Here is a 72,089-nt window from a genome sequence, read left to right as displayed (position 1 = left end):
GATCTTCCCTTTTTTTAATCCTATGTAGTATTAGAAATTGATTGTTGAAAGTCCAAGGCGTTCCACTCATTACTTGCTCCACATCAACCTCATAAAAGAATCTAAATAAATATCGTTTTTCTCCTAGATTAGAAATTTGAATTCCTCCCAAAGGGTGCCAAAGATTGGCCATTGTATTTTTTATAGCGGTAGAGTGAACCACACTTGTTGTAAGACAACATCCAACTAAACACAAATCATATGGAGATTTTTGCGGTCTAGCCTCGGTCTCAAACTGCATGCCCTCATCTTCTTCTTCCTCAAGACTCAAATTTGCCAAGTTGTTTTCAATTATCGCTATCTTCAATTTTCTTTACCAAATTTTAATTTTTATGTAGGAGTCACCTTTTATAATCGTGGACACGGATAAAACAAAACTGTGATTGATGCTAACAACAATCAGATTAAAAGAGAGACACTCGTTATTACGCACTTTTTCTTTTGACTATGAGGGAATTATAAAGCCAGAAAATCATAAACAGTTCTACCCAAGCGAATCAGAAAAGAAACCGACAGAAAGATTGATTCAAGAAAAGAGAAAAGTAATCATAAAACATAGGCTTTGCTAGACGAATATCGTGCTACTTAGATAGCAAACTCTGAAAATACCAGAGAATTAAAATATATACATTATATTTTTTTTTCTTGCTATCATTTTTTGTTTATATATGAATGTGTAATCATTATTATATTTTTCGTCACAATTTAACATATAAGTTAAAATTATAGTGTAATGGTAAGAAAGTGAGAATATAAATTTTAGGTTTTGGTTTAAAAACTCATGAATTGGAAATGAATAATTTTTTAAGCGAAAATAATTTGCTACTAGAATCGAGAAAATTAAGCAAATTCAATTGAAAGTATTTTTTAAGCGAGAATAATATTATCTAGAAGCGAGAAAATTAAGCGGAAATAATATGTCTAGAAATAGGAAATTATTATGAATTTATAAATTAAGAGTAAAATTAAAAAATTCTCGTATTAGTAAAAAAGTTGTGAAATAATGTTTCAACTAAATATATTAGTACTCGCTCTTTGGGTGAGAAATTATATTTATTTGAAAAAAAAAGTTGTATATTTTGATTAGTTTTTTAAAGATAAGTTGGTAGTTTATTTGAGATAGTTAATAATTTTTTTAAAAGTATATAATTAATTCTTTAAGAAAATAATATCGTTAAAAGAATTGTAAATTTTTTAAAGAGAATGGTTATTTTTGAAGAGGAGCATTTAAAAAAAAAAGAGCGAGAAGCTTTTTACAAAATTATAATGTATCTAAAATTTAAATGATATAGTTATCCTTTGTATATAAATTTGATGTACTTAAAATCTTTATATGAATCGGGGTCACTTAACTCATAACACCAAACACTTTATATCAATATATATAATGGTATGTATAACTAATGTCATAATTACACCTCTTGAAATTGACTCGAACCCTAAAATTAATCAAGGGCTGATATTAAAATTAAATCAAAGGATGATATAAAAACATTTATGTTGGTCCACATCCTTCAAATTTAGCTTTATTTATAGGCCAAAATTGAATCAACAAAAGCAAAGAACATAATTTAATGGGGCAAAAAAATAGAACATGATTACTAAAATAAAAAAATTTATTTCAAAAAACTAACAGCACAAAAAGGAAGACAACAACTAAATGGATAAGTTTTTTGCTATCAATATTTTGCACCAAAACTGTAACATATACATTTTCATGCCTTCACAGTAAAAAACTCTAATTTGGTACTGAATATAAAAAATATACTAATGTGTCTCACGTGACTAACTAAAAATACGACTAAGGTAAGTATACCTATCGATAAATAGTATAGCTGTGGTGAGTAAAGATATTGTATTCATGAGGACTAAAAGTATTAGTAATAGTCATTTTTTTATTATTTAGCCGACAAATTGGAGTGATGTGTTTAAAACTAAATTTACTAAACTAAATTAACTAAGAACTCAACAGAGAATGAATAAGGAAAATAATTGAAAGATAATCAATGAGAGAGACAATACTCAGGAAAAAATCCACCTAGACTTCACCTATTATTATGAATCTTAACTAAACGATTTATTCACTTGGTGTCTTGATCCGTAAAAATTCTTAAGTTATGCTAATATATCTTTCGAAAGTAAGAGCAATTGACTTTAGGTTGATTAATTGAAATCTCTTTCTAATTAAAACCCCTATCGTCGCATTAACTCGATCTATGGATTCCCTTATTAGATTTTACTCTAATCAAGTAGATATATGTCATATTATTTCTAGGATTGCATGCAACTCCACTCAATTATACTAGATCTATTCTTAAACAGAGACTTTTCCTCCACTGAATTAAGCACATTAAACATTAATTAATATTCTGAAAATATTAAAATAAGAAATAAGCTCACATAATTGAGAACAAGAATCAAATATTTATCGCATAAAACAAAAATTAAATAATAGAATTCATCATAGTTTTCATCTTCCCTAGGTATCTAGGGAATTAGTTCATAATTCTAAAATAAAACATCTCAAAGTCAAAATAACCATAAGATATAAAAAAAACTCATAAAAACTTCAAAAGAAATTAAAATGAGGTCTCCGATCTTGATGGAAATCTGCTTTAGAGTTGGCTCCAATGGTGTTCTTTGAGTTGTTTCTTCAATATTTTCTGATGTCCCCTTATTTCTTCTTCTATTTAGTATTTATAGACTTTAGAATGCTTAAAAAACCTAAAAATTGCGTTTTTTCGCGTGTTTGGGAAGCATGTTGTGAAATCGACACGAGTTGGCACATGGGCGTGTGTGTCCAACCCGTGTGGCTCACATGGGTGTATGTCCAGCCTGTATGGCTCATGAAATCTGCTTTTTTTTTCTCCGATTTTCACTCGTTTTTTTGCTCTTTTTGCTCCAAAATGCTCACCTAAGTATAAGAACATGAATTAAAAGGATTAGGAGCATCAAATTCACCAATTTGCATAAATAATCATTCAAAAACGCATTAAAAATGAGATTAAAATATGTTAATTTTATTATTTATCAGATACCTTAATACAGAAATACCAACAATTTTGAAAAATTAAAAAATTAAAAACAACATAAATGGAAAAGTTCAAGGCGATACAAATCCTAGATCCCAATAACACAAGGATTTGCAAGGAAAAAATAAAATAAATCAAAACATATAAGGAAATACTTTGGTTTAAGGGAAAGAAAATTGTATGTTTTTAAAGATTTTATTTCATTTGAGATCTATAAAAGGATGAACACAAAAACACAATGAGAGCAAGAGACAGTCGGATAAGGAGACACAAATACATACAAATAGATTGAGAAAAAAATAAAAAATAAAAAATAGAAATAGAAATAGAAAAGCATCAGACAAAAAAGGGCAAAGAAAGTTGAAAAGAAAAACACAAAAAAGAAAGGCATGGGACTACTGATTTTAAGCTCACTAGCAAATAGAATCACTCGGAACACAAAAGAGCCACAAACAAGGAAAAATACAGGTAGTCTTTTTTCTAATATGCATGAGGCTTACATTGTTAAAATTCTCTAATCAATTATAGTTTTTTTTCGAAAAATGGACGTTGAAGTTTCAAAAAAAAAAAAAAAGGGAGAAGTCATGGGATGGTAAGAAAATCTAGATGAAGGAGATGGAGAGAAATTTGGTGTGAGAGTAAATGAAAGAAGGAAATTGAAGGAATAAAGAGAGAGTTGGGAGAGAGAGGGATGAACAGGCGGGAGAAAAGAAAGTGAATATATGAGTTCTAGGGTTAGACTAAAAAGTAATGGAAAAAGAAATTAAATGGTTTCAAAAAAATATTAAATAATTATAATAATGTTTTTAGGTTAAGGACCTAACAAACTAGACACAAAAATCCTAAATAATTATAATAATTGGGCTAAGTAGATTAGTCTTGAGAATTCTAAAACTAATATAAGTAATTAATCTTAAAACTACCGCTTGATCTCGTAACTAAATATGGGTTCAAGAGTACGATTATATGTAGAAAAAGTTATAGTATCCCTACAACATTAATCTAAAGATGGTTTTACAAAGTTGGATATTTAAAATTTCTAACTCAAAAACTTATAATTTGTTGGCTTTAAAATAAACTTAAAATCTAAAACTACACTTAAATTTGGTTTAAAACCCTAGTTTTAAAACCTATATTGAACTAAGAAAATATAATAAATTTGAAATTTAATCAAGGTAGAAATATTTTAAAATCTAACTAAAATTTAATCTAATAAATCTAAGATGAACCTAAATTTACCACACTTAAATTAAATCTAAAATACTAAACCAAATAAATCTAAACAAAATCTTAAATTTAGACATCCATGACAACTTATCAAGAACTCCAAAAATATCCCAAAAGAATAATATATGTATGAAAAATGTAAGTATCACACTAGTAAATAAAATTAAATTAATGCAACGATTACCATGAATATGAACCAAAATGCATGACAAAATTGCTCAAAAAAAAGTTGAATTTCAAGTTAAACAAAATTTTTAAAAATGAATGGTTTAATTTTTTAAATAATAATAATAATTAAAGTGTAGAAAGCAGAGAAGGGGGTTTGAATTGAAATTTCCCAAGATAAAATTTCAAATTTTGAAATAAAGTTGAAAGTATAGGGAGCAATGTTGTAATTACGAAAGACGGAGGTCCTTAAGAAAAAATAAAAACACGGAAGGACTTCAAGTGTTATTTTAAAAAGCAATGACCTTTTTTAAAAAATTAGAAAAACGGAGGGTTCATTTGAAAATTTCCCATTCGTGTCCTTATAAAATCCCGAACCCTATGATGCCACTACATCGTCCCTGTTCTAAAGAAAGGAAAAGAAGACAGGGGGTTCATGGCTGACTTTTTTCCTAAGTTTCGCTCACTTGATTTTATTTAAAAAAATTATCTTTTTTCTTTTTCAAAATGAACTCTTTACCTTTTCAAGATGATTTTTAATAAAAACTGATATTATTATTTCCTCCCAAAAACAAAATAAGCCTACCCCAATTCAAGCCAAATTTTTAAATCTTTAAAACTTAAAGACAAAATAGTTGAATACAGGAGCTTTGCCGCTCATTTGAAGAATTGTTGTAGTCCCTCATGGTTTCATGTTTCTATAATAGATCTTTTAATTTATTCAATTTAGTCCTTAGATATGTGACTTTCATTGTTAATGGTCCAATTGAATTCTTATGTTTTGTAGGTTATAATTTGTCTAATGTTGGTTAATTTTGGAGTTTATTTTAGATTGCACGTTTGTACTTACTTTATATGTCCTAGGTTTTGTTCCGAACAAATTGCATGCATATTTAGTGGTGATGAAATTTATTTTGATACATGTTAAAATATGTTTGTAAGCATTATTATGATCTATTTCAATTCTTCATTGATATGTAAGTAATATTTAATTTTTATTAGCTTAATTCTACATATAAATTAACTTTGGCAAACTCTAGTTTTGAATAACTTTGAATTTGTTTGTGAATTTTAATTAAATTTTATTGAATTTAGGTAGAATTATTCAAATATGTTGAAAAAAAATTTGAGAGACTAAGCTGTTTTTTAACGATTTATGTTGTTTTTGGAGAGAAAAGAAAACGTGTTTTATAGGGCTTGTTTTTACTACCCTATTAGTAAAAACATGCCTTATAGGACGATTTTCCTTTCAACCAGTAACTTTTCCAACGACTAAAAGGATTTCAAGAGCCATAATATTTCCTATATAAACTCCTCCAAATTTCTTTTCAAGCAAATATTAATACTCATTCATCAATCTTAAATTCTCAATCCTCAATTTTCAATTCTTAATTTTTAATTTTCAATTCTCAATTATTTTTTGTAATTCTTTTTCTGAATTTTATTCTCTTCAATTTTATTTTATTTGTTATAATTTTTAAATGGAAAATAAGTTTATTCGTTTGGATGATAAGAATATCTTCGGCGTTCAATTACAAATGATAAGAAAATATTATTAAATTATTTAATTTCAAATAGTTAATTATTATGCAATTTAGATTATTATTTTTTTATGTTTATATACTTAGTCCGAAGATCGGATTTTGGAGATGTACATAAATAATTTAAGCGAAAGTACACCGGATGTCATTTTAAAGATGCCCAGATATTTGTTTTGCAATGGGGTTGGTAAGTTGATATTAGGCGAATCCAGGACCAAGACACTGGTAAACAGTTAAGCATATACTCAAGTATTTACGGAGAATGGGGGATTATATGCTCGTGCATTCCGGGGGAGATTTTACTCCTATCGGATATAATAATTTTGACTTCCAAATAAGATTCGAGGAAATCGATATCGAGCTGTGTTTTTGTCCTAAATGGTGGGTCTATAGTGTAAATTAGTGTCAAGAAAGGTTACATTGCTATGGAGGGTCAAATATGAGCATAGAAAAGCTATGACTCTATAACAGTGTGAATATAGCTAAACCTAAAAGAAACCACATAAGGACAAAACACATCAAGGGAGAAGAGAGTGTTTGACGAAATATAGAATGTAGTAAAAAATCGCATCTAAGGACAAACTCTAGGGATTTGTTGAGCCAACAGTTTTATATCTATAGAGCTCTTTGAGGAACATATGTAGGGCATAAGAATACGAAACATGACTTATCTACTTCACTAGGGCAAGTGGGAGACTGTTAGATTTGGTGCCTTAAGTGTAGTATTTTCGTCTAAGTAAACTTGTAATTTTTTGAGCAGATTGGTGAATAAAATTATTCATAAATTACATTAATACTTTGTATATGGTCTTTACATGGTTTTTGCACGCAAAACAAAATAGAAGCAAATGTTTCTTATTGATTGTCTAATGTTTAACTAATATTAAGCGGTATTACATGGTCGAATCGTAATACGAAAAGACAACTTGTATTAGTAGATAAACCTAAATATGTTCTTAGTCTAATCAGAAATGATAAGACCGATTTAAAGACTAATATGTCATTTATCAAGTCCAATTGGGGAGATGTCTAGTCTTGGGCATCAGAACGGATGACTCCCAAAAGATAGAGACATAGATGTGACTGAATGAACTGAAAATACATTAGACAAGACCCAAGTGGAATAGATCCTGAATCCGTTTATGTATTTATTCACTTGTAACATTCATAGTGTTGCATACCTAAATCTTGAGTATATGACAGACTATGTACCTGTGACTTGTACACTTTAATGTAAGTAAAAGCCTGAGTTCAAATAGATAAGGAACCGAAAGCTAGTACATTGGGTGTATGATTTCTGTAGTATGTAGCATCATTCACAACAATGGAATTCATAGCTCGAGACATGGGTAAATGATATCCTCTCTTTGGCATTACATGGTTGATGAAAAGTAAACATAGTTATGGGTCTTTTGTCTTTGTGATGAATGACTTAATTACTATTCGATAGTAATTGACTTTTCATGAAAGAAGATGTAATGGTTACCATGAGATAAAATAGGATCATATTGAGAGAATGAATTTTATCCCAAAGAGACCAAGGATATCATATAAAGGTAACACACTTATGACAAGGTCATTGGACGAGTACTGAGTAGTTGCTTTCGTAATGGTATGTCGTTGGGGAGAGCTCAGTCATGATATTATAGTGGAATGACTTCGTGACTAAATGAGCTTGTAATTAATAAGCGAAAAGCCAAAACTAAATTATAAATCATTTGAGCCTCAACTACATATGTCTAATCGATCCCTCCGCTAGTTCATTGAAATCAAAAATAAATTACGAGTTTGAATAGAAATGAACAGAATGAATAGGAAAAGTGAAATGAAAAAAATTTAGGAATAATTATGGTGTTTTTTGAAATGGAAAAATGAAATCATTTGGAAATGAATGCAGGTTTCCAAAAATGGAAATGGAAATGGAAATGGAAATGATCCATTTGCAATTCTATATAAATTTCTTAAAAATGATCGGAAGAATGAGTTTATGTTTTTGAGTTGTTTTGAAGCCTGAAAATAAAAATAAACCATTTGATCACAGTGAACATGTAATGACTTAAAAAGTGCATGCATTGGAAAGTGAATTATCGGGTCTCCGTTTGGTAAAACAGACTCATAAAATAATTATTAAAAATATTTATATAATTAGTTATATGACCAATTGGATTTTGGTTAAGTGAATTTAGTTGAATTAAAGTTAATTGAGTATTAGGACTCAATTGAATTAAGTGTGAAAGTTAATTATAGAATAGAGAAAGGTGAAAGGACTAAACTAATAATTAAACTATACAAAGTGACAAGTGTGTGGTAATTGTAAATACATGTGTAATAAATATATGTATACATTTGTAATTAATATATATACATACTTATTAATTAAGAAAAAGATATTTATATATTATATTATTATTAATTAAGCAAAAGAAAGAAATGAAAATAAAAGAAACAATGAAATAAAGATAGAAAAAGAATAGAGAAGCTCACGAAAAGGAAGGAAAGAAAGGGAAAAAGAAAAGAAAAAGGAAAAATAGGGTTTTTGAGCTTCAAGCTTAAATTGGTAAGTCAATTTAGTCCATTTTCTCTTAGTTTTGATGTTTTTAAAATCCTAGAACAAAGTATTATTGGATTTATGTTGAAATTTTGTAAGATATTAGAATTTTTAGACATGGTTCATGTTGGGAAAGATGATGAATTAGGGGTTAAATTGATTTAATTTCAAGTTAGAAGTTAGTAAATGATTTAATTGTAAAATAAAGTGTAAGTTTTGAATAGTAGGGACTAAATTGAAAGAGTCTCGAAATTAGGGATTTATGGTGAAATTGAAGAGTTAAAATGAGTTTATAGTAAGAATTAAGAGAGAATATGAAGTTAGATTGGGAAAATAAAATTAGTATTGATAAGGGATTAAATTAGAATTTAGGTAAAGTTTAGGTATAAATGGAAATATTTAGATGAAATTGTGTATTAATGATTTTTAATTGTTTAATTATGTAGCTAATGTCGTGCAAGAGTCATTGACCAAGAAAGGAAAGGAGAAGGTGGCAAGGAGTGACTCGAGAGAAATTTCGGTTAGTATTACCATAATTCGAATTTAATTATTAATTGTTAAAATTTAAATTAATATACATGATAAGCAAATTGAGGTAAGTATCAAGATTGAATTGAATGATAAATACGTATTGGTATTGAATTTATTAATAGCAATTGTTGAATTTTGAATAATATGTTTAGTAAATAAAAATAAGGTGAATATCGATATTGAATTCAATGATATTGAATTGTATGTGAATTGAATGGAAATTACTAGTGATATGATTTGAATTAAAAGAATTAATGTGGTATTGAAATGCATATTGGATTGAGAAATTGATTTGAATTGTGAACATGAGAAATCGTGAATTGAATGAAATTGAAATGAAGTATGAACATGTATGAGCATTTGATGGTATATTGATTGGAAAGTGGAAAATGGAAAATATATTGAATTGAATTGTGATTAAATTGGAATGATTTGAATTGAAAGTTTGAGAAAGTGATTGAATTGAAATGTGATTCGAAAACCCTATTAACTAGTCGGGCTAAGTCAGATATAATTGGCATGCCATAAGATTTGGAAGAGTACAGGATTTATCGGCTCTGCCGATCAGGCACTTATGTGTCATATTTCAGGCACCTCGTGTGTCATTTCAGGCACTTATGTGTCGTATACTAATCAGGTACTATGTACCGTTTTAGGCACAATGTGCCGTACTGGTGTGTTTGGTTGGATCCGTGTATCCGCCAAGGTCCGAGTCTTGTTAATAGGGGTAAATAATTGAAATGAGAAAATTTGAATAAGTGTGATTGATTGAGCTATGGAAAGAAATGAGAAAGTGAAATTGTGAATTGATATGTGAATTGGAAATCGAGATATGAGATTTGAATACATGAACCCAAAGTTCATGATTTAATTAAGAGTAAATTTTTATTATATGATATTAGTGAGTACAAATTGCAATAGAATTGATATTGAATATAATGATAAATTGAATGAATTGTATATGGATTGAAATGAACTATTGGAATGATATGTGAAAAATCCAATGAAATTGAGATAGTGAAATATTGCTTATTGTTATTAATAATCAAGTTGATTTAAAGTATGAGATAATTAATAAATAATTGTAGGCATAAATTGAATGTATAAAATTTTACAAAAGTAAAATCATCAAAATTTTACTAGGGGTAAAATAAGGATGATAAAATTTTTCAATATAGAATATTAAAGTTTATTTTGGAAAATAAAAAAATTGAATCAAGTTGGATTACATTACAGAGTACTGGGTCAAAAGGCCTAAGAAATACTCGTAATTTGACCCAATGTGAGAGAGGCCCAAAACCCTTCATATGACATTAAGGGACCGGCAACCCTAATAGGAATACTAGGGTGTGTCGTTCACCCCACTCCTACTTTAAGTAGGAAGTTATTTTTTTATTTGAAGTAAACCACTACAACTCAACAAGGGCCTACATTCTCTTCTTATAAATAGATGGTACTGGTAAGGCATAAAACACAACATTAAGATATTGTTACTCTACCGAAAAATAGAGAGAATTTATTCTCAATTATCAAATATATTTTTCCAGAATAACAATTCTATCGGTTTCTATTAAGAAGAGAGAATATTTGTTTTCACCCCAAATAAAAGAGAGAAAACTTTTTCTGGTTTTGTGTTTTGATTCACTTGGTTCGAGCCCACACTCGAAGCAGTTCGTGGTACGATAATAGTGGAGAAAATCGTTTGGTTGAAAGCCGGGAACAACAAACGTCCACTAAGTCGAAAACACAGGTATGAATTCAGTAGAGTTTATTGCTATAAATATCACAAACCGAGTCGATTTTCAAAATTTTAATTTTCCGCTGTGCAAGAAAATTGTTTTCAAACCAGATTTTTTTTCCAACAACTAGTATTGGCACTAGTTAGATAGGCTAACACCTCATCACAAAAAGTTGACTGCAGCCATGATGCCAACAGTTTATTTTGTAGTCTGTGCAAAGTTAGAATTATTAACCAACTTTCCATCTTTATCAACTATAAACTAAAGAGAGATGTTAATTGTTCCCAAAATATACCCTTGCAATCCATATCCTTCAAGAACCAACATTATCTAATGCTTCCAAAGAAGAAAAGTGTTTTCATTAACTTTAACATTTTCATGCTTTGGAAACTGTTGAACTCTTCTTGAAATTACACAAGAAGTTAACACTAGCTCTAAGTTGTGAGAATGCACCTGCTCATCAGCATTTGAAGAAGAATGATGCTAACTGCCATCATTTCCTAAGACAACCTCTGGAGCCATGAAGAAACCACACTTGAATATGCAATAATCACCTCTCACTGCAACCCTTTAATAGCAATTATCACCTCTCATAACAACAAAATTACTAGCTTTGATACCATGTTCGAACTTGATCAAAAATAATAAGGAAGAAGAGAAGAGAATAGAGAAAATGGTTTAATTGTTTTATTACTATATCTCTAATAATCCAAAGGAATGAGCCATCAAATTTATACAAGATTGTTATCCATTGCTAACAATTAATCCTAACTGAATCTTTAACTCATTCACTAACTAAATTGAATATAGATACAACAAAACATAATTATAAAACTAACACTTAACTACCTAACAATACAACATCTGCTAATTAACTAACAGCTTAAGAATGGTCACTATTTACCTTAATAAATATTCATCACATATTAGTACCATAAATTATAAACATAATATATATTTTATTTTAAAGATGGACTAAAATTAATAAAGTAATAGTTTATGTTATATTTAACATGCTTTTACTTTGTATTTTTGGAATAACATGGAATGATTTGATTGATTGAAAAAAAATAGCACTAAAATTATAATTAATTACCATGTAAAGTAAGTTGAAATATATTTGATATTTTTTATTGTATTTTTGGAAATACGTTTAACGGTTATTATTTCCTTATTTACTTAGTGAATGTTTTTGGAAAAAAAAAGAATATAACAATCAAATTTGATTTATAAAAAAATGTTTTGGCTATTAATTATTTCAATAAAGCATTAAATTTGGGAAAAATAGTAATAAAGGAAAATTAATGTCATTTGGACGATAAAAAAATAGTACTACTTTATTTTAAGGTTTGAATTTTTTTTCATGGGTTTGAGCGGATGAGGCATTTGAGGCAGTTTATTGGCATAGGAGAGATAACAACAATAAAGCCCACTTTAAAGTTTGTCAACACTTTGAACTTTTGGCCCATCACCTAAAGTCTGCAGTGATGAAACCAACTAATGGACTTTCAAAATGTTGGGTTTTAAGTTGTCTTAGTTTGGGGACCCATTAAAGTAGTACCCTCATTTTATCATAAAGTTAATATCTAAAAGTGAAAATACGAACAATAATACAATATGACATATGGAATTGCATCAATCATTTTCATTAAATAAATATTTTAAATCAACTAAGGGTCTGTTTGATTGCCAGTAAAATATTTTCCGTAAAATGATTTCGGGAAAATGTTTTACTTTTCTGTAAAATGATTTACTGGAAAATATTTTCTGGTGTTTGATTGAATCTGTGTAAAATATTTTCGGCTGTTTGGCAGATTTCCTGGAAATATTTTTCGAAAAATTTTTTTTTACATATATTGATATATATTAATAAATTTTTATATTTTAAATTATTTTTACATATATTGCAATGATTTATTTATAATAATACTCAATTATTAAGCTACAATATTAATCGTTATAAATTGAAAAAAATCAATACCAAATAAATTATTTGTAATTGTGTTAAAAAAACAAGTATTGAATAATTAAAAAAACAAGTTACTGAAAAATCGATAAACAGAAGCAATTTTCTACCGGAAATGAAAGAAGGAATGAAGGAGGCGATAGAGAGGAGAGCACGGAAAATGTCTTACGGGAATTGAAAGGGTAAGACATTTTCCCTAAAATGTAACCCATTTTCCCTTGTTTTGGAGTTCATTTTCCAAATGGAAAATGTTTTCCGCCAATCAAACGATGGAAAAGTTGGAAATGATTTTCCGGAAAATCAATTCTTTCAATCAAACAGACCCTAAAATTCATTAAAAGATGGCTTAATTAATAAATTTTTGAAATCAATTAAAATTGAAAGATGTTTATTTACGAAGCAAAAATCAAGTTCGAAAGTGCAATATGCATAAGGAAAGTATTTTACTATATCTGATAATGGTTGGAATGTCAATCATATTTGCTCGAAAAATGGGAGAGTTTGGACAAAAGTATAGATTTGAAAAATGGGCTTGAACAAAAATCATGACCCGTTTTTTAAACAGGACGAGCCTCGAATAGTGTTTTTGGCCTAGACTCGCTCAACTCGGCCCAAATCAGCCTAAACTTTCATTTTTGTTGTTGTTTTGCTACCATTTCGCTATTATATTGTTAATATTTTGTTGTTATTGTTTGTACAATATAATTCTTGTTTTCTTGTTAATTTCGCTACTATTTTAGAGACATTTGATTGCTAAATTATAACTATCTTAGTGTTATTTAAGTATAAAGACTTTTTTAATGCATTTTTAATTTATTGAGAAACATTTATTTTAATGCTTTTAGTGTATTTGATGTATCATATTTTTTAAATTTGTTTTTATATAAAAAATAGTCTAAAAAATTAATACATGCGGATTTGATTGAGCTCGGGTTTAGCATTTTTAATTTGGATCGACCAGACTTGAGGCAAAAATTTAATCTCATTTTTCGAGTCGAACCCGAGCCTAAAAAATAAGTCTAAAATTTTACGTAACCCGACCTGATCCAACCCATGATTAGATCTACTCTCTACTCTCGTTAATAAAATTGTTGGTCATTTAATTATATGTTAATTTTAATTTTGAAATAATAACTTAAATTTGATATCTTAAAAATGACTTTCTTAGTCAAATTATTTTATTAGGAATGAAATCAAATTAATTTTACAATGAAGTTTATTGTATTCCTTCAAAAAAATGGGTGAAATTCAGATATATATATATGGATAAACTCATTTCATTTTTGACAAAAAGTTATATTTCTTTATGATGAATAATTATTGAGTACCTATCGACAACAGATCGATGATGAAAATTTTGTTATCCCCTAGCATTTCCTTTTATTTAAAAAACCATCAAAATGTAATTCTTTTAAGCATGCACCAAACATGACCTTGTTAAACATAAATATCTAAAAAAAAAAACACTGCTAACTCTATGCCCAATGTTTTATTTTATTTGGAACTTCAATTTTATTGACAGTTTCAATAAACAGTTGAATAAAATGATGTCTTATTAATATATATTTTTAACTTTATTCCAACTTTTATGATAGGCGAGGAATTTAGAAAATATTTAAATAAATAAAATATATTTTTAATTATTTAAATTTCAACATTATTTATGGTGATGCTAATTGCCAACCATTTTTTTGCTCACTAAGTAGAGCACGTTGAAACACGTCTTATTAATGGTTAGCATAGAACCATGTAACATTTTATACCTGAATCGATCGTTAGGTATGAGTTATAGGATGTCACATTCATTACCAGAGCAACTACGATCAATAATACACAAAGGCAATCATTACACATTTAGATATACATGTTACATGTGTATGATATGATATACAAACATTTTTGGGTCATATACAAGCCTACGAAAGCTCATTACTTGTTACATCTCAAAAACGGCGAATCCCCAAAAAGGCGATTCAGGTATGCGTGTTAACTGTTTTGGCGCACCATAGTAGTATAATTCACCGCCCTGTTGGCTTGCCGATAAATTGGAGTATTGACGTGTACTAGCGTTAAAGTATCCACCCGTTAGCGGTATCTAAGGATTTAATTACAGGGCATCTTCAAGTAAAGAAAGAATAGGCCCAAGAAAGAGTACGCCCTAGAGTTTTGGTTGAGCACGAAGAGCCTACCAAGTGTATGAGAAAGCTATAGGAGACTTAATTGTCTTTAAGACCACGCCTTACACAAGTCACCGCCAAGGTATAATACGTTCGGTTTGCTTGAGCACTGTTCAAGTTGGTTATGGTAATAGGATTAGTTGAGAGTCAATTAGATTGATTTGACCCTCCTCATGGCTAGTCAAATAGTAGCTTCGATCTTCATCAGATTTTCTTTTACCTACCCCCAGGTTTGGTAGGGGAATTAGAGGGACCGGGAGTATATAAAGTAAAGGAAGAGGGACATCCCAGGTGGTTTTTCTCTCTACTAGACGTTCCGGTCTTTCTTCTTAACCTAAATGTTCTCTTCTTCTTTATTCAACTAGAGCTAAGATTTTATTTAATCCGTGGATAATTCAACCTTCTGATAAGTCTTACAGCTTTGTATGTTGCGATTGTTGAAAAGTAAGAGTTTTAAAAGATGTAAGAATAGTAGGGTGTGAGTGGCGTCTTGCATGGGGGTCGCATGTAGTTGCAACATTAGTAAACTATCTGTATTCTAATGGAAATTCCATGATCTTTTAAGCAATTGTTGCTTCTGGATTGGGAAGGACAATTGAAATAGAAGCTTTAGGCCGAGGTAAAGGTAGATCTCTAGTGAGTCTCTAGACTCGTCTCCTGCATGTTATATTATAATGATTCTTTGCATAGCTGATGTCCATATAGATGAGCATATCTTCTTGAGGAGTTGCAATATGTATATGTTTGTGTGCTTTTTATAAAGCATCTATATGTATGTACTAAAGTGTATGGTATGCTACATGAAAATGACGATGTGTGGTAATCATATATGAGAAATTATGTGTTGGGAAGTAAGATTTTGTTAAGGGTATAAGTGAAACCTGTGTAAATGTGTCCATTATGTTAATTGAGTGATGCATGAAAAAGTGCGGTTGGCAATAAGGGGGTTTGGGTAGAGTGTCGAAAAATATGTGATATGATAATGGACCTTACAGTGGTGCTTTGATGACGTTTGTCGGGACAGTAAATACGAGAAAGGGCTAGTGTGTCATATATGTGGAAATACCATAGCCATTGTGTTGGGAAATGTGCCCATATTATAGTAAACATGTAACTATTTTCTATTTATTTAAATGATGAATAAATAAATAAAGTTAATTTCATATTTCACTATTATGTCTTTTGTATTTCTGTCTTTTATATTTTGCATGCATAACAAAATTGTGACAAGCAAATATTAGCTCATTGATTGTCAAAGCTCAAAGTAAAGATAAGTGACATTGTAAGAACGTTTACATTGCAAGAAAGACAACTTACTTCAGTAGATAATCTAAATAAGTTCGTAATCCCGTAAAAGAATCGAGGTGAGCATTTGATTCAAATACTAAGAAGGATTATCATGTCGTCTACAATTCCAATTAGGGAGATGGCTAGTCTTGGCTGTCGGAGCAGTTGACTCCACGGGTAGAGACATAGATGTATTCATTGGTAGATTGATACATTGGACTGGAACCGAGATGAATTAATTCTAAATCCGTTTGTGAATTAATTCACTTGTGACGTTCATAGTGTGATTCACCTAAATCCTGAGTTAGTCACTGACCATGCGTATGCAACTCATGTACTTTGATATAAGTGGAGGCTTATGCTCTAATGATTGAGCCCGTAGCAAGTAGGTTGGGTACATGACTTGTATATGACATGGCTTTACTAGCAATAGTGGAATTCATAGCCCAATTAAAGAATTAATGATATCCTCTCATTGACATTGTGTGGATGATAAATATGGAACGTGACCACAGGTTGTTAGTTCTCGAACGAGCAATTTATCACGGTCATTTGTTGACAGTGGTCATATTAATCATTAAGAAGACACAATGGTGACAATGAGATAACGTAGGATTGTATTGAGTGAATTGATTTAACTCAAAGAAATCAAGGATATCATACGAAGGTAACACACACATGACGAGGTTATTCCACAAAGTAGTTCGATGAATTGCTTTCATAAAGAGTATACAATAAGAAGTTTTCAATCATGGTACTTCTTGTGGACTGACTCCATGATTAAGTAATTGTGAATTATCAGAACAATGCTTCTGGACATAATTGCAATTAGTAGAGCCTAATATATATGTCTGATTAGTCCCTCCGCTAGCTTAACAAAAACTCGATTGAACTGTATTTGAATTATAAGAAAATTCTACAACTCTGGAAATAATTTAATTGAGTCAATTTATTCGATATGAAATTAAATTAGGTGGTCGTGAGAATTATTCAACTAGAGAATTTGATTAAAGAATTTTCTTGAAAAATTAATTTGGAAAATCTAAGTGATTTTTGGGAAAATTAATTTTGATCAAGTAAAATTAAATTAATCAAATTAACTAAAATTAATATTATATTTTTGAAAATTAATTTTCAAGTCAAACAATTGGTCTGATGAGTAATTGAACTTGAAAATTAGACTTGAGATCATAAATTGGGCTCAGAAGCCCAAAATAGAGACCAAGACCCAAAAATTGGTCGAATTTGGCCCGATATGTGAAACCGGGTTGACGGTCCAACTGGTGGCTAGACCAAACCGATCGGGTCATCACTGACCCGGACTGAATCGACAATAATTGAATCGGTTTGGGGTACTGTAAAAGTGTCGCACTTGCATCACCGAGCACAACGGTGCTGGCAGCTACAACGGCGTCGTTCCGGTGGCCGACAATGGTTGGTCTTCGGTGGTTGAGCAGTAGAAGAGTTACATTCCTGCTGAGACTCTCTAGAGAATTTGATTTCATATTAACTATTCCAAAAATAATATTATTTTAATAATTTAATATTAAATTTAATTTAATACTTAACTTAATAGTGTTTTATTAATTTAATATTAAAGTGATTATCTTAATATTAAAGTAAATTTAATATTTATCTTGTAGATAAACATTCTATTATTTTAATAATATTTAATATTAAATTTAATCTAATATTTATCAAGATAAATATTATATTAATTTAATATTAAAGTGATTAAGTTTAATTATAGTTGAATTCTCTAAACTCTCCCTATATAAAGAGAGCTTTTGGGTCATTATTTAACACACACTTAAATTCAAGAAAAATTTGTAAAGAGAAAATTCATTAAAGAGATTATTTCAGAAAATTTCTAGAGATATTTTCTTATTTACAACTTGACCTAAAAGTTTAGAGAAATTACAAAATTATCCCACTGGTAATTTTTGTGAAAAAAATTTCTAATTCGAAGCGAGCCCACATTCGACAGACGTGAGCTTGAGGATAGTGGAGAAGACTACTCAGTCGAAGCGCTTATCCTAGATGAATAAAAAATGTACAATTTTGATTAAGTGTTTATTACTTTAAATATCACAACCAAGATCTTGTGTTGGAAAATTTTTTAAAACTCTATTTTCCCTAAATTTATTTTCCGTTGCATTTTTCAAACCCCTTTTTCCAACAATTGGTATCATGAGCCAAGTTGTGTTCTATCTATAAGTATAAATAAATAATCAAAATAAATTTATTTTCTTCTTGAATGATTTGATTACATAGAAAGTGACATTCTTTATATTTTATGCATGTTTTGAGTTATATATGGGAATGGATGCGATATTATAACTTTGTTATATAATTATTTTTATGGCTGAGGTTGTGGTTCTTAAGAAATAGACCGTGGACTATCATCTCCACGTAAGGTTATTTTTTTTAAGATTCATAGAATTCTTGTGAGTCGGAAATGGACATAGGACTTAAATATAATTTTTCAAAAAGAGTCCATGATGAAGAAAAGATGTAATGGCAGTTGAAGACCCAAGGAATGCCTTGTGGCAAAAAAATATGTAATTTTTTTTCATTTATTTTCTAGAAATAGAACCATGGAAACCTTGACTGACAATTTTATTTTAAGTACCTATCTCATTATATATATGTTTTATAATTGTTTATAGTATTTACATTATGTAATGTTATAATTGTGATATATATATGAGATGATCCATAGTTGATCGTTTAAAACATAAGAAGTGTGGTAATGAGAAAATAAATATGTTGTATTATTTCATTCACTTCTTTAAGTTATTCAATAACTGTGAGAAATGTGGTAATGATAAGATGCATGTCTAATATTGGCTCTGGATAGGAAAGGATTGGTTTTTAAGCGGTCAAATTTGACTTACCTCCCTTTCCTGGGACCTTACCTAGTGCATGGTTCACATTAATTTCTTCGATTTTTCCCTTAAAAGAAAAAATTAGGAGAATCAAAATTATTTGTTTTTTATAATTGATTGATTCTTGTGAATGAATGTGAATATTATGAAATTGCCATAGCATGCCATGCATATATTGGAAGCATGTCATTTAGATTAGGTACGAATGCCACTATGACTATTGTATGACCATTCTTGAAATTTGGGATTAAAAACATTGCATGTCTTTAAAATATTGAATGGGAGAAGGTCATTGAACAAGACTTATGGCTTTCATTGATGGTCCCTAAGTGATAGTATGATAAAGTTTCGAGTCGGTTCCTACCCTGGCGACACCCTAAGGTAAACTTTGTCATGCGGGTTCACTAGATGAGATTTCATTTTAAGGACAACTAGTCATGCATGAATTTCAGAGAGATTGTTCCAAGATGACTCATAAATGAGAGCATGTTCATGATGAGTGTTGAATTAATGGTTACACACTCAAGATCAACTCTTATTAAATAGTTTCCCAAGAAACAATATTTAAGCTAGAGATGATGACCAAACATTAAATGGTCGTTAATTTGTGTGGAGTATTGAGAATTAAGATTCATGAACTGATTGGATGTAATCCATGTTCTTGCTAGTTAATCATAGGACCCCAATGTGACATGGTTGATGGGTGTGAGAATGATCGTAGCAACGAAAAAATATATTTTCCAAGGTTTTAATACAAGACGTATGCATCATATTGCATTCTTGATATGTTGCTAAAATGAAAAATATTTGCATAATACAAAAATAGTAATTAGTGAATCTTTATTTTTTTTTCAGTTCAAATGTCTCCTACTCCATTTATTAGCATTCTTACTGAGAATAAATTAAATGGGGATAACTTTCGAGAATGGAAACAAAACTTGCTAATAGTTCTTAGTTGTGAGAAACACAAATTCGTTCTTGACAAAACGTGCCCTCTTAAAGCTCAGCCCAAAGTGAGAAATCACTGGAGAGATTCTGACTCGATTGATCGATGTTATATGTTAGCGAGTATGAGTAGTGTGTTGCAAAAGCAACACAAGAATTTCCTTATTGCCAAAGAGATCATGACAAATTTGGAAGATTTTCTCGGAGGCCAAGTTGCTTGAGCTCAACAATCCGCTATTACAAATTTGATGAATTCTTAATAGAAAACCGACACTCGGGTCTAAGAACATATGCTTAAGCTTATGGGATTCTTTGCAGAAGCGGAGGAAAATGGGGACGAACTAAACCTGAACACTCAGATTGAAATAGTGTTCAAATCTTTAACTAAGGAGTTTGATAGTTTTAGGGCCACTTAAAACTTAGGGAATAAGACGCTTACCTTGAATCAGCTTATTAATGAATTACAATCCTATGAGTTGATGCTGAATTGTGTAAGTCAGTTCAAGAGAAACCTAAAGCAAACTTAGTTGTGGGCCCTTCATCCTCTAAAACGAAGCAAAAAGGTAAGAGAAAGAAGAAACTGACTAAGTCTTCGATTCCAACTCATATGGATGGGAAGATGGCTAAGAAGTTAAAAGATCCTAAAAAGATCAAATGTTTCTTCTGTAATAGGAAAAGGGCATTTCAAATCAAACTACAAGGAGTATTTGGATTACTTAGCCAAAAAGGGAAAATATATGGAAATCTTTGTGGTTGAAGCTTGCTTAATGGAAGAATCAATTGACAACTGGGTTACTGATTTTGGAGCCACTAACCATGTGTGTGCTTTTTTACAAGGGTTCAGTGAAATGAAAAGTCTGCATGATAGAAGCCTCTCGTTGTGGACCGAATATGGGAGCTATATTTCAGCCGAAGTAGTGAGAGAAGTTATTTTACACTTTGATAATTTTAGGAAGATTGTTTTAAAGAACGTGTTTTATGTACCTCACTTTAAGAGGAATTTAATTTCTATAGCATGTTTATTTTATAACGGTTATACCGTGACATTTAATAAAGGGATTGCTATTCACAGAAATCGTTATTTAATCTATAATGGAAGGATGAAAAATAATCTTTATTTTATTAAACCAAATAACTACTCAATGCTTCAAATTGAAATAGTGAATAAAAAGTTTAAAACTTCTCACTCTAATAAGGGGTACCTATAGCACTTAAGACTTGGTCATATTAACCAAAAAAAGAATCACTAGACTCATGAAAGATAAACCCTTAAATATGCTTAAGGAAGTTAGTCTTCCCTAATGTGAATCTTGCTTGGAAGGTAAAATGACTAAGAGGTTTTTTAATACGAAAGGTACAAGGGCCAACCAACCTTTAGAACTTGTGCACACTAATGTATGTGGTCCATGAGCATTAGTGCCCAAGGAAGTTACAATCATTACGTGACTTTTATTGACGACTATTCTCGATATGGATATGTGTATCTAATGCACCCAAAAGCGAAACCTTTGATAAATTTCGTGTAACACCCTATACCCGACCCAGTCATCGAGCTCGAATATAAAGATGTAACATACGTCTCACTACTTGTATGTTACAGTGTTTACTATGTTAAAGTCGGACATGTCATTCATAGCATTTGCGTAGGTTTTAAGACACACATGCATTAATCATCATTAAAACATGCTGGACATACATCAATGTAACTAACCGTGTTAAAAATTCAAGCTTTTGGACCACTTAGCAAAATTTCCAAGACAAACATATAACTATCGATACTGACCCTAGGGTATCGATATCTTCGATAAGTGGTATCGATACCACCTGAAAAATCGATACCAAACTTGCATTCTATTCCTCGTTCAAAAATCATACTGTCGAAAATTATCGGTACCTATCATAGAGTATCGATATATTTACCCCAAGTATCAATACTTGAGTAAAAGTATCGATTCTAAATCTCTTTTCTAACTTCTCTACACGTTTCAAAACATAGTGGTATCATTTTTAAAACCCGATTATCGATACCTCTACTACAAACCTAAAAAATATAGTGTACAAAAGTATTCAGTCTTTTCCAATTTAGTTTCTAAACATCATGTATCAAATACTTCAACAAATAATCATCCAAATGGCTAAATTTAACAGTTCAAAACGTTAGAAATGTGTCCGAGCAAGAAACATCATGCCATCATCAATTCTCATAAACCTAAGCATATTTATAACTCATAAACCTCATAAACAAAAGCAATAACCAGCAAAATGTTCAAAACTAACATGGCTATAAATAGGTCTACCACATTGCCTTATTCCCCAAAACGTAAATAAACAAATATTGAACACCTATGGAATATTAACAAGTCTTCCTTGGATCACTCCCTTAGAAAACCACACTGCATACACCGAAACGTCACTAATCTGCATATGTTGAAAAGGGTGGGTGAGCTTAAACAAGCTCAGTGAATAATTAGAATAATCATTACGCAAACATGTCATCATGCATCCACAACACAACTATATATATATACAAATACAATGTTCTTATGTCTAGTGTCATATAATACCTATTCATGCATTATCTATTAGTTCATCTACATAACAATTACATACTCATTCAAGTATAAATTACATAACACATATTCCATTAATCATGTATCACATTTCACACAATAACGTATAATGATAAATTGGCTCTTGAGGTATGAAACATAAAGTGGACACTATCACCACATATTGGATACACAGATATTCAATCACCCCAAATGACTCATAGAGTCGAACATATCCCATAAGTAAAGCATATAGCTAACACTCTCATTATTTCCCCTTACATGTCCTATTGAATGAAGCATAGCTCACATTCCCTTATCCCTCCAACATGTCCCAGGGCCTCAACACCCAAAATCATTGTACATATAGGTGAGTACTCACAATTCTATGGCATACCAACTACATCCAATGGTTAAAGATCACAAGGCCAAAATATCCAAAATCAAACATATATCACTTACCGATTATCCGTGCACTATCGCTGCATATGTGCATTTTTAGCAGAACACTATCACTAACATTTATCATATACATAACATGTACACATTTGCACTTTCATAATAGTTATCATAACCACATATCATATGTTATAGCATCTTATCTCAATTCACATATTCATAAACACATAAGCACATAGTTCACAAGATAACATAGGTATGGGAAAGCTTACACTCAGAATTTAGAGTAGGGGTTTAGGTTACTACTAAATTCCCAAATAACACATGACTCATGTTTACGAGCAACGATTCCAAACACTCACCAATACGCTTTCGCCTAAAAGTTGAAAGCTCAACTAGCCTTTCCTAACTCGTAGATGGTCCTAGCGAATCCGAAGCTTTAACACAATAAATTCACACAACAATACATTAAAAAATCAGTTAATGACTCACCATAAGCAATCAAAAACAAAAGCCTAAGCTAAGTTCTCATGTAACCGAAACCTTTAACATAACAAACTTTAAATTCAAATATCTCGGTCTATACTTAGCCTTTTCACCTAAAACCAGTTACGTTCATCTTACAATTCACCTACAACTAATTCCCAACCTTTAAACTACAACAAAACTACTCAATTCATGGTATCAACTTTTTTGACATGTTTTTGGCTATTTTTCAAAAATTCATTAAAACTCAAGAAATCTTTATCGAAACTTCAAAATAAGTTTAGAAACCTCTTAACCATGTCAAAACTAATTGAAAAATACTTTGAAACCACGTTTTTACTCAAAATCCTGAAATCTACCATTAACAACTCAATTTTTGGCTTTTATTTAAAACATGTGATTTAATGACTAAAAACTTGGTGTTAAATAATAAATAACATTTAAAACTATTTAGGAATTGAACTATTATTTTATATGATGAAATATCGAGCGTTTGATCGAAAACCCAAAAGCTTGACAATGAAGAAAACTATAGTGTTTTTGGGTGTTTCTCTTAACTTCTATGGAGGTTTACAACTAAGAGGGTGATAGAAGTAAAAGGAATAGAGTTTAGCAATTAAAACTTGAATGAGAAGAGCTTGGGAAAGTAAGGGACATCAACCACAAAGGATGGGAGAAATCTAACATGACATTAATGTATAATGAGGGGAAAATAGGGTGTTTTTAAAGTTTTGGTTTAATTGCCTTTTAAAAACTCACAATTTAAACCCTTTTATAAATATGTTCTTATTTCAAAATTAAAGGTATTTAAAAATCATTTTTAGAAATTGATTTAATTTTCTAAAAATCATAGTTAAAAACATTACAGATAAACTATGTTGCAAAATTCCAAACACTCTTAAGGCTAAAAATACTAAATTACCCCTAAAACTTCTAGGCCCTATTTTGAGGTGTTACATTTCAAGATTTTCGTGCAAAAGTGGATAAACAATTAAGTTTATCCATAAAGAATCTTTGATCTAACTGAGGTGGGGAATACTTGTCTAACAAGTTCTTAGGATACCTCATAGAGAATGAGATTTTATCCCAATTGATTGTATTAGACAGTCCACAGTGGAATGGTATACCTGAGAGAAAGAATAGAATCTTGCTTGACAGGGTTTGTTCAATGTTAAGCTATTCACAACTCCCTACTTCCTTTTGGGGATATGCGATACAAATGGCTTGCTATATTCTAAATGATGTGCCAACCAAGTCTGCTTGTAAGACACCTTATGAACTGTGGCATGGAAAGAAACTCGCTCTAAATAACTTTAGAATATGGGGTTGTCCAATACACGTTTTGGATAAGGATGCAAAAAAGTTGGATGCACAGACAGAATTGTGCATGTTTGTAGGATATCCAACAGGAACAACGGGATGATTATTCTATAATCCAAAAGATAATACAATTAAAGTTTCTACTTATTCTACTTTCCTCAAGGAAAGCTACATGGATAAGTTTAAGCCTCGAAGTAAAGTGGTACTTGAGGAACTTTCGCGAGTGGTAGAATAATCACCAAGTTCAGTTCTCGAAAAAGTTATAGAAAGACCTACAAACAATCAACAATATAAGGGAATCTATCGTAGTGAGAGAGTTTCTAAGAAACTGGACTTATTCATCTATAATGGTAGTATTATAATACAAAAATAAATCATGAGGATGATGATCCACTCACTTACGAGGAAGCTATACAGGACGTTGATTCCAAGCTTTGGAAACAGGTCGTAGATATGAAATTCAATACAGTGTGGGAACTTGTAGACTTACAGGTTGCGATTAAACCCATAGGGTGTAAATGGATTTACAAGTAGAAGAGAAACGAGAGAGGGAAAGTGGAAACACACAAAGCTAGACCTGTAAGAATGGTACACACAGAAAGAAGACATCGATTACGATTAGACATTCTCTCCGGTAGCTATGCTCAAGTCTATCTGCATACTCTTATCCATTGTCGTTGCTCTCGATTACGAAATCTGGCAAATGGATGTCAATACACCATTCTTGAATGGCTATCTTGATGAGACCATTTACCTGGCTCAACCCACTGGCTATGTTGTTAAAGGAAAAAAGCATAAAGTTTGCAAACTGCTAAGATCTATTAATGGACTTAAGTAGGCATCCCACTCATGGAATAAAAGATTTGATCAAACGATCAAGACTTTTGATTTGAGCAAAATGATGATGAACCTTGTGTTTATAAGCGCATAAAGGACAAAAAAGTGGTTTTCCTCATTTTGTTTGTCGATGATATTCTACTTATCGAAAATGATATAGGAGAATTGTCATCGGTTAAATTATGGTTATCTCAACATTTTAGCATGAAGGACTTGGGTGAAGCTAGTTATATTCTTGGAATTCGAATCCTCAAGGATTGAAAGAATAAAATAATAGCTCTATCTCAAGCTTCATGCATCGATAAGATACGAGAATATTTTGCAATGACCAATGCGAAGCCAGACATTTAGTCGACTGAATCAAATTTTCATCTTTCTTTAGATGACTGTCCTAAGACAACGGAAGAAAGAGAGAATATGAGTAAGGTTTCATATGCTTCGATAGTTGGAAGCTTTATGTATGATATGCTTTGCACACATCCAGATATATGTTTCGCAGTAGGAATGGTTAGTCGATATCAGGGGATCTAGGTCTCAAGCATTGACAAGTTGTAAAGTATATATTAAGGTATCTTAAAAGAACCAGGGATTATATGGTTGTGTATTCTAGGGAGAAACTTACTCCAATTGGATACACAGATTCAGACTTCTAAAGTTGTAAAGATTTGAGGAAATTGATGTCGGGAAATGTATTCGTTCTGAGGTAACGAAAGAAGCAATATGACTTCGAAAGTTCTTAACCAATCTTGAAGTCATTCTTGGTATGGAAAAAGCTATAACACTGTATTGTGATAACAGTGTTGCAATAATTAATGCCAAGGAATGAGAAGTTAAAAGAGGACAAAACACATTGATCGAAAGTATCCTTTATACGAGAAACGATAGCCAAAGGATTTGCAGATGTGATGAAAGTAGCTTCTGAAAATAACCTTGTAGCTCCATTTACTAAGACTCTTGTTACTAGGAGTTTTAACAAACATGTCGAGGATATGGAAATGCAAAACTGTTGTAGAAAACGGGTTTAGAAAACACAGTAAAACACAAATTTAGGGAAAAACTAGAGTTTTGAAAAAATCTCCAAAACAAGATCTTGGTTGTGATATCTAAAGTAATAAACACTTAATCAAAATTTGTCAGATTACAGTTTTCTAATAAGGAATCTTGAGTGTATCAGATAGGATTCTGTAAATATTTTATTAATTGCTATCACTAACTTTAAGGCTGTTTTTAAGGGGCAGCATCCCTAGAATTAGTCTGTTTCCTAGTATAGAGTTTCCTAAGTTAGGCTCACTATGTATATAAATATTAGTGTAATTCCTTGTGAGAAAATATACTAGAAAAATACTATTTCTAACATGGTATCAGATTAGCCCAATTTCTGGAAATTTTTTCTTTTGTCTGGCATTTTTTTACTCCCGCTCAACCCTCAAGCCTGTATATTTTGTTCAAAAGAAATATGGCTGAAATTGTCCAAACCAATACCAATGGGGATATTTCAGAAGTCTCTATGAACAAATCCAACCCAACAAGTGAGTTGCAGAACATCCAAGTAGCCTACATGTTAAATGGGAAGAATTACCTAAAGTGGTCTCAACTGGCTCGCACGTTCTTGAAGGGAAAAGGAAAGCTGAGTCATTTACTCGGAACGTGACCTAAAGAAGGAGATCCTAAGTTTGATGCTTGGGATGAACAAGACTCTATGGTAATGTCTTGGTTATGGAATTCTATGATGCATGAAATCAATGATACATGCATGTTTCTTAACACATCCAAAGATATATGGGAGGCTGTGAAGCAAACTTATTCTAAAGTTCGAGATGCTGCTCAAATCTATAAAATCAAGACTAAGATTTCATCTACCAAGCAAGGAAGTCGATCAATCACGGAGTAGTCCAATCTTTTGTAAAGTTTATGGTAAGAAATGGATTATTACCAGTGCATTTAGATGAAGTGCAGTGCAGATGCAGCACTCTTGAAAAGGTTCGTTGAAAAGAATCAAATTTATGGTTTTTTTGCTGGACTAAATGTTGAGTTTGATGCAGTAAGAGTCCAAATACTTGGAAAAGAGGAGCTACCATCACTAAATGAGACAATCGCAATTTTTCATGCTGAAGAAGGAAGAAGAGGAGTTATGATTGAGAATAGTCAAGTGGATAGTTCCGCCTCAGCTACAAAAGCTGTACATGAGAGGAGATTTGGTCTGGAGCAGCCAACTAGCAAGGATAGTAGGCAGACAGAACTTACAAGGCCTATTAAAAGTGAGTCTTTATGGTGTACCTACTGTAAAAAATCCAGTCACGCTAAAGAAAAATGCTGGAAACTCTATGGGAAGCCACAGACAATTAAAAAAAATTCAAAAACTGGTGGACAACCAAAGGAACAAGGGAGACCACATAGAGCAAGACAGCTGGATAGAGAAAAAAATTCTCAAGAATCACCTGTTGCATTTAATAAAGACGAAATTGAGAAGTTGAAGAATTTGTTGGGAACATTGGAAAAATTTTCATCAATAGGTACTTGTAGTTTGGATTTTTCAGGTATATCATTTTCGCAAGATTCTAAAGTCTCGGATACAGTCACTAACAGGTCTTGGGTAGTTGACTCAGGAGCTATAGACCACATGACCCACTCCTCACAAAAATTTGTTTCATATACACCTTGTCCTAGTAATAGAAAGATAACAGTAGTCGAAGGTTCTGTGATCACAGTGACTGGTTAGGGTGATATTGTTATAAACAAGACTCTTACTCTTAAAAATGTCCTTCATGTTCCAAAATTGTTTACCAATCTTCTCTCCATCCAAAAAAATTACCAAAAACTCTAACTGTAGTGTGGTTTTTTTTATCCCAATCGATGTTTTTTTCAGGAACAGAATACGACGAGGATAATTGGACGTGCTAAAGAAGTAAATGGCCTATACTATCTTAAAGAATCTAGTGGAGAAGTTAGTGCTCTGAATTTCTCACCATTATCTTTCATATCCAAATCTGTTAAAACCAATAAAGACCAAATTTGGCTCCATCACCTCCGCCTTGGTCATCCATCATTTAGAGTTCTTAAAATTATGTTTCATTCAATGTTCAAAGGGATAACTATTGAAAAATTCCATTGTGATGTCTGTGAACTTGCCAAACATAAGCGTACCTCTTTTTCGGTAAGAAGTAAAAGAACATCCGCTCTTTTTACTCTTATTCATAGTGATATTTAGGGACCATCCACTATTTCAAACATCTCTGGGGCTCGGTGGTTTGTATCCTTTATTGATGATTATACCCGTGTGTCTTGGATATTTCTTTTAAAATAGAAATTTGATATAAGGTCTGTCTTTTCAACCTTTTACAACATGATCAAAACAAAATTTGGAGCTAAAATAAAAAGGTTTAAGTCAGACAATGCCAAGGACTATTTCAATCAATTTCTCTCCCTATATTTTAAAGAAAAAGGCATTATACATGAGTCATCTTGTGTTAGCACACCCCAACAAAATGGTGTTACCAAAAGAAAGAATGGTCATATTTTAGCTATTATTAGAGCTCTCTTGTTTCAAAAAAATATCCCTAAACAATACTGGGGGGAGGCTATTTTAACTGCTACTCATATGATAAATAGATTGCCTACAAAATTCCTTGAATCTCAAAGTCCTATGCAAGTTCTAGCAAAATTCTTTCCTGATTTTAATACTTCAAAGCTTACTCCCAAAATATTTGGATGTGTTGCCTTTGTACATATACATTCTCAAATTAGGGGAAAACTCAACCCACGAGCTGTCAAATGTGTCTTTCTCGGTTATTCTTCCACACAAAAAGGGTACAAATGCTATCATCCAACCATTAAAATTTTTTATGTTTTAGCGGATGTTAATTTTGCAGAACAAGAGAATTTCTTTACTCGTCCTTATCTTCGGGGGGAGATCTTATTCACAGAAGATAAGGATAGAGAATTCTTTCTTCTTAATTTTCCAACTCCTATCCAGCAACCAAACATTCTTGATTTTCCAGCTTCTGTCCAGCAACCAAGCACTTAGTCATTACCTACCAACCAGCCTGCCCAACTTGAACCTATGCAACCCGAAATAGAGCCTAATACACCCAAATCAGAAAAAAGGGATTCATGGTACTACATCTTCTTTTACTGGTTTACTCAATGAAGAAGGCACCGGTGCAAGCTCAATCATCTTCTTCGGATATACAACCTGCTACTCTACAACCCGAGGTAATTACTGAACCTACTTTGAATACTACTAAAAATTTTGATCAGAGAGACTATGATTTTCCCATTGCTATTAGAAAAGGAACTAGATCATGTACAAAACATCCCTTGTACTTATTCATGTCTTACAAAAATTTATCCCATAACCACAAAGCCTTTCTTACTAGCCTAAATTCATCTCCATTCTCAAAACTACATCCGAGGCATTAGATTATGAGAATTGGAAAAATGCTATGAAGATTGAAATGGAAGCCCTTGAAAAAAATAAGACATGGAATTTGGTAAAATTACCAAAAGGAAAGAAACCAGTTGGATGTCGTTAGGTGTACACAGTGAAATATAAGTCAAATGGTTCTTTAGAGAGGTACAAATAAAGATTGGTTGCTAAGGGGTACACTCAAATGTATGGAATAGGCTACTTTGAGACATTTGCCCCTGTTGCAAAGATGAACACAGTGAGAGTGTTGTTGTCACTCGCTGCTAAACGAGGCTAGAAATTACAACAATTTGACATCAAAAATGCCTTTTTACATGGTGATCTTGAGGAGGAAGTCTATATGGATGTTCCACCAGGATTCGGTCAACTACAGGACAGGTAGTTTGCAGACTAAACAAGGCTTTGTACGGGCTAAAGCAGTCCTCGAGAGCTTTGTTTGGAAGATTTACCAAAGTAATGCTCAAGTTGGGGTATAAACAGAGTCAATGAGATCACACTCTGTTTCTAAAGCACTCATCTTCAGGGGGAATGATCGATTTATTAGTTTATGTAGATGACATTATAGTGACTGGTGATGATCTAGAAGGAATGGAAAATTTAAAGAAAGGCCTAGTAAAAGAATTTGAAGTCAAAGAGCTTGGTAAGTTAAAATATTTCCTTGGTATTGAAGTAGCACACTCTCAGAAAGGAATCTTCATATCTCAACAAAAATACATAATTGATTTGTTGACAGAGATGGGCAAGTTGAGATTTAAACGAGCAGAGACACCCATAGAGGTGAACCATAGACTTGGAGATGCACTAGAAGATGCAGCAGTTGATAAAGGTTCATATCAAAGACTTGTGGGGAAGCTTATTTACTTGTCACATACTAGACCGAATATTGCCTATGCAGTTGGTGTTGTAAGTCAGTTCATGCAGAACCCCAAAGAATCACATCTTCGAGCTGTGTACCAGATTCTATAGTACTTAAAAGGCACTCTAGGCAAAGAAATCCTATTTAAGAAAGGGAAGAATTTAACCCTTGAAGCCTATACTGATGCAGATTATGCAGGGTCTATGGTTGATAGAAGATCAACCTCGGGCTATTTCACTTTTCTAGGAGGCAACCTTGTGACTTGGAGGAGTAAAAAACAGAATGTTGTGGCTAGATATAGTGTAGAAATTGAATTTAGGGTGATGGCTCTTGGAATTTGTGAATTATTATGGCTGAAAATTATTTTGGAAGATTTAAAGATCAAGTGGGAATGTCTAATGAAGTTGTATTGTGATAATAAGTCTGCTATCAATATTGCACATAATCCAGTTCAACATGATCGTACGAAGCACGTTGAGGTTGACAGACATTTTATAAAGGAGAAACTTGACAGTGGCTTAATTTTCACTTCATTTGTGTCCACTGATGGTCAACTGGCAGACATAATTACCAAAGGATTATCTGGGAAGATCTTTCAGAAACTAGTAAGCAAGCTGAGAATGGATGATATCCACTTCCCAGCTTGAGGAGGAATGTCAGATTACAGTTTCCTAATAAGGAATCTTGAGTGTATTAGATAGGATTCTGTAAATATTTTATTAATTGCTATCCCTAACTTTAAGGCTATTTTTAAGGGACCCTAGAATTAGTCTGTTTCCTAGTATAGAGTTTCCTAAGTTAGGCTCACTATGTATATAAATATTAGTGTAATTCCTTGTGAGAAAATATAATAGAAAAAGCCTATTTCTAACAAAATTGTATCTTTTCAATTCGTCTAGGATAAGCGTTTCGACCGAGTAGTCTTCTCCACTATCCTCAAGCTCACGTCTCGAGTGTAGGCTCGATTCGAATTAGAAAATTTTTCACAAAAATTACCAGTGGATTTTGCAATTTCTCTAAACTTTCGGGTCAAGTTGTAAATCAGAAAAATATCTCTAAAAATTTTATGGAATAATCTCTTCAAAGAATTTTTTGTCTACAACTTTCTCTTGAATTCAAGTGTGTATAAATAATGACCCAAGGCTCTATTTATATAGGGAGAGTTTAGAGAGTTCAACTATGATTAAACTTAATCACTAAATATTATATTAATTTAATATTAAATATTATTAAAATAATAGGCTGTTTATCTTGTAGATAAACATTACATTAAATTTAATATTAAGATAATCACTTTAATATTAAATTAATAAAATACTATTAAGATAAATATTAAATTAAATTTAATATTAAATTATTAAAATAATATTATTTTTAGAATAATTAATCTAAAATCAAATTTTGTGACAGAACCCCAGTAGAAGTGTAACTCTTCCATTGCTCAACCACCAACGACCAACTGCAACTGGCCACTAGGACACCACCGGCACCTCCGTGTCCAGTGGTGCAGGTGCGACACCCTTACGGCACCCCAAATTGGTTCGATCTGGGTCAATGATAACCTGACCGGTCCAGTCTAGCCACCGATTGGATCGTCGGCCCGATTTCACATATAAGGCCTGATTCGACCAGTTTTTAGGTATTGGTCTTGATTTTGGGCTCTCGAACCCAATTTACTATGTCGGGTCCAATTTTCAAGTTCAATTACCCATTGGGCCAATTTTTTGACTTAAAAATTTACTTTTAAAAATATTATATTAATTTTAATTGATTTGATTAATTTAATTTTACTTGATCAAAATTAATTTTTCTAAAAATCACGTAGATTTTCTAAATTAATTTTTCAAGAAAATTCTTTAATCAAATTCTCTAGTTGAACAATTCTCACGACCAACTAATTTAATTCCACATCGAATAAATCGACTCAGTTAAATTATTCCCAAAGTCGTAGAATTTTCTTCTGATTCAAATGCAGTCCGATCGAGTTTTTGTTGAGCTAGTTGAGGGACCAATCGGACATATACAATTAGGCTCTAGTGATTGCAATTATGTCAAGAAGCATCATTCCAATAATTCGCAATTACTTAATCATAGAGTCAGTCCATAATAAGTACCATGATTATAAACTCCTTATTGTATACTCTTTACGAAAGCAATTCATCCAACTGCTTTGTCCAATGACCTCGTCATTTGTGTGTTACCCTCATATGATATCCTTGATTCCTTTTAGTTAAATTCGTTCACTCAATACAATCTTATTTTATCTCATTGTCATCATTGTGTTTTCTTAATGATTAATATGATCTTTGTCAACAAATAAGTGATAAATTGTTCGTTCAAGAACTAGCAACCCGTGGCCATGTTCCATATTTATTAATCCACACAATGTCAATGAGAGGATATCATTAACTCTTTAATTAAGCTATGAATTCCACTGTTGCTAGTAAAGCCATGCCATACACAAGTCATGTACCCAACATACCGGCTATGGCCCCGATCATCTTTAGAGCATAAGCCTCCACTTATATCAAAGCATATGAGTTGCATACGTATGGTCAGTAGCTAACTCAAGATTTAGGTAAATCACACCATGAACGTCACAAGTGAATTAATTCACAAATGGATTTAGAATTAATTAATCTTGGGTCCAGTCCAATGTATCATTCTACCAATGAATACATCTATGTCTCTACTTGTGGAGTCAATTGCTCTGATAGTTAAGACTAGCCATCTCCCCAATTGGAATTGTAGACGACATAATAATCATTCTCAGTATTTGAATCAAATGTTCATTTTGATTCTTTTACGGGATTACAGACTCATTTAGATTATCTACTAAAGTAAGTTGTCTTTCTCGCAATGTAAACATTCTTTATAATGCCACTTATCTTCAGTTTGAACTTTAGACAATCAATGAGCTAATGTTAGCTTGTCAAAATTTCATTATGCATGCAAAATATAAAATACATAATAGTGAAATGTGAAATTAACTTTATTTATACATTGTTCAAATAAATAGAAAACGGTTACATGTTTACTACAATATGGACACATTTCCCAATAATCTCCCACTTGCCCTAGTGAAGTAAATGTGTCATGTTTTGTATTCTCGTATCCTTAACGTGTTTGTTAAAACTCCTAATTATAAGAGTCCTAGTAAACGGATCCGCAAGGTTACTTTCAAAAGCTACTTTCATCACATCTATAATTCCTTCGGCTACTATCTCTCGTATCAAGTGATACTTCCGATCAATGTGTTTCATCCTCTTTTTACTTCTCATTTCCTTGGCATTTGCTATTGCAGCACTATTATCACAATATAGTGTTATAGCTTTTTCCATACTAGAAAAAACTTCAAGTCCGGTTAAGAACTTTCGAAGCTATATTGCTTCTTTCGTTGCCTTAGAAGCAGCCACATACTCGGCCTCCATAGTAGAGTCAGCAGTGCAAGTTTGTTTTACAATTTAATGACTGTACTATTTTTTAATAACCGATTTATCTCAATCACACTTAGTAATTCAACCCATCAATTCTACACTATACATGCAATTATTCTATTATAAATTATTTAATAACTTGATTCATTAAATTCAGTTTAAAACTGAATTCTCTAACACCGTTGAAAATCGAACGTTACAATTCTCTCATTCTTTAAAAAATTTCGTCCTCAAAATTTACATAAAAAGATACTAGGATATTGCGATCACATTATTTTATCGGGTTCCCAAATAGCCTCCTTGACCACTATTCCATAGTCCTTTTAAGGACAGTACTACCCTCATTGGCCATCTTTTGCCAAATGTAGTCTAGGAAGGGGACTGTACCTACCCATATGGGCTCTTTATTTTTATATCTTCCAGATTTCTGAAGGATCATCTCCTTCTGATTTGGTGGGAGTCATTGGACGTGTATCCATTATGAGCCCCCGACATTAAAGCACATTTGATGCATCAATAAACTCCTGATTTTTGTGCTCAATTCAAAGTAAAACCTTAAGCTTGAATCACTACATCCCAAGTATTTTCATTTTGTATGGTTGCAGTAATTGGGTCCTCTACTGCTAGATCAAACTTTCTTCACTTTCTTTTTCAAGCTCCCACCTTTAACATTACTTGGCTTTTAATAGATGGTTTCAAATTTTCAATTCAAGAATCTCAAGCAGGGACTACTTTTTTATTGAAAATTAGTGATGAAAGTGAGGGCTGAGTGCATGCGATCCTTTCACACTATTCATCACTTGGACAGTTGGGTTTGGGCAGTAGTCACGGAAATTAGTAGCTTAGGAGAATTTCATGTCTGAAACTCAATAGCTAAAGGCCCAGAGCTGGTCAGTTCTAAGACAACTGAATTATGAGAGAAACATGGACCCAATCTCTAGCCCCAATGGGAAACTTGCATCCTAAATCCTAAAAAGAAAAGAAAAATATGAGGTTTGGGCTTTTGACCTAACACTAACAAATTACATCACGTGCAGGGCCCAACTGAACTTGATGAGAACCAAGGGAGCAAATTTTAACTATGTTGCTATAAAACTCTAGTATTATTCACCCGCTTGCGCTGGCTTCTTTTTCAATTCATTCTCTACATTTCTAATTATTTTATTTGTTATATCTATTAATATCATATATGATTTTTAATTTAACCCAAAAGATTATTTTTTTCTCTTAAGTATGAATTTCTAAAATAAAAAGTAATCAAATAAGAATGTTAAATCAATTCGCACCGAAATAGTTTTTTTAGTACATCATTTAAGCCTATATTAAAATATTTTTTTATAATTAGTTGAATAATAACTTTAAATCAATCCCATAAGTCAACGTGTGAATAAATAGCTTTAAATATATATTTTTCAAATACAATAAAAAACAATTACTAAAATAAATTTTCTTTAAATTCGATCATTATAATAAAATTATTTAAATATTTTTTTTATATTTTGAATGGGAGATGAATTAATATGAACTCGAATTAATATACATATGGTTGAAATATGTTATAAGTCTATGTATTGTTTGTAAATTTAAAATTTAATCCATGTATTGTTATTTCTAGGAATTTTTTCTCTACGCTTTAGATTCAAAATGCAGGTCTAATTGTTAACATCATTTAAAGTTTTTTTTTTGTTACATTTATGGGTGTGACATTTTAAATTAAGAAAAATACTCACTTAGTACCCATGTAACAAAAAAAATGACGTTGAATTTAATAAAAAAATTTAACAATTGAACTTATATTTTTAAATAAAAAAATAGTGACTAAATTCCTTTAAAAAAAAGTAAAGAGATTCAATTCAAAATGTACAAAGAGTACTAACACATTTTAACTTACATAAATTTATTAAAATCTCTACATTACTATAATAAATTACAAAAAATTATTATAAAACTTGACATAAACACGATAACAATTATTTTGTAAATTGAATTTTAGTAATAAACAATGCAAAAATGTTAAAAATTATATTATAAATATAATATTGCTATAAATAAAAATTAATATATATACGAAATATTTTTTTCCCTTTCTCTTCCTTTCATTCCCCTCCCCTCCCCTTCTCTTTTCTTTTCCCTTTTTCTCTTTCTTTCCCCCCTTCCTCGGCTTAATGAAGATAAAAATAAATAAATAAAAGCTTAAGGCTATAAAAAATTATCAATTTTTTTCAAAAAATAAATAAGGGTAAACTTTAAAAATAGTCATTTTTATTTGTCTCAGATTATATTTTAGTCACTTATGTTTAAAATGTTATGTTTTAGTCACTTACGTTATCGTTTTGTTACAAAGTAGTCATTCTACTGTTAAGTTTCGTTTCCTCCCTACGTTAGTCCTACATGGCAGTTCAAATGGGTTTTATATGTCAAATTAGATGTCCTACATGGCAATCTAAATTAAATTTATTTAATTAAAAATCTATTTTCATCCCAGAACATCCAAGTTGGCATTTAAAACCCTTTTGGACTGCCACGTAGGACTGCCATTAGAGAGGTAACGGAGTTTAACGGTAGAGTGACTACTTCGTAACAAAATGATAACATAATTGACTAAAATGTAACATTTCAAACATAAGTGACTAAAATGTAATCTGAGACAAACAAAAATGACTATTTTTGTAGTTTACCTAAAAAATAATTAAACTTATGCTTTTTTTTTCACTCAATTGAGTATTTGAATTCTTAAAATTCATCAAAAAAGTTCTTTAACCTTTAACTTTAACGGTTAAACGTTAAAATTAACGGCCCTGATTTTTTTTCTTTTTTCAGTTATCTTTGCCACATGTCATGTTGTGACAAATGGAAAAAAATGATAAAAAATTATTAAATCAATAAAATATAAAAAAATATTAAATAGAGAAATATTTTTAAAAAATATTAAAAAATATTAAAAAATAAAGAATTTTTTTAAAAAAATTATAATATTTATAATATTTAATATCTGTTAGAGGGACTGTTGAGTCACTTCCATTTTCAGCATGACAGTATACCTAGCAACTCTATTTTGCAATGACAACAACGATACAACATTATCAAATCCCTAGCTTCTGCCATTCTTTATCTTCATGAGGAATGGGATGAACAAGTCGTCCATAAGAACATTACCTCTTCAGCATGACACGAAAAAGTAGGGGCGGATAGTGATCATACTTGATGGGAATGACAAAAGCTTCAGGGAAGAAGGCCAAAGGAAGGAGGGTAAGGAATAATGGAAAGAGAAATGCTTCTTCTTTGTCACATCACTGCAGCAAAACAGGCTTTTAGAGGTGCCGCTAAAAGTATTTGTGGCACTTTCACAAGCGCTGCAAAAAAACGCCGTTATAGACAATGTCGCTAATTTTGGTGGCGTTGTTTTCACATAAACACCGCTAAAGATCATGTTCTTTAGCGGCGCTTTTACCACAAATGCCACTAAAGAACTTGACCTTTAGCGGCACTTTTGTTACAAACGTCGCTAAAAGTACCGTTCTTTAGCGGCATTTTACAAAAAATACCACTAAATTTGGCGGATTTGTAACATCCAATTTTCATCCATATGCAACCCTTCCTGTAGCATGGAATCCAACCAAAAACAACAAATCTAAATGATACTTCAAATTCAACGAAAGATATATGATATAAATTGATAACTGAAGTATAATTCAAATTATTCTTACAATAATGTTAAAAGTTAAAATGTTAAAAATATTCATACAATAGTCTAATATAGCAGATTTTGCAACTGCTAAAACATCTTCATCATATTCTGAAGCTGTAGCTGGAGTGCGTCGTACTTTTTGCTCTGCTCTGCTTCCCTCGCTGCTGCCTCCGCTTTAAGTTGTAGCTGGAGTTCTTCATATTTTTTTTCAGCTTCCGCTTTAAGTTGAGCAATTTGTTCATTTGTGCTCGCTGGCATCTGTGTCATCTGGTCTCTTAACCTCTGAACTTCAGCTTGAGCCTGACTCCCTGAAGGCATGTATTACTGTGAGCAGGGTCCAAAATATTAGGTTGGGTTAACAAAAGATCCTTGAAATCGAACCCGACCATACCTTTCAAGACCCAAAACTTCAGTAATAATCTGGTTATCAATGTCATCAAGATTAACCGAACTATCACTCGAAGCAATCGCTTCTTACTCAGCCTTTTTATCCTTTAGTTTCTCCTAATAAATCAATCAAAGAGTTAGAAACGCAATATATATTATAAAAACAAATGCAACATAACTTAACATTATTTGCATTACAAACAAAGAATTAAACTATTATAATTAAACACTATAAATATTTAAAATAATTCAAATTTTATTAAGTAAACATATCATAATTCTGCAGCTTCAGAAGTCATAGGAGATCCATCTTTCTTCCTATGTGTAATGTCAAAAAGCTGAAGGCGTCCAACTTTTTGACCAGACGACAGTTCCTACAATATAGTAGTAAAAATATTATTTAATAGAAAGTAATAAATATTTGACACTATTAATAAATTCAAAATACTTCTGCCTCAGCTACACAAGCAAAACTTTTCGACCAAGCTGTGTGAGTGAATTTCTATTTTTCCCGCTGCTTGTTCCAACTTGTTCACGGTCCTACATTATGAAATTATTATTACGTATATAGTAAATGCTATAAACTGAAATAATTATAAGAGTTTGGAAGTATATAATACCTCTCTTTTCTTTGAATTCCAAAATCTAATCGCATCTTCCCAGTGGTACCTCAGCATTCCCGGTAGGACATTTTACAATTTCTCTTCGAGGTTGTTTTTGTCTTAAAATATTCTTTCTTTAAAGTACTTTTATGGTCTCTCCATCTTTTTCCCAATGCCTTCTTGACATAATTATCCGAAACCTCTAAAGCAAACCTCTCTTACAAAAACACAAGTTTAGAAAGTAAATATAAATGAAACTTAAACCAAAGTATTATAAATTACATTCACGTTTTGTTACCTTAATATTATCGAGAGCTTATTTTTGTTACTATCAGGCATTTGATGCCATGACTCGTAGTTGAAAGGCAACATATTGGCATTTCGTGCTATAATGCCCAAATATCCTGCTAAAAGTCGAGTTTCTGATCCAACAGGCTGACCAAGATTGTTTCTAGATACTTTGACACGCTCGACAGGATTTAACTTGTATAAATATTTAAGTAGCGTACGTCCTCGACCTCTGCACGTCCCACCACTTTCAGTTGAAAAATGGTATATTATAATATAAGAATTTGAAAAAGAAATCAATAATAAAAGTCAACATGCATGTAAATTAAATTTAACATTACTTTGAATTTCTGCAGGTTCGTCAGGTGTATTCGGAACATTTGAAGATCCAATAGCAGTCTGTTGTTCACTATTTGTTTCTTCCGAATTTGAAGTATTTTGAACAATACTTAGATCTCGCAATCTTCTTCTAGGCATTTTATCTGCAATACACATAAAATAGTTGAAATTTTAGTAACTAATTACAACAATAATAGTACATATAAAATAGTTGAAATATTTAATGAGACCAAGATTTAAATTATGATATTACATATAATTAAAAAATCGTAAAATCTTACTACATCATAATTCGTAAATATCTTCATCAACATCCTGGCGAACCCATTGAAATTGTGTACTAGTACTAGGGATATTTTTATTTAAGTTTTGTTCTGGAAAAGACAAAGTTTCTGATCTTTCGTCAATGTCATCTCTACTTCCACTGCCCATCTCAAACAATTCTCTAGGGATGTTACGGAGTACAATGTACCAACTCTCATCAGTTGGATCTTTCGAGTAAAAAACTTGTTTCACTTGAGAAGAAAATACATACGGCTCATCTATCAATTGTTGTCCAGTGTGAATCAATCGAAAGAAGTTCACCATTGTAAAACCAAATTGATCTTGTTTAATTCCACGAGTAGTATTAACATCAGCCCAATCACATTGAAATAAGACAACTTTCCATTTGCCATAGTAATCCAACTCAATAATGTCAGTAAGAAGTCCGTAATACTCCACATTTCCCTCAACAGGATTTGTTAGCTCATCTTTGTAACAATCATCCAACTGCATTTAAAATCTAGCATGTTTAGGGTATTGTACTCTATGTTGCCAGCAAAATTTGATCCACTTTACAGATTTCACACTAATCTATTCCGATTCAGAGTCCTTATGTCCAAAAAACAGGGTAGTAAAAGCCTAAATTGGCTGTTTAGGATTTTCTTACCTCAACCTTACACCCAAGTGTATGATCAACAATCATTTTTTTAAGAGGAAAAAAGCTAAAAAAATTTTGGACACTACACCGGCAAATAGGAGACAATTGGAGGATCCAATAAGCACCAGTTTCTCTCTCTCTCTCTCTTTTCGATAATAGGATTACATTAATAAATTAAGATTTTGTTTACCAGTTCCTTAAAAAACTATAAAAAGTTATGAAAAGATGGGTTTATAAAAAAAGTGTATCAAGCTTTCACAAGTCAAAAAATGGTAGAAAATCATTTATATATCCTTCTTTACACCAAATAAACAAATCACTGAAAGTTAGAACCGTTTAAATTAAAAAAATAATCACTCAACTATTAATAATTTTGTTATCACCTAACAAATTCTCAATTACAAAATAATCACCTAACTATTCAGTTTTATCTTTCTAGCCAGCTAAGGTAAAAAATGAAAACACCTAATTGAAAAAAAAGACAACTAAATAATTAAATGATCATCATGGACAATATTTTAAAATTTCTCACACTCATATGACTAAATAGAAATTATATAAAGTGGAAGACAAACGCACTCAATTCATTCACATGCTATCTATTTTTTATTTTATAAGATATTCATCTTTATATACAGGATTATTTCAGAGGTACGGTTTATATACTCCAAGTTCAGTATACATTACCATATATATATGCATGAATAAACAGATAGATGATCTATTGAATTCAAGTTCAACTTTCGAAGGAGTCTAAATTGTGTGGTAATTATATAACAAAGAAGCTGCAACTGTTAATGGTGCTAATACATCACTATGACAATGTTAATTACAACACAGTGAGTTGCCTTAATAGCATTATTGTCTTGTCTTGTCTTCAACAACTTATGCATAGTACTCAACTAATACCTAAATGTTTTTAATTGTTATTGATTAGGTGAAGTCTGAGATTTCAAAATTCAAGAAATACAAGAACTAAAACTCACCAAATTAGAATAAAGAGACTAAATCCACAACTTCCACATAATACAGAGATTGATAACATCATTTGACCTTTAATTTAATATATGTCAAATGTCTTTTGTGCAACACCCAACACGACTAGTAAGGTTTTGTCATTTCAAAATGACCTCTAGAACCTGAAAAATCTATGTATGTCAATAGTGCTCTAAGAATACCGTATATGTACTAACACATTTCGAACCAAAAGGGATTAATGCTTGAAAATTTCATGCTAATTATTACAATTGAAGTAATTGGATAGGCAGCATAAACTAGAGAATTTGATGTAAGAACATCTTGCAACAAATTCTGAACAAACATAGTTGATGATCAAGAAATAGAATTTCAAAGCAATTTAAATTTGATGTAAGAACATGGCCGAGGTTAGATGAGTTACCGGGAAAATGAAGGTCTTACTTGTGGGTTGAAAGAGAGAAAGAGAGAAATTTGAAGTATCCTTAAGTAGCTGGAAAGTTATTTTTGTTGGGGAGTGAGTGATTGAAGCTACAAGACAACCCTTTAGCAACCCAAAGACTAATACTTCCAATCTATCAGTATTCAACTGTCTAAAATTAGACTTGAAAATTCCCAAATTTAACACATCATTTTAGCCATACATACATAGAACACTTCAACCAGAGCTCTCTTGCTTAAAAGAGAACAATGCAACAAAATTGAAGAAGTAATGGAAAAGAAAAGAAATTTACATGTAAAACGGTGACAAATTGGGTTATCATTCTTTTGATTATGTGTTTCAGATGTGGTATTTAGCCCTTTGCAGTCGTTTTCCAAGAAGATGATGACGACCAAGAGGGTGTGTGGCAGAAGAATACCGGCGACAGAGGAAGCAGCAGACGAGTGGAAATGAGGTGGTGAGCAGCAAGCAATTAGGGATTTTTTTAGGGTTATGCGAGATGGGAATAAGGGCTAAGTGGAGGGGAGAACGGGCTGCAGTTAGTAAAAACGGCACCGTTTAGAAAGTAAATACATAGTTACAACGTTTTTGGTCAAAACGACGCTAGCGCTTACCTTTTGCGGCGTTTTCAGCAAAAATGCCACTAAAAAATTAAATTCCTGTACTGAAACGGTGCCATTTTGAAAAATTTTAACACATAGTTGCGGCGTTTTTGGTCCAAACGCCACTATTTCTTACCTTTTGTGGCGTTTTCACCAAAAATGCCACTAAAAAATTAAATTCTTGCACTGAAACGGCGCCATGTTGAAAAATGTTAATACATATTTGCGACGTTTATAGTCCAAACGCCACTATTGCTTACCTTTTGCGGCGTTTTTCTCATAAACGCCGCTAATGATTTTATGATATAAGAATATGGTATTGAATCAATCAAAGAAGAGATTTTCATTAAGTAGTGATTGGAAATTAAGATTTTAAAATTTTAATTTTAATTTTAATTTTAAAAATGGTGTAAACTAATTGAATTATTTAGAAATATAATATTTATGATAATTTTTTGATTCCATAGATTTATTGGAGACCTGTTCAATAATGAATTTGAAATCCTTAAAATATGTTTGAATTTCATAAATTCATGTGTTTATACGATGTTGATATATATTAAATTAAATCTCAATTATTTTGTCCATAATATATGGATTTTTTTACCATTTATATAATAAATGAAATCCAAATCCAAATCTTCAACTAAAGCATATCTTTTTAATCTCCAGATTTTCTCTCAAATTACATTCTATGAAATTAGAGATTTAGAACTTAAAAAATTAAAAGTATTAGGTGTATAAAATAGGGCCTATAATTATGATATATTAGAAAGAAAAAATGGATAAAAGACCAGATTAAAATGCACTAAGATATAAACATTCTCAATTATAATAGATATATTAAAAAATTATGACAAAAGGACGGGTAGATACTAAAGGGGGCAAAGGTCCTAATCCTTCTTCCAACGAGGGAGGGGTATTTATAGGAGTCTGTTTATCTTATAGTATGATGTGGCAGGCCGTTATAGTGGATATACTGAAACAGCGTAGTCAAGTAGTATGAAGTTGTTATTCTTTTGTGGAGTCCAATCATTGTTAAAACATGTCCACACTTAAAAATGCGTTTATACCTAAAAAACGGATGTCTAATAAGATAACCTGTTGAGCGAATGGCCTTATTGTGAAAGTGGGTGGACAAGGCCCACTTAAGTAGTAGGAGGCCTGAGCCCTTAAACCCTAAACTATAAACCCATAACCTTAAAATTACACCCTAAACTGTAAACACTAAACTCTTAACACTAAATGATAAACACTAAACATTAAACCCTAAACCATAAACCTATACCCTAAACCCTAAAAATATATATTACAAGGGACAAAAGTAATTAAAAAAGAATCTTAAATACTAAACTCTAAACTCTAAATCCCAAACCCCAAACTCTAAACCATAAACCATAAACTCAAAACTCTAATTCAAAAATAATAAATATTATATCATAAACCCTAAACCATAGACATTAAACCTTAAATAGAAAACCCTAAACCCTAAAATAAAGTGATTTTTTTGCGGCGATTGTCAAAAAGCGCCGCTAATGCCAATAAAGCTCAGAAAAAATGATTTATTGTCTCAACTTTTTTACGGTGTTTTCCAAAAAGCGCCACTAATGCTTGGACTATAGCAGCGTTTATCAAAAAGCGTCGCTAATGCTCGATCTATTGCAGCGTTTGACATAAAGCGCCGCGAATGCAACTAAAGTTCAACAAAGTAAACAATGTTGTTTTGTTCAACTTTTTTGTGGCGTTTTCCAAAATGCACCGCTAATGGTTGATCTATAGCGGCATTTTTTAGAAATCACCGCTAATGTTCGATCTATTGCGGCGCTTTTTAGTAAACACCGAGAATGCTCGGTCTTTTGCGGCATTTGTGAAAAAGCATCGCTGATGCCAATAAAGCTCACTGAAAAACAGCGTTGTTTTTCTCAACTTTTTTATGGCGTTTTGCAGAAAGCGCCGCTAATGCTTGATCTATAGCGACGTTTCTGAAAAAGCACCGCTAATTCTCGAGCTATTGTGGCATTTTTTAAAAAGCACTGCTAATGCTCGATCTTTTGCGGCGTTTGTGAAAAAGCGTCGTTGATGCCAATAAAGCTCAACGACATTGTTTTTCTTTACTTTTTTGTTTTGCGGGAAGCACCACTATTGCTTGATCTATAGTGGCATTTTTCAGTAAGCGCCACTAATTCTCGTCTATGGCGGTGTTTTTATCAAGCGCCGCTAATGCTCGATCTTTTGCGGCGTTTTTTGTTCAAACGCCGCTATAAACTCTGCTAAAAACTTGTTTTGCTGTAGTGCATGTTGAAGAATCCATGCTATGGGATTACATTAAAACTCATTTGAATATCATACAGGAGGAGAGGCATGTTCTAGCATTTGTTTTCAATAACAATTTTCGTTTATAATTATTAAATTTATAAAAAAATTCTATATTTTTTTCAATAAGTAATTTTGTATAAAACGGATAACCTATTTTTACAACAATTTCTAGCATTACTCTTTATTTTTGTCTGAATTGAAATTTTTATCCACAAATCCTTGGACACACCTCAAACTTTGTATGTATTGGATGCACTTGAAATGACATCAGTACCCTACAAAACTTAATACCTATCTAGAAAAGTTGACTTTTTCAGGGTATGGGTTTTCTTATTTCTGTGGTTTATTAAAATGGTTATAGAAAGAAATGAAACAATTAGAATAAGGCAGCAACTATAGCTTTAATTTAAAGTTCCAAAATAAATTTCCAAAATTTTACTTTAAACCATAAACAAATTTAATAAGAAGACATGAGCATATAAAATTTTTCAATACCGAACTTACAAATATTTTATAATGACCTTAATCCTCATGTACATCAACAAAACCAAGAGAGAGCTAAAAAAGTAATTAAATAAATAACGTTAAAACATGCCAATTAAATTGAAAAAGAAAAAGAATAAAATAAACAACAACAAAGTCCACTCCAATCATTCACCTATTCTAAATCTGTTCTTTTACAAAACATTCATTAAACCTTGCAGCTTCCGTGCTTAAGCGTTGGTAAACGGACTCTCGCCTCTTCATCGTTGCGGCAAAATTTATCTTGTCTAAGAACGTCCATACTTGTTTCATCTGGTCCAGCAGGTAAATTCAAGTCGAAGTCACGTTGACTTTGGCTCCAGGATTTAACACCATCGTTACCGCTGTTATTATTGTTGCTGCCAGCTTCGTAGTGGCATCTTTTATGTCCTCCCAAGGCTTGACCTGAAGAAAACGTCTTGTAACAGATGGAACACGTGTGTGTCTTGCCACCTTGGTTGCTGATCATGGGATGTGAATTTGTAGCCGTCGTGGATGCGGTGAATTTATCTTCAGCAGCAGCGGTGGTTGTGGGGTCTTCATCAGCTCCAACAAATTTCCTGTGACTGGACTTGTGTCCCCTTAAAGATTGATAAGTTGGAAACGATTTGTTACAAACTTCACACTTGTAGTTATGATTGAGGGAGTTTTTGGCGGCAGCTGAGCCTGAGGGGTTGTTCCTGGTGGTTCCCTTAGCCAGCATGAGAAGGCAAAGAGCTAAGTATTCTTCTTCCGTTGGCGGGTTTTCAGTTCTGGATCTTTTTGTTCTTTTCCTCCTTGTCCACGGCTCAACACAGTGGTGGTCAACTGTATCATCATGGTGGAGCAGTGGAGGTGCTGAAGTTGGAGAATTCAACGTTTCAAGAGCCATTCAGGAGAGGTTTTTCAATGGGGAGTTGGGGTTGGCTTGGGGTGAGTGTTTAGAGCGAACAAAGGAATGGTTTTTATATTGGGAGGAACAAGGAATAGAAGGGAAGCGTGGAAGGAAAGTGCTTAATAAGTGGAGACTGAGAATGAGCAGGTTGAAGAAAGTTTTATGTTGGCATGTCGTCGGCCAATGGGTGAGTGGAGTGTGGATTGGGATGTTATAGTAATAAATTATGGGGGCTTTGCAGGAATGTCCAATGGGATATGAAATATTGGTGTTGTCTTCAAACTGGTGACTGTTTCTAAGTCAACAATCAAGACTTGGTTTATTCTTGCAGTATTTTCAACAGGGTCTTTCCGTATGTTCGTTTGGTAAAATACTAGGAAAGTTGCTACTTCAATATTTAACTTCCCCCACACATACGATGATAAGGTGGAAGTGTGTGTGTAGTAGTGGAAACATGGGAGATGGTTGAAAAGGTAATGGCCGAATCCGACTGTAATGTGTTTTAAAATTGAAATGGTCTTGGATGGGTGTGTTTAGCGTGTTGCACCAACAGCAGAAGAAGTGGCATAGTGGGAACTTGGCTTTTATGGTAAGGCGTGTCAATTGGTAACCGCGGCTGCGACTTTTCTAGTTGGTTGAGTCATCAGGAAATTACTTGGGTGGTCCATTTGTTCTTAGCTCACCTGTCTAACAACCGGCGAGTGATGAGCGGGGGGTCAAGCAGTGCACCCACCACAAACCCTGCAACGTGTGGGCCAAGCCTTTGCTAGCCTGCTCGACGTGGACCACTGACCATGACCTTAGTTACCTTAACTTATCTAAAAGATCGGGTTATTCAACTCTTCACCTCGGTCTTTATCTCAATATAGGAACTTTCAAAGTAGATCGTATATAGCAAGAAAATAAAATTGAATTTATTACTACAAAAAAAAAAAACAGCTTTGTTTAAAGGTATTCCAATATTATGAGGTGTACAAGAATACCACTTCTTTATATTCAAATGCATGAAAATGACTGGTTTGCTGAAATCTTAGTCAAGACGTAGGCCCAATAAATTTGTTTTTGTTTTATTTATTGTTAGACATTTAGTTGCTATACTTGGAACAATTTGGGGCAGCTCATAGAGGTAGTTACCCGATTGACCAAGTCATGTTGTTTGGTTGTTGTTGCCGACAAGTCAATTATTCATTCAGTTCACGACCGGCGGCCGGCAACGTCATGGCTCGGTAGTAGTACGGCACCACAAGGGAACTATGTTTTGCTAGGGTTCAAGCAATTGAAGAGGTAAAGAAATCTATGGAAGGATAAAAGCGAGGTGGATGTTATTCTTCAAACGTGCATTTATTTATATACAAGAGTACTGTGAATGAACTAATAACAGAAGTTTTAGATGGAAGAATAAATTTAATTTTTAAATAATGTAAACAATAAAAAATTTGTTATTTGTTATTTTAATTTTTTTAAGTGAAAGGTAAGAAGAAAACAAAATTAAAAAAAATTAAATTATATAATGTGTAAATATTGAAAGTAATTTTTTTTTAAATTAAGATTAAATTAACACAATATATAAAAATATTAATAGTTAAAATTACTATCTTGCGAATTTTAAAAATTATCATTTTTTTCTATTACCATTTAACGACTAATAACAAAAAAAAGCATCAAATAATTAAATGACTTTTATGTAATTTTTCATAATTAAGTGATAAAAAAATTACCAAGGTAACCAAATATTGGGAACTGGGTGTTTTGGAGGGATGACCTGCCTCTATAGTAAGCCCAATCACTTCTGTTGGATAATGGACACTTCAGGGCGATATATCTCCTAAATGTCCATTTATGGACTTTACGGCCCACATAAACTCTTTAACATTGTTAAGAGATCAATATTAACAAGGCAAAAGGGCATTTATATACGGAATCAAAGTCAAATGAGTCATAGGATAAATAAACTGGATCTTCTAACTCCTACTTGCTACATGCCTTACACCACAACTACTCACTAAGAATAAAGGGTAAAAACCAGACATTCCACTTAGCAATTAGACCCCACACATCCTACATTGTACTCAAACAATCCCAACATTCTCCATTCTACTGAGAACAAACCGACACTCGAGGAAACCTGAAACAAACACGAAACCATGTTGTAATTAAAAAGGCAATAGAGCTTAAATTTAAGTGTAAACAAAGTATGGGTTAAGTTACTTGGGTCAGCATTGATAATCATAGCAGTGCCTCCAAAATTGCAAGTTCCTCCATTTCTCTTGGTCTTTTGCCAGTAGCTGTTGAAAGCATAAGAAGCATGAGCAACAATGGTGTCTGGATAGAAACAGCTCCCATCTGGCATAAGTTCTTTACAATCAGCACCGCCTTCACCACAAGCGTAGTCCATTGCTTCTTGCAGTGTCTCCGTAGGGACACTCGGCTTAGCCACACACCAAAGCTTTTGCACCACCACCGTCTCTGGTGCTGGTGCAGTGTCATAGGCTGGATTACAAGGAGGCAAATGGAAGCCACTAGGTGAGCTGGCGGGAACAAAAGGCGGAGGCAGCTCTGGAGCAATGGGAAAGGAAAATGGTGGTGGAGAGTCAACAGGGAAGCAAATGGGAGGCAGTGAAGCAATAGGGTACTGTGGAGGATGAGGGGTTTTGGCTACATTGGCAGGCGCAGAAATGCCAGTAGAAGGAGCGGTTTGTGGCGAGGATGGCCTATCAGGGAATGGTCTTTCGAACTTGGAATCCATCATTGACAGCTTCCTGCTTATGGGTTTTTTCGGTTGTTGACTGGGGAATACGACATTGACCTTTCTAAGCTCAAAAGATCCAAACCTTTTCATGAAATCCAGGTGTGAGGAGAGTAAAACCAATGTTTCATGCAAAGAGGAAGACAAATTTGGAGGAGCAATAATGGAGTAAGTGGAGTTTGTATTTTGGAAGAACTCCAACAGGGATTTGACCACCTTCTTACCCAAATCATCAGTAAAAACAACAGAGTTTTGCATCAAACAATCGGAAGAAAAAACAGCCGACACTTTGATGTCTTTCTCTAGACCCCACCTTGTAAGAGAGTGATAAATGTTCTTGAGGGATGGTAGTAAAAAACCCAAACTGTCTTCTTCTCCTTTACCATTTTGACAAAGAATAGTATCACCCACAAGAATGGTAGTGATTTTGGCAGCTGGAAAGTGAGCTAAAGCATGAACCCGGACCCAACTCTCAGCCTTCAAAACACTGCTAGAAACCTCTCTGAGAACATTGCCATTCACAGCAACTGCTATAGGAACATCACCGTGAGGTAATGCATGAATAACCTCCGGAGTTGTGTCATAAAGCCTAAGGTATTCAATAGATTCTTGACCTGCGCCTGCAAAAGAAAAAAAACGCATAAAAATGTTTTCAAGAGATGAAAACGTAGAACAAAGAGAACCCACATTTTGACATGATGAAACATTTAGAGAAAACAGTATATAGGGTTTTCAAATTTTATACTTTAACATACCAGTAAGACCCAGAAAACAGAGAAAGAACAAGCAAATGATCATTAACTCCATCTTCAACATTTTTTTTTCAACAATAATAAAGATCTGAAAATGAGGTTGGGTTGGGTTGGGTTGGGATGGAGTTGGAACAGTTGGGACCTCTTGAAAGCTCTGAAAAACCCTTTAAACCCCACCCTCTGTCTCTCACTCCCTCCCTCCCCCTCTGAGTCCCCGTGCAAGTTATAAGAAGTGCGGCTTTGATCTTCAATGTGAACAAAAGAATATGTTCACCATGGATGGATTGCAGGCTTCAAAGTTAAAAAACACAAAAACTACCTATTTTTCTAAATTCTTTGTCACCAAACTCAAAGAGTACAAGACCACAGAACTTAAAAGAACTGAAGGGTTCAAGCAAGTTATGCAGGAAGATATCTGCAAAATCTTGGTGCCCGAGATTTTTTACAGTACATCCTCTCTCTTTTTTCTTTTAAAGTATTATTACAGTACATGTACATTGAGAGAGAAGGGTCATCTTGTTTTCCTACAGCGCATTGGGACGCGTGGGAAGTGGGAACCAATGAACATAAGGACTGTGCATTGGTGTGGGAAGTGTGAGCTTTTTTGCAGTCACCATTGCACCCCAAACATACTATAATGTATTTGCTACTCCTAATGGCAGAAACGACGCCGGTTTGATTACACAGAGACAGAGGGAATGGAAAAGGAAACTGGTGGTGGGGTCCGGGACACATGAAGTGAAAGGAAAAAACAAAAAAGGGTGGCAGAGTGTGGGGACGGGCGTAGGGATCAGACGGTGGAGAGCAGCTTCATGAGGAGCAATTCTGGATATTTGATGTGACTAGTATTTACTATTTCCTTATATTCCAACTTTTTCTATGTTTTTTAGTGCTCTGACCAGCAGGCCTACTCATACATCGGGCTCACCAAAATTACTCGAAAAATTTTGAATTTTTCAATTTGGTTGTTTTCTTTTTATACGTTCAAATGGTTATTTGGAGAAATTAATAAATTTAAAATTATTAAATCAAAATATTTTTTTAAACAGAAAATTAAAATATCTTTAAAACTTGAGTTTAATATTAATAAAGGTTCATTTTCGAAATTATTTATAAAAATAGACTGTTTTTTAAAATAATAATGGGTATGGACTGAAAACTTAAAAACACGCTAATATGGATATGTTTTTAGAGGATAATACAAAAAAGAGCATCCACATCAATGTTATTTTCCTTGTGTCAGGTAAAAACGTACTGACGTGGTCACGCTTTTGGCCATGTAATCCCTAATAGATTATTTGCTAATTAGGGTCCAGGTTTTGGGTTTGATTAGAGTTTAGGAAATTTTAAATTAGGGTATTAGGCTTTTAATTGTTTAAGAAATTTTAAAATTTAAATAATATTAAAAAATGAAATTAACTCTTACCATTTACATTTGGTCGACGGAGATATGTTTATCATCAAGACGAATTAATTGCCAGGCCATTACTAACACGATCAAATTTCTTAAAAATTATAAAAATAAATTAATAATAATTCAGACAAAAATAAAAAAAATTAGAGAGCTTTGAGAGCTTTTTAAAGAAACTTAGAGAGAAATTTGGAAAAATAATGAAATTTGATGTGAAAAAATGGGTTGGGGGTTTTATACTTTTTTTTTCCTGACTATCGGAGGCCCAACGGTTAGATTTTTAAACGATCGTTGGAGGTGACCATTGGGGAAAAACACGGCCAACAGCGCGTCCTCGTCAACGCTTTTGCCTGACACAAGGAAAAAATGCTGACGTGGACGCGTTTATCCCCTAAAAACGCGTCCACGCCAATATGTTTTTGGGTTTTTGGTCCATACCCGTTATTATTTTTAAAAACAGTCCATTTCCGTAAATAATTTCGAAAATGGACCTTTATTGGTACTAAACCCTTAAAACTTCACCAAAACAAGATTTTGAGGTTTTTTTACCCAATAATATAAAAAATTAATTAAATATCAAAATGGTATCCTCGTGACATTATTTATTAAAATGGAGTGAAATGAATAGTATTGAGGGGTGGTACCTAAAGGGGTGGCAGCACCATCCATTTTTCTCTACCCAATCATACCTCCATCATTAGCCCATAATATGTCTTAAAAAATATTTTTTAATGTTGAAGGGACATTATACGGCTACACCAGTTTGAGGCAACTATAGCGAGCAAAATACAGGGCACGAAAAAATACGGATAAAAAAGGGTAGAGGGTGCTACACTGGCAGCACCAAGCTTAGAGGGCACATGTCAGGCGGCACCCGCTTGGAGGACCACTATCAGGAGGCACTAGTTGGAGGAGGGAGACTGTCAAGCGACATCAAACCCTTATATTTTTTAGTTAAACGATTATAACAATTTGTGTGAAGTGTTGTAGTAATTTTTGTGTTTTGTTTTGTTGAATTGTTATAATATTTTTGTGTTTTGTTGAATGATTGTAGCAGCTAATGGATAAGAATAAAAGAAAGGAATTCTTTTTGTAGAAAAGGAGAAAACAAAGAAGAAAAGTCATAAAGATTTGTAAGGTTTGTACAATGATTAATTCTTGTTATTATATTCTTTACAATAGAATCTTATTTTATTTTGCAAATAATTATTGAGAAATTTAATTATGTTTAAATATTTGTATAGATTTAGTATTGAATATGAATAATCAATTTTTTCATATGTGTTTATTTCAATGAAATAATTTTAACAATAGTTGGTTGTATATTTGAATGTCACTACCAAATAACAATGAAATTTAATAAAAATGTGTCAGTTGATGATATGAAAGAAAGAATTAGTGCAAAAATTGTTAGACGTTGTGGGAGGAGGATCTTGAAACTATTTTACAAATTCCCAGTTTTGACAAATCCTATCAAATTCACCGAGATGAAACTTGTAGACGATGAAGGCGTAGAGACAATGGTCGCACTTTATTACCAAAATCAGAGTGGCCACATTGAACCGATTTAGTTGTCTGTTGAGTTAGTTGATGTGGAGCCAGCTAAAGATTTCACTCCATTAAGTGAAGAACATGGAGTTCAAGATCCGAATATGTAAGTTTCAAAAGCTTCTGTTGATAGATGATCAACTGTACGCGGGTTCGACATCGATCTTAATGCTCCACCTGCATTTGAAAACCTTAACCTGGGTCTCTATTTACAAATACACCCGATAGTGATTGAGACCGATGCATATGGTGAAGATGCATATGATAATAATGGTCTTTCTGATCACGAGGTTGAAGATTATAGTAATTCTAATACAGATGAGGTCCTGGATGATATCGAAGACAAAAGTTTGAACAACGATGGAAATGTTTAGGTGTCTTTAGTCAGGAACCCAAGTCGAGGCATTATCATATGTAATGATCTTGGGGCTCACATGTCGATCGTAGATCCTGATACGATGCATGCATCCGAGTTCCTGAAGTACCCCTGTATACTGCTTGCTCACCGATTGGTTGTAGATCCTAAAATAAAGGAGTTGTTCGTGGGCCAAAAATTCACTTTACCAAGGAATATTGCATATTTTTCATTAAGTAGTATAACATGAATGTATTGATTGACTACAAAGTCGTTTTTCCTAAACCAACATTGTATATTAGGGAGTGTTGGAGGTAAAAAAAAGGTGCAATTGGCGGGTACGAGCCGCATTTATCCAGAGGTCACAAATGTGGGAGATCCGAAAATTTGTTGGGCCTCACACATGCAGTTCTACACGTATAAAGCAAGATCACTGCAAACTTGATGCCAAAAATATATACAACTGCATTATGCTAAAGGTAAAGGACATGCAGACCATTCTTGTTTTGGTATTGATTGCCTAAATGCAAGAACGATTTTAGTATCGAATATCATACTAAAAAGTATGGATAGCAAAACAGATGGCCATAGAGCAATTGTACAGAGATTGGGATGCATCGTACAATGAACTGTAGGGGTGGATAGCCACTATGCAAAAGTACGTGCCAGAGACTGTCATTAAGTTGCACGCATGACCTTATTATAGCTGGGACGACTAAATATAATCAAGAAGAATTTTCCACCGGATGTTCTAGACATTCAATCTATGCGTGCTGACATTTTCCCTACTGCAAACCGCTTGTGCAGGTTGATGAAACCTAACTATATGGAAAATATACGCAAATCCTACTTATTGCAGTTGTTCAGGATGGGAATCGAAACTTGCTCCTGATAGCATTTGCCATTACGGAATCGGAGAACATGAAATCATGAGAATTCTTTCTGACGAACTTGCGGACGTATATTGTTAGATACAACAATATTTGTATCACATCTGATAGATCGAAGGGACTATTGCCGTGATTGGACATTCTGGTGTTCCGTGGAGATTCATTTATTGCATCCGACACATCGCCTCTAACTTCCACCGGTACTACAAAAATGCAGACTGACGAAAACAAGTAGTGAACATGAGTAAATTTTAGCTTCAACATATTTTTTAAATGTTTTCAATACTTCCACAAATTAATTTGAAAACGTAACATGCCTTTTCGGAATACATACGCAACGTACGAAGTAGAACAATACCATTTCAGACAAAGGTTGATTAGGCTTGAGAGTAATATGCACGGTAAAACGAATACTCTTTTCCGAGAGTGGTTGGGTACCATAGAGTCATGGCAATGAACTTAAAGTTTCGATAACGGATCTCGATATGGTTATATGACCACCAAACTGGCAGAGGCGGTTAACTCTATTTTGAAGCGAACACAACATCTTGCAATTTCATCTGTTTTCTTAGCTACATTCTACAGGCTGACAACCTTGATGCCAAGAATAGGGCTGAAACAAGTAAACCAAATGAAAGTGGGACACATGTTTGTCAATGAGGTTAGGAAGACAATGGATGGAAACCATTAGAGGTGAGGTCGATGAATGTAGAAATATATTATCGACAGTTAGAAACTTTTCGAGTTATAGAATCCATCAGTCGTCAACCCGGTATTCCACCTAGGTCCTATGAAGTTTATCTCCAAAATAGACGATACGATTGCGGGAAGTTTCACACACTTCGTTACCCCTGTATGCACGTCGTTACAGCTTGTGCTTGTGCCTCGATCAATGCTGAACAATATATCGATGAGGTGTACACTCTGAAACGTACATTGCATATTTGGGGAAACGAGTTCCGTGTCTTGCGTGATATATTTGTATGAGAAGTGCCTCTGTCGCCTTTCAAACTTGTCCCAAACAAAGGGTTACGTAGAAAGTCGAAAGGTCACTCGCAGGTCACCAGGATCCATGGTAAAATGGACATAAGGTAGAAAACTGACCCCAAACTTTATGGTTTGTGTAGAAGAACTGGTCATAATCGGACTAAATACCCACATCGAACCTACTATATTGGACAATCATCTCGATCAAGTGGAATATGAATTAATGTACTCCATGTTCAAACTTTTATTAATATTTTTATTAGGATGAAATTTTTACATTTATATTTTAGGAATAACACAACTATATTACATCTTAAAATAAAACTTTGACATTATATTGTTTTCAAATAAGTCAAAAGTTTATTAAAATAATTAAGTCAAAAGTTGTGATACCGTATTAGTTAATATGTCTCAATTAAATAAAAAACGACGTACAACTTTATAAGGGGACTCGTGAATAACAAATAACAATTTTATTATTAGCACATTAACCGTATTTGTTGTGTAATCATTTTCTCTAATCAAAGAATCTATTTGGATATCTACAGTTTAAAAAAAAATCATTACCTGAACAAATAAACAATACACAAATAATGAAAATACATTTTTTAATATAAAAAATTAAAGTTTACATTTTCACTCATTAACAAAACACATAAATAAAATACAAAAGTATACAAATCACAATAATAAAAAAAATAATATCACAATTATATATACAAAAGCATGCAAATCACAATAATATCACTTGAACTTTTTTTATTCCTATGCATACCAAAAAAATACTAAATTCTTTTATTAAAAAAATATTATCATTACAAAAATAAAATTATTATTTTATTATACATACCAAAAATTTAACATGTAATCTCTAAAGCATTCAAATAACATTAAATAATAAATTTTCAAAACAAAAAATATTAAAAATGTAAAAATTTAATTTTAAAAACCTCAAACAAATTATAATTAAATAAAAAGTCCTAAAAATTAGAAAGAAGTTTTAATATTAACTAAGTAAAAAACAAACAAATACATAATACTTACAAATAAAAATTAGAAAAACATCACATATTTTTTGCCATACCATTTTAATATTTAATAATTTTCTTTATATTAACTAAGTAAATAACAAAAAAAATAAATAATATTAAAAAACACAACATACCTTTCTTTCTTCCCAACTCAAAATCTCTTAAACCCAAACTGCCTAACTCTTTTTTTTTTCAACACTAGGGGACCATCTGGTGGGGGGCTTAGATATATGCTTTAAGGAAAAATAAAAAAGGGGAAATTGGCAATTGCTTTGATGGTGAGAAGTAGAAACATCCTATGACTATCTGGTCACATTTGTTGCAGGCGGTCAGATTACCAGACGGCTGTGCCGCCTGACAAGAACCTCCTCTCCTTAGGTGTCACCTGACAAAAGTGTTTCTCTCCTTAAAATTATTTTTTTCAGCCCATATACGACCTGTATTATGCGAGGATTTTTTTTTCAACCCATATACTAGTATCGTCGTATGTTTACCATCCACCATTAAAAAATATTTTTTAAAAAAAATCTAATTATGGCCTAATGATGGGCGGCTATTGATGGGAAAAAATGGTGGTGCTGCCACCTCTTCAGGCACCACCCCTCGACACTATTCATTTCACCCCATTTTGGTAAATAATATCATAGAGATACTATTTTGGTATTTAATTAACTTTTTGGTATTATCAAGGTAAAAAAGTCAGATTTTGAGAATCCACTAATAATTAAAATCATCCCTATTCAATTAAATAAATTATTAAACATGCTAAAAAATAGAAAATATTTAAAAGAATAAAAAAAATTTATTCAACAAGTTCAACTGCTCAATTCAACTATTTTTCTTCAGTTGAACTAGTCTGGATTGGTTCTTAGTCAATCGATCTGATGACTTTGTCCGAACTGATACTCCGGCCAATTCTTGATCCGACCGATCAATTGGATTCAATTTAAACAACCTTGCAATTAAATATATTTTTCAAAATTTAAAAAATTAAAAATTATATAAAATTTTAAAAATACATAAAAATGCTAATTTTAAAAAAAATCTAAAATTATAAATTTAGTTATATTATGAATAAAATTTTATTTCAATCGGTATAATTTTCTGTAATTTAATTCAAATAAATTTAAATAAATTTATTCAATTTGGCTAATTCAAATTCCCTTCCATTTAACAAATTAAGATAATAAAATGGGAATGAATGGAACTAATATTATCAGGTATTTCTTTCTACGTTTTTTTAGTATTAAGGGCTAATCTCTTTGACTACGGCATATCATGGGCCTCTAACGCTAAGCCCTATAAGATGTGACTGAAGAACAAATTTGCAACTCTATAATTGTTGATATGTATGTGGGTTTCTTTTAATGTAACAAAAAAACAAAACTAATTACCAACAGTATGAATTTAAGATTATTTATTAACTATTTTTACTAATTATCATGCATTTCTTCATTGTGTTGAAGTCCAATCGGTTTGACAATTAATTAGTCAAGATTTTTCCTCCTGTAATGTTCCTAATTTGATTAAAGCTCTTCTCAATTCCTATGGTTCCCGACTATGTTGTCAAGTGCTAACGACCATGTGGAATATTTGGTTCCATAGGAACCGGTATTGTTGGCAAAATACTGATGCTCTACCAGCGGTTATTTTGATTGCTTTTGTTTCGTTTCTATAGAGCTGGAGAAATGCGCAGGGTATTTTTGATAGTGTGTAGGGCACTAATATCATGAGGCGTTCTAGTGGTTCTATTTGGATCAGACTTCTTGATAGTCAATTAAAGTGAATCTTAGATGTGGCTTGTATTGTGGCAGATGGGTCGAGGAATTTTGTAGCTTTAATATTAAAGGACTTTTTAGTCATTTTCGGTTATGCTTGGAACCTACGATATAATAATGTGTTTGCACTTCGTGAAGTTGTTTTCTAGCTTAATCACTTGGTTGTGATTATCTATAGGTGATTTATGTAGTCAATAATTGTTCTAGAGATTTATTAGAGTTTGGTATGTTGATTATAAATTGTCGAGCTATTGTTTCACAGTTCTATAATTTTTCATTTTGTTGGACGTGTAGGGACGTTAATAAGACAATTCATAATTTTGTCAGAGTAGCTTTATTTTATGTGAATCATATTGAATGACATACTCCTTCCTTTCTTCGCTTGTACTTGATGATGTATTGAGTTCCATCACTGATGTTAATAGAAGATGTTAAAACTAAATTCATAGAGTAAGCCTATTAATTTGGGTTCTAGATTTTGTCTTCTTATTTGGCTTATATTTTTTTCTTAATGAAACCTCTTTTATTTTAAAAAATTATTTGTTAAAATAATATGAATTTTCGGAAAAGAAAAAGAAAAAATCGATATCTATTTTCAACCATAAACCATTTCACTCTAGTTTGAAAAGATAATGAAAGATAAAAGCAAAGTTGATTTTTAAATCGATTTTTTTTAATTTCAATGTCGAATTAGCTAGAAAGAGAAATTGTTAAATTTTTTTTATATTAATTATATTATCCATGTTTATTATATTGTTGAAATAAAGTAACTTTTAGTTCTTGAAATTGGTTTTTTTTAATTTGGTTTTTATTTTTTTACGTTAATTTTTAAATTTAGAAATATTTTTTAAATTTGATCCCTAAACTTAGGTTCATTTAAAGTGTGATGATATGATACTATCTTATAATGCCAGCTTATCACCTAAAATTTTAAAATATATAATATAACATTTATTAAAAATAAAATATTTATAAATTTTATTAAAAATTTCATGTGATGATATGGTACAATCTAAGAGTGTTTTGTCATCCAATTTAAAGACCAAATTGGAAAAAAATTTTGTTGAGAGAGATTGACTCATTTAGGAGAAAATTTCGAAGTGGCATCCATTGAGTTGTTGATCGATCCTCAACAATCGAATGTATTAACTCCTGTTGGGGATTTTGTCTTCCATACTATGTCGAGAGCAAATATGCCATAAGTGGTTGCCAAGTGGACTAGTTTATAGAGCTAGAAATGCCTAAATTGGTGAACCTGTAAGGCTAAATTCTTTTTTTTTAATATAAGGTATATAATAATTATGGAGCTCACCCACATGCCGACATACAAAAAGAGATTGAAACATCTACATGAGACTTATAACCCAATTACCAACTATAGTACAAGTGAGGCTACCTGAAGGTTAATATCATCTAGCATATTTTGATATTTATTTTGTTTAAATTAAACAAATTTTTGACATGATAAAAGAATATGATATGATAAAATATATTTAATAAATATAAAATTTTTAATGAGAAATATAATTAATATAAACATCCATCATGGTCTCTCTTTTCAACTAGTTTAACATTGCATTTTTCATCTGCTTTTCAGTTAAATTGACCTATACATAGAAATTATAAAATTTGATTTTTAAAAATTGATTTTTCTTTCCTCTTCTTCAACTTTTCACTTGGTTTGTAATAACATTAACATAATTTTAATATTTGAAATATTTAAATAAAGTTATTATTTTTTATTTTAGTTTTGAAATGTTTTAAATTATTGTTTTGATAGGTGTTAAAAGTAACATGTTTTAATACTTCTCTTAATGTGCTTCTAGGTGATTATTCAATGTAAATTGTGAATTTTATACTCATAATCCTTTAAATTCATGTTTTTATATTTAGGAGAGCATTTGGGAGCAAAAGGAGAAAAAAAACGAGCGAAAATTGGAAAATTAGAGTGAGTTACAAAAGTCACACGGGTTGGACCATGGCTTGGACACACGACCGTGTGAGCCACACAAGTTGCCACATGGCCATGTGATAGGTCGTGTCGATTTCGTGATTTGCACTCTAACCTACAGAAAAAACACGATTTTTAGGTTTTTCAAGCATTCTGAGACCTATATAAGACAAAAATAAGAAGATAGGAGTGAGCCGTCATAGAATACTCAAGAAAACAACTCGAAAACACCATTGAAGTTGATTCTGAAGCAGATTTCCATCAGGATTGAAGACTCTCAGTTGATTTCTCAGGAGATTATAATGAGTTTTTTTTTGTTTTTTGTGGATATATCGTCTCCGGGATGTTTTTATTTGCTAGCATGAACTAGTTTTCTAAATACCTAGGGGAGATGAACCCTATGATGAATTTTGTCATTCGATTTTTATTTTACGCAATAAATAGTTAGATTTTGTTCTCAATTATACGTGCTTAATTCTTGGTTTAATATTTCTAGACTATTGATACATGTTTGATGTGCCTAAATTAGAGGAGGTGTAGTCCTTGTGTAAGAGTATATCTAGCATAATTGAGTGGAGTTGCATGCAATCCTAGAAATAGGACGACATAAATCTACAGGATTAGAGTCAAATTTAATAGAGTAATCCATAGATCGATTTAATGCAATAATAATGGTTTTAATTAGAAAGAAATTTCAATTAATCAACCTAGAGTTAGTTGCTCTTATTTTTGAAGAGAGATATTAGCATAATTTAGGGATTTCTACGGATCAAAATACTAAGTGAAGAAATCGCGTAATTTATTGCGTAATTTAGATTGATAATGATAGATGAAATCTAGGTGAATTCTTTCCTGGGTATTATTTCACTTCTTGGTTGTTTACTTGATTATTTTCCTGATTTGTTTTTGTCACGTTCGTAGTTAATTTTAGTTATCAATCAATCGTTTGAATTTATCGGTTAAATAATAGAAAGACAATAATTAATAGTACTTTTAGTCTTCGTGGCAACGATATCTCTACTCATCGTAACTATACTATTAATTGTTAGGTTTATGTTAATAAATCAAGTGGAGTCATGTTATAAGCTTTCCATTATTTGATTTCCAGATCTTGGCCTATATGCTTTTTCTTTTTTGATTTTCACTCAAACAAACATGTTCTTAAATCTTCATATAGCTCCAACTTTTTACCTTTTTCAGCTAAAACATCGTCAACTCGTATTCACCAAAGCCAACCAACCGACTTTCTTTATCACTAGCCAATTATCGACTCCTATCTATTAGTTCAATATGGCAAGGTTCGTGCCTAACTATCTTAAAAGTCGATTAAGACCCAATGAATACTACATCACAATTCATATATTCTCCAAAATCACAATATTTTTAGTTCAATTATTTGCAACTGTAACTTAAAAGAGCCTGCCATCACAGCTCTCTCAATTGCAAAATCCACTTTTTAATCATCAATTGTTCGCACATTTATTGTAATCATCAATCCAATATTGCTACTCTACGAACCATCAATCTTATAGGGCATAATAACATAATCTTTGGATTTTTTGTCATCATCAATCCAAGATTGTTGCTCTACCGACCATCTATCTTGTGGGGAGCCTAAAAACTTAATCTTAGGATTTGAAATATTCAAATAAAGTTGTTATTATCTTTTATCCTAATTTTGAATTGTTTTATGTAGCACTCTAAACTAGACCCGTTGGCCAGATTCAAGTACTAGGCTATACAAGGACCCAAATAATATAACTACGACATCGAGTCTATTGAAATTGACTTACTTCAAATTTTAAGTTTCACATCAAAATTTTATCAAGAAATATAACTTTTAAATTTGGTCTCACAACTTAGCAGTATTTACAACACCAAAAAGTAAACTAAGATCATTACACTTGAAACAATCCCTGAGGCGTATAACAGGATTTGTGCAAGTGTACACAGTCGTTCAAGTAATAAGTAAGTAAAATGAGTTATCATCTCCACATGGACTATGTATGTTAATCAATTATTTGTAAAATTATAAGTTAACAATTTGGTAAAAAAACACAATAAATTGAATGTTGATGATTAAATTATCCAGATGCAAAATTGATCCCTGATGCAATTATAATCTAAATGCAAATGTATGAATTTATGAATGAATAAATTTATCAACAAAAACAATCAACATAAAATAGGCTAGGATGATTATACTAATCAACTCAATTTATTTTCATCATGCTTAACAATGTTCGGAAATATTCCATGGCAACTCGATCTATCATGAGTTTGGAAACCAAATTAAGTCCTCTCAGATCTTTTACTTAGTGAAATATGTATTTTACCAATCATATTAAACTAATGTTTTCTTAGTATTTATGTAAGGTAACAGGGACATTTATGTTTGAAACAGTTTAATCACATAAACCTAAAAACTATGCAAGATAATAGAGCTAACTAAAGATATTATGAGCCTCTAATTTAGTCGGGTTTAATGATCTAAATTGAGCATTGCACTTTTCAATTATGTGTCTATTAGCCGCTGTTTAGTTAGGATCGCTCAGCTAATTTGAATGCATCCAATCACGTATGAATGAAATACATCTTGATTTTAATTGAAAACATGATCGACTGAGGCATAAACATGTTAAACATGAATCAAATAAATATTATTGAATTAACATAATCATCCTAGCAAACATAATTAAACTAAAATTGTTGATGTCAAGAACAATAAACACATAACAAACATAAGTAAATTAAATAACAAGAGGAAAGAGTAAACTCTAATTCAGTTCAACAACCTTTAGGATCTTTTCTGACTGATGTGCTCCTCCGTTTTGCTTGATGCTTCTTTTGCTAAGGGTTTCGTAAGGTGGCTGGCCAAAGAAAGGTCTTGACAAAAGCCTTTGTTGGTTAAAGAATGGAAGAGAGATGGATGACTTTGCAAGGGAAAAGAATAGGGGAATGGAAGAGAGAATGATGAATGAGAGAATGAATAAGAGATGGGTGTTCAGGGATGATTTGAGAAGTGGAAATGTATGTGGTATTTATAGGTAAAGGTAAGGGTAGAGTTTGCTAAAAATAGAATTGAAAATCCCTCTCTTTTCTCTTATACATGGCCAACCATAAATTGTTGAAAAGGGGATGACTTGGTTGCATGTATTTGAATTCAAAACAACGCTATTAATAGCCATAAGGTGGACGGTTTCAAAGGCCAAGTTGGTAGGCCGATTTCTGATATTTTCCAACTACAAAGACCTTTAATTAAATACCCCAAAGCTTATTTTTGGGCAGCCATCTACTTGTGCCGAAAATTAGGTTTGACTCCTCATTGTTGGACAGTTTCTCAGTCTAATCATTAATCAAACATGTCCATCTTTTAGCACATCTTTTATTGAGTCAAATTAACACCTTTATGACCTAGTTTTGCATGGTCTTATCATCCAAATGAAGTGGATGTGTGCATGTCCATGCATCATTTATGTTAATCACATCGTCCATGGTCTTCCTGCATAGTGAAAATTCACATATTAATATTTAACATGAAAATAATATAAATTATGTACAAAAATAATTTAATTAAACATAATTTCACATACTTTATAAATTCATGTCCAATATTAATAATTAAGTAAAATTCACATATGTTAATAATAATTACTTAAGATTAACATATTTATTAAGTCAAAAGGTGGTAAAAATATATAGAAAAATCCTATATAGTTTCGAGTTTACAAGGCATGGCCTCAAGGGAGCCCCCTATACACATGAATGACACCCACACTTCTACCTCCACCTAGCGTTGTCTAGCTTGGCCCTCCACTTGATTCTTGAGTGAAAACCTTACCCTGCAAGTAAACAAACAATTTGTAAGTTCAAATGAACTTAGTGAGATTCTATGTAATGACCGTATAACAAGATTCAAAACTTCAAGAAATGAAGTTTTAAATAGAGATTTCAACTCCCTGGTCATCCTTGGCCTCAAGGGAGCCCCCTATACACATGAACGACACCCACACCTCTACCTCCACCTAGTGTTGTCTAGCTTGGCCCTCTACTTGATTCTCGAGTGAAAACCTTATCCTGCAAGTAAGCAAACAATTTGTAAGTTCAAATGAACTTAGTGAGATTCTGTATAATGACAATATAACAAGATTCAAAACTTTAAAAAACAAAGTTTTAAGTAGATATTTCAACTCCCTGGTCATCCTTGGCCATTCGTAGATTTCATCGGCAAGATCGATGCCCTTCCCTCTTTCCATAGCTTACCGCTGGTGGTTTTACTCTCTATTTGAGACATAAGCATATTCTTTACGGAATTGGTCCCCTATGGTACTGGCTTGATTCTACCTCATTCTGAATTTTTCGATATCACCTTAACTCGTTCTGTATTCACAATTCTAAATATGGATAAGCCATCTAAAAGGATGACTTGTCGCCGTGGTGGCTCCACACTATACCCTCTAGTCCTGGCTAATCAATTGTCTTGCTGTAACACCCCTTACTCGACCTAGTCGCCGGATCTAAAAAAAGAAATGTCACATTCTTTGCAAAAGCAATCCACATAAAGAAATTTCAAAATTAAATACAATTTATACTTATTACTGTAACAACCCTTACCTGAGACAGTTGCCGGAGTCGAGCACGAGGCGTTATCTGACTTAACTTGCTAGTTCGAAGCATAAAAAAATTGTTTTTAAAATCAATTCATTCACGTTTAATAAATATGTCCCTAAAATGGGCCCTCGAGACCCTAAAACATGCAACAAAAATGGTTCGAGTCCAAACCAGGAACATTAAAATTTTTTCGAATACTTAAACAAATCAAAATAATTTGTTTTACTTTTCACAATAAAACTGTTCACCTGCGTAATAGTAACTAATTTAATTATAAATTGAGTTACGAAACTCAAAATTTAGATTCGTAAACTTTCCCTGAAACTAGACTCATATATCTTCTTACCATAAAATTTCCAAAATTTTTTGTTTAGCCAAATAGTATAGTTTATTCGTTAAAGTCTCCCCTGTTTCACTGCTCGACAGTTTTGACCCCTCTTCACTAAAAATATATTATCTCATTGTACAGAATTTAGATAATGTTTTTGTATGTTTTTTTTTGAGAATAGGCTCACTAAGGAATCTAGACATATAAATTATGACTCATAATTATTTCTGTACAATTTTTAATGATTTTCTAAAGTCAGAACAGGGGACTTCAAAAATTATTCTGACCCTGTCTCACTAAAATTCAAATATCTCATAATATAAAATTCCTTTGCCTACATCATTTCTTTCATGTTAAAATAGACTCGATAAGATTTAATTCTATGTCTCATTCACTCTATATTTCATTTCTACTATTTTTGGTGATTTTTCAAAATCACATCAATGCTACTGTCTAAAAACTGTTCCATTGCAAATTTTTACCCTTTTATAATTTCTTTGTATTAACTATCATTTAGGCATACATAACATCAAAACATGTTCTTAAATATCCATTTCAATAGCTAATCATTAACAAATATTTACATGCTATTCATTAGCCATATCATAAGGACACACACACAAAATGACTAAGTCACTATACATGCAATAACTTAAAACATTTCGAATCACAAAATACTGAGATGGTCTATTGATAGTGTGAAACGATCTCTGATGCCCTTACGATCCCTGAATTGGCTTGGCGATACTATAAAAAAAAGAAAATAAAGGGAGTAAGCGTAAAGCTTAGTAAGTTTACAAGCAAATAAATAACAACATTTATCATAAATAATTATACTCATAAATCATCATCAAGTATCATGGTCTTTGCTTCATCTTTACTTACTCTCTTACTTGTTTACTTACTTGCTTACTTAAATAACTCATGATTATAACTTACTCCTCCCTTGCTGAAATTTCTTTCTCAAATGATAACTGAGATATTCTTAACCTTTATAACTCACCTGAATCTATTTATTTTGCTTTTACCTGAACTTTCATGTAACATAGTCTATTTACTAACCCGTTGAACTACTTGGAATACTAAGGATACTCGGGTCTCCTGTCTGATAATAACATGCCAAAGCCATGTCCCAGACATGGTCTTACATGGGATGTTTCTTGTACTGCCAATGTCATATCCTAGATATGGTCTTACATGGGAGTTCTCATATCGGTGCCCATGCCATGTCCCAGACATGGTTTTACGGGGGACCTCTCATCTCGGTGCCAACGCCATGTCCCAAACATGGTCTTATGTGGGACATCTCATAACCTCAATAATGCCAATGCCATGTCCTAGACATGGTTTTTCATGGGATCTCATTCCCTTAATGTCATGACATTTGTATCCGATACATTCCTAATGTTTCAATGGGACTTTTTAACATTGATTCTCTATCATCTCATACTTGAGTCAACATTAAAAAATTTCATGAAATAAATACATGACTGCTGGAAAATAACAACATTAATAATAATTATTTAAATATTACATTTATTTACTGTAAACTTACCTCGGTATAAAATACGATCAAATCTAGCAACTTAGTCCTCAACCTTTTTCTTTCCCCGGCCTAACTTCAGATTTTGTTCATCTTGATCTATAACAGAAAATTTAGATTATTTAATACTCACATTCATCAAAACATTCCTTGACTCGAACTTTGGCAAAATTACAATTTTACCCCTAAACTTTTGCATATTTCTACTTTTGCCCCAAAGCTCGAAAATTAAAATTCATCCCTTATTCTTATGTTTTATGACATGCTGAACATTTTTCCCTTCTATGGCAACATCAAATTCTCACTCTAACATTTACTTATGAATATTTGGTATTTTTACTAATTGTCGTTTTACTAGTTTTCACTTAAAACAGCCTAGCAAAAGTTGTTTAACATTATTTCAAGTTTCATATTCTACCATAAAACATCAAAATAAACACATTTCAACTATGAGTATTTTTCCAAATATGAACCCTAACATGAAGTAATGGTAGAATAAGCTAAACCGAGCTATGAGGACTCCAAAAACATAAAAAAATTAAAAATGGGGCTTGGATGCACATACTATGAGCTTGAGAAAGTGAAGAGACCCTAGCTATGGTGTCCTTGAAGTTTCAGCCCTATGGAAGAACATGAGCACATTTTTCCATCTTTTTCCCGTTTAATTCTTTTTATTACCAAATGACTAAAATGCCATTCATTAAAACTTTAGTTATTTTTATCTATGCATGCCCATTTTTGTCCATGAAAATCTAATGGTCTAATTACCATTTAAGGACCTCTACTTCAATTATGCACTTCAATTAAATCCTTTATCATCTAAAACTCATATTTACCCACTTTTGCAATTAAACCCTAATATGCAATTCAGACATGCAATCGCTAAAATTTCTTATCGGTATTCTAACACATGCATCCAATCAATCGATAAATCATTAAAATTAATCACAATAAAATTTTCTATCTCAGATTTGTCGTTTCGCAACCACTATTTCGTTAGGCCCTATTTCGGGATTTTACAATTACAAATCACATACCATACACTCATAGTAAATTGAGAAAGTAAGGACCTAATTATGAAAATCTAGACATGAAATGAGATTAGATTGTAAAATTTTAAAGTTTTAAAGTTAATATCAAAAGTTCATAGTTGGTACCGCTAAATTGATACCAAATTACGATTCTGTTTCCTTTGAAAATAAAATGTATCGGTATTTATCAACTAGTATCGATAGTTTATGAAAAAGTATTGATACTTATATAAATAGAGATACCATTTTGGCATTCTATTTGTTTTAAAACTATTCATATGGTCAAATATTGATACCAAATGCCAAAATATCGATACTTAAATTCAGAAATGGTAAAATCTCATCTTTAAAATGTCCATTTCATGTCAAAAACACCTAAACTCAAATGGTACCTTATAAACACAATTATAACATAAAAATCATCAACTAAATACCTTTCTATTCATTTCCAATATGTCAAAAATATCACTTTAAACAATCAACCTAATTGTCTAACCAATATGCCGCAATTGGCACATCAAAACATTAAACTTAACATGCAATCATCTAACCATTCAAACCATCTTTCAATTGATTCCATATTAGCCTTATAACTTAGATGTAAGAATTATCAAATCATTTCAAATATGGTATAGCATAAGCATCATCTTTCTCTACCTATATCCTAGTATATCACCTAAGTACCTTATAATCAAATAACATACTCATCAACTACTTAACAAGTTATCATTATCATGATCTTTACCATTACACACAAAAATAGTTACATATGATTCACAAAATGCCAATATAACCCAAAATGAACATCATATAACCATAAGACTTATTAGGTACATGCGAAGACCCAAAATGAAACACATCACCAACACTTAAGTTTGGGATTATTGTTGGATGCTGAGTTAACGATCGAATCGATAAGTATCTAACTTGCGCACGGGAAAAACAAACCATACGCTGAGTATAACTTAATGGTATTTCTACAATCCAAACATAAAAGGAAAACATAAATCATAAAGAGGTATGAGTTAAAAATCAAAATATTATGCAACTTAAGAAATTCAAAACATTAATTCACATATTCATAGATTCAAAACCAATTCATTTCCATGATATTAGTACATGACTATCAAATTTCACAAGTCATTTTATAACACAATCCTTGTAATGGTTCATTTCATTTCAATTTCTAATCTCATGTTTTCATGGAACATGATATATCAATGTTCACAAATCAGTCCACACTTTCACATTTTATTTCCCATTCAATTGCATTTCTCATTCTTTTGCCATACCAAAATAATATAACTCATTTTATCATTTATATCTCTATTAACACAACTCGAACTCAGATAGATACACGGATCCAACCAACACACCAGTTTGACACCTACTGCCTTATTGGATAAATCTGAAGCAAATAGTTGCGCCTAGCGCTATAAATAAGTTGACACCTAGTGTATCATCGGTTAAATCGAAGAAAATTGACACTCAGTGCCTCATCAACTCGTAATCGAATTAATACTAAACTTTTCCTATCTTATGACATGCCAACTATATCCGACTCAACTCGAACAATTAATAGGGTTTTCATTACTTATTTCATGCTCAATCAATATACCAATTTACATCAATTATATCATGACTTCATTTAATAAATCATATGACAACATCAAATATCTCATTATGCATTCAATTTCATAAATATATAAAAAATTTGCATATTTCACATATGTTCAATTTAGTCCTCAAGAACATCAATCATTTTGAAACAACCCAAATACATCTCATTATCACAAGTTGACTCACCTTATATTCTCACCATGCACATACAGTTCAAAATACAACAATTTACAAGTAGTTCGAATTATAGAAATATAAACAGTAAACTTCGAGCTATTCGTTGACGACTTTGTCTTTTTCTTTCTTTTTCGAAGAATTCAAGTCGACGTTAGCTACGGTTTAAAAAAACATAATAAATTATCAATATACAACCACTTTCAGATTCAATTTCTAATTTATGCAACTCTTTCATTTTATTCAATTTAGTCCCTAAAACTAAGACTAACATAACTTTCACATTTAACCCCTAATTTTTATACTAATTTCATTATAAGCCTAATTTAACTCCCTGTTTCTCATTTCTACCCAAAAATTTCAAAAATTTCATAATTTGGTCCATTTTGCATAAAATCATCAATTGACTTTACAATTTAGTCCTTTATCAATTCCAAACTTAAAATCTATCAAAATATCACCAAAAGCTTCAACTATCTAACAATGACAACTTCTTAATTCTTTAACAATGCTAAAAAATTCAACATGGGTCGGCTAGTACTGGTATTTCAAGAACATAAAAATTACAATAAAATGACTAAATTGAACTAACCAAATTGAAGCTTGAAATTTTATAACCTTAGCCGTGCACTGAGCATCTTCACCTTCAATGGTTTCAATTTGCATGAAGAGAATTGTAATTTTTTTATTTTCTCTTCCACTAACTAATTTTACTATATTTTTATTCTTATTATTTTTATTTAAGTTATAAATTACAACATTTATATTTATATTTTAATTCCCCAAATTGTACACTATAACCATTCTAATGGGTTAATTACTGTATAGGCCCCATTGTTTGATTTCTAATTAAAGATTCCTTAATAATTAAACTTAACACTTTAATGATTTAGTCCCTATACATTAATTATTCACTAATTCGACAAAATTACCTAAAATTCAATTCACTTCTAATATAACTCCATAAATATTTAATAAAAACATTTATGAGTCTGATTTACAAAATCAGGGTTTCAAAACTATATTTTTCGACACCATTGACTTTCAGGTCATTACACTTGCTCCCAGTCATTGGAATGACTAGTGTTCATTTAAATCCCTATCGAGCCGTATTCTATGTTGCCTTTCGGCTGAATTTCCGCCCAAGTAGTCCTTGGCAGACTTTCATATGGTTTATTCTGCATTACATAATCCTAGTTACCTTACCCATCGCATGGTAAATGTTCTGACCTCTTCCACCACTTGGTTGTCCAGGCGACCATTACCTCCACGTGGACCTTAACAGACTTACCAGGTGCTAGATACCTCTTTTTACCCGCGAATCCTTAGTTTTAGGTTCCACTTGATCATCTTATTTTCACCACTGACTTAGGTTTACTTGCCCAAACATGTAGACTCACACCTGGTTACTCGTATTTCCAATCTTCTTAATCTGGTAGATCCTTGGACTATCCCATTTACCTGCGTTCTCGGATAAGTTGTATACGTCTTTTTGTGTTATTCTCTCAATAGATCATACTTCAATCTCTCTCTTTCCTTGTACTGCCATCTTTTTAGCCCAACCCTTTTTAGCAAATTTTACCTGACGCCATAGTCAGGCTACGGTCTTCCCAGTCTATACCATGTTGCCAAAGCTGAGCTATGGTCTTATACCTTGTAACCCCAAGTTTAATGTTCTAACAAACTTTCCCGTGTTTACTGTCCTAGCGGACTCTCTATGCTGCTATAGTTGAGTTATGATCTTACATAATATATCCTAGGTTTAACGTCCTGGAGAACTCCATTGGTCGCCATAGTCGAGCTATAGTCTTACACCTTAAACCTACTTGAGGTGTCGCCTCGAATGACCTTACCATCGTTACGGTGTTGCCCCAAAGAACTTACTGGCCACCGTTGTGGTGTTGCTCTATGGAATGTAATAACTGTAGTTACGGTGTTGCTCCGAAGGGCTAGTCGATGTCATTATATTTTACATTAACCTTGATGCTCGAACATCGTTGTGTCCCCTCCATAAGACCCGGAGCTCCCACATCACAGTTTTCACCTAGCAACATTGTATGGTAGAGTCTTAACGAAATTCCATTTTGTTAAACTAAGCCTTATTGGATAATGTGTTTTGATATAATAAATTAAAGTGTTTTTTGAATAAAAGTAAAGTTGAGCAATTTCATAAAATTAAGTTGAAATGGTCTTAATTGAGTCAAAAATTTTCAAAAATGTTTTAATTATTTTCAAACAAGTTAGAATTGCTCTAGGATAAAAAGTATCGGTACTTTTTGTCTAAGTATCGATATTCTACAATATATCGATATCCTTCTATTAATCAATTTCAAATTAACATTCTGGAATTTGTAACCTCTGCTAGGTATCAATCTGGTATCGATACTTTTCATAAAAGTATCGATAAATCCCTCAGGTATCGATATTCCTGCTCTAATGGTCACTAAAATCAGCATTAATTACAAAAAATATCGATACCCTTTTAGTAGGTATCAATACTCGTTATTGCAAGTGAAGTTAATGACCTGGTATTTCATTCCCAATGGCTATATTAGTTTCTACAACACCCACAACGGTTGGAAATCAATTAGAGGGTAAAGGTTTAGCAATAACAAGAGCAATATGCAAATCTTAAAGATAAATTAAAACAACATAGAGCTTAATTCTTTCACACCTTTTCTTGTAAACACTTGTCAGCTTTCATTGTATTCATTTAGCTCAAGTGTTCTTCTTTGTATTTGTGCTTAATTGGAAAACATCCTGATTTTGTATGGATTGTTTCTTTGTTTGCTTATTTATTTCTCTTTGAGAGAGGGTTAATTATTAAGGTTTAGATAAAAACCTTAAGAGAGTTGTATCTTAAGATTTTGGTGTATAAATCTTAAGTGAGATTATAAGGTTAAACCTTGTCCTCAAAGGTTTCCAAATTAGTGAATTTGGAAAAATCCTTAGTTGTGGTAAGGTAGTGGAGTAGGAAATTA

The 72,089-nt window shown here is 32.2% G+C and overlaps 3 protein-coding genes across 3 annotated transcripts; 1 reads left to right on the top strand and 2 right to left on the bottom strand.

The window, feature by feature from the left end:
* The first annotated feature begins 27,621 nt into the window (after positions 1 to 27,621).
* Positions 27,622 to 28,395, top strand: LOC107942435 (uncharacterized). Its single transcript, XM_016876106.1, has one exon. The coding sequence runs from the start codon at positions 27,622 to 27,624 to the stop codon at positions 28,393 to 28,395; it is 774 nt and encodes a 257-aa protein (XP_016731595.1).
* A 17,045-nt stretch (positions 28,396 to 45,440) lies between these two features.
* Positions 45,441 to 48,048, bottom strand: LOC107945703 (zinc finger protein AZF1). The gene has a single exon (XM_016879795.2). It carries the CDS (start codon positions 46,347 to 46,349, stop codon positions 45,648 to 45,650), a length of 702 nt encoding a protein of 233 aa, XP_016735284.2. The 5' UTR covers positions 46,350 to 48,048; the 3' UTR covers positions 45,441 to 45,647.
* Positions 48,049 to 48,241: 193 nt separating this feature from the next.
* Positions 48,242 to 50,522, bottom strand: LOC107945702 (glucan endo-1,3-beta-glucosidase 1). The gene is made up of 3 exons (XM_016879794.2): positions 49,854 to 50,522; positions 48,561 to 49,718; positions 48,242 to 48,477 (listed from the first exon to the last, which is right to left on the bottom strand). Exons 1-3 carry the CDS (start codon positions 49,912 to 49,914, stop codon positions 48,422 to 48,424), a joined length of 1,275 nt encoding a protein of 424 aa, XP_016735283.1. The 5' UTR covers positions 49,915 to 50,522; the 3' UTR covers positions 48,242 to 48,421.
* Between the last annotated feature and the right edge of the window lie 21,567 nt (positions 50,523 to 72,089).

This window comes from Gossypium hirsutum, chromosome D12 (genome assembly GCF_007990345.1).
Source record: "Gossypium hirsutum isolate 1008001.06 chromosome D12, Gossypium_hirsutum_v2.1, whole genome shotgun sequence".
In the NCBI taxonomy this organism is placed as follows: domain Eukaryota; kingdom Viridiplantae; phylum Streptophyta; class Magnoliopsida; order Malvales; family Malvaceae; genus Gossypium; species Gossypium hirsutum.
This window is presented reverse-complemented; position numbering and strand designations above follow the sequence as displayed.

Bases quoted from the DNA above. Each gene is read 5' to 3' on its own strand.
- LOC107942435 (XM_016876106.1), top strand. From the start codon at position 27,622: ATGAAGTGCAGTGCAGATGCAGCACTCTTGAAAAGGTTCGTTGAAAAG.
- LOC107945702 (XM_016879794.2), bottom strand. From the start codon at position 49,914: ATGTTGAAGATGGAGTTAATGATCATTTGCTTGTTCTTTCTCTGTTTT. The intron at 49,719-49,853 runs GTATGTTAAAGT...TTTCTTTTGCAG, and splicing joins CTGTTTTCTGGGTCTTACTG to GCGCAGGTCAAGAATCTATT. The intron at 48,478-48,560 runs GTAACTTAACCC...TGTTTGTTTCAG, and splicing joins GATTATCAATGCTGACCCAA to GTTTCCTCGAGTGTCGGTTT.
- LOC107945703 (XM_016879795.2), bottom strand. From the start codon at position 46,349: ATGGCTCTTGAAACGTTGAATTCTCCAACTTCAGCACCTCCACTGCTC.